This window comes from Coenobita brevimanus, chromosome 14 (assembly GCF_032717465.1).
Source record: "Coenobita brevimanus isolate Jiangsu-jjx chromosome 14, ASM3271746v2, whole genome shotgun sequence".
NCBI classification, from domain to species: domain Eukaryota; kingdom Metazoa; phylum Arthropoda; class Malacostraca; order Decapoda; family Coenobitidae; genus Coenobita; species Coenobita brevimanus.
The window spans coordinates 5,315,999-5,388,087 of record NC_136967.1 but is presented as its reverse complement, the minus strand read 5'-3'; the positions used below and the strand labels follow the sequence as shown (position 1 = coordinate 5,388,087).

The following is a 72,089-nucleotide window of genomic DNA, read 5'->3' as shown; positions in this document are numbered from 1 at the left end:
GAAAAGGATAGAAATGTAACAGATAAGAGGAAAAACTGACAGGCTGAAGATAAAAATGTAGCAGCATAAACAGTTGTAGCCCCAGGATGCGTGAGCCATTGGACTCCAGGTTGTAGTTGTCCGCCTCCTGCAGTTCATCATCCTTCACTTAGAGGATACGGAGGGAACTGAGGGACGATTGTATATCGGGGAAGTGAGGCCTCCCAACTAAATAAGTGCCTCCATAGAAGACATCCGTCTCCATCACATGACTGACAAGATAAAAAGGCAAAACGATCAGAAGGTATGATAAAGCATGAGGACATGAGATACAGGGTAATGAAGATGAAATGTTTGTGTTGAGAGGACGTGATAAGCAAACTGGACGCTAGTGTTCAGTAATGGCAGAGAGTGAATAACTGTAGTGAAGCAAACAGCATGGTAGGCTAGTTGGGGAGTAATGTATAATGAAAAAAATGATATAAATGTAAAAGATAGGAGAGAATGACTGACGCACTAAAAATAAAAGCAAAGAGATTACGGTGTGCGGTAAGCATAACAACTATTTTTTAAACGTAAATAATGAGAGGGCATGATAAGCTACTGAAAAGCACCTCTTGTTATCGGGTAGCTGAGTGCACTTCAAGGTCCCTCATTCTCGTGGGCTTAGGATGCTTCGTATCACCTCATCCTTAGCGAGTTATCTTGTGTATTAAACGTCAGTATTCTCCTGTACCCTATGCTAATTTTATCTGCTAATCCCTCCATGGTCGAGACAACTTTGGTACTCTAGTTCCGCTGACGCCAGGAGATTTTATTTACTGTAGATGACTCGGGAGCTTGGCATTATCAATACCTATCATCAACTGTCTTTTGGTCGAGACAATTCAAGCACTCAATTCTCCCCAGTGCCAGGGGATGTTAATCAGCTAAACATGAGTTATAAGGTCGTATGCTTAATTCTTAAATCGCAAAGTGGAGTGCAAACCTCTAATTTTTGACAGACATTTATGGAACGCCTGTGGTTATTACGTTTGGTCAGCCTGCACCCCATATTACAGAAAGCAGTCAGCAGCCATATAGGAAGGTCGAATTCGCTCCATCATTATCAGGTACTTCAAAAATCATCGTAAAAATTTTGGGGTTTGCATCTCGCTTCTCGATTTCAGGTGTAAACATACAACTCAATGCGTCAAATGTCGATGTTGACTGTATAAATAGCATACGAGATACTTACTTTGCCGATTTATTTTGCATTTCTTACCACAGGACTTTCATGTTACCTGTGCTTTAAAATATCAACCTAGTGTGAAATACATACATAGGAGTAATTGTTTGCGCTCCGTTTGAATAAATAAGCTAGCGACCTTCCTTTACCGATGAGAATACGTTTGAAGGAGTCGTCTTCTCGTTCACAAAGATTTCGTTGCACCTCGTTTTTAGTGATTCATTTTCCGTATTAAACCTTACCATCTTATTATCTCTCACTTACCACAGCTTAGCATTGATATAATTAGCAAAAGTAATATACAAAAGGCTAAGAAAGTGTCATATACCGTAGTACACTAGTAAGGAAGGATGCAAAGGGACCTTCTTCACTCTCTGAATCTGGTGACTCATAGTTAAGTCAAATATGGTTATGTTCAGACGATTTAATTCAACTTAACGATTTCCTGTACTAAAGGAGTTACTGAAGGCTGTACTTGACCTCAAGTTAAAAAATGTCTCTTAAAATCGCCTGGAAATAGGAAAAAAAAAACAAAGAAAGAAAAAAAAAAAACAGACGTTGGGTTCGCAGCAGCAGCTGCTGCAGCAGTAGTAGTAGTAGTAACAGTAGCAATAGTTCAGTAGGTATAGCCCCAGGTTCATCTGAAACGTGAACCCACAAGCTGAAGCTGCCCTCCTTCTGCAGTCCGCCATCGTCAATTAGGTGGATAGGCAGGGAATTGAGGGAAGTTTGCATAACCGGGCAATGGAGCATCCCAGCTATGTCAGTGCCACCGCACGAATGCCTCGCTCCCCAGGCTGAAGGGTTGAACTGAGAATACACCTGAAGGTCAACGTGGCCAGAGCTAGGATTGAGAATTGTCTGCATCTACTCGTACAGTTCTATCTATCTACTTGTCTCAATCTCTCTTTGTCTATCTTTGTTTATCTATTTATTTGTGTACTTACCTATATATCTATATTTATTTGTTGTCTATCTCTCAAGCAGTCAATCAGTCTATCTGTGTATCTGTTTATCTATCTGTCTGTCTGTCTATCTTTCTATCTATCTATTGTCAACGGTCCCTACTTTCACTACGAATCACATGTGTAAAGCTTCCCTATAGTTTGTTCGCCTTAACATGGCGTAGAGTTTCGTTTTTTTCCATCTCCCAGAGCCCATAGCCTGACTACGACACCTTTACTTGACTAGCACATGTTCTAGCGCTACCACCCTGTTAAAGCTCAGCATTCATGACAGATAGTGTATGTCTAGGTAATGTGAAAGGAGTACAATGATGTACGTCTTAGTAACTCGTTTGTGTGGGGGGCTGTGTTGCAAAGGTTAGCACACCCAAAACGCAAGTGAAAGACCGAGACCTTGATCTTCGGACCTGCTAGACCGATGGACAAAGTTTGCCTCATCTTTACCCCTGTTCACCCAGTAGCAGTCAGGGATCTGGATAGTTTAATCTCGACAGGGGAAGATTGGACCCTCTCATCGTTGAGACAAGTCTTCTATTCTATTCCAGCTAACGCCAGACGATGATATTCAGCTGAGAGTGATTTGTTGGAGCCTGAGCGTTAATCTGCTGACCAGCCATGACTCTCGGAAATTACGATGACTAGTGTGACCGTCAGGAAATACCAAGACAGACCATGACAGCATCTGGCCTGCCATTCTCCTCTATGATATTTATGTACACTATGGCGATGATGTAAGGATGTAAACAACGTACAAGAAATCAGACTTGATGACTGTCAACCGTATTCTCGTTGACATTGGTGACTTTTAAGACTTGTTCATGCGCGATTTACTGTGTACATTTCTGCTTAACAATGTCTGACATGTAATTCCTACAATCTAAATATTGAGTTACATGCAGCAGGAGAGGGACGTCTTCACGTGGTGACACTCATACAGTCGGGCGTGTCGGGCGCCGGGGTATACAAATAACTCCTTCCAAGTCTCTTGAAAGGATGATCGTGGACTGCAAGAGAAGGACAACATCAGACTTCAATTCATCAGTGTAATGTTCAACTGAGCCTTGGGCTACATCAACAATAAAAACAACAATAATAACATTATCAGTAATAATAATAAAAATAACATATTAACCATGAAAACTATAACATAAACAACAATAGCAACAACAACAACAACAATGATAATAATAATAATTATAATAATGATAATAATAATAATAATAATAATAATAATAATAATAATAGCCTAATAACAACAACCTCGAGAAAATAAAATATTGACAGGTTTCGTTCGCACCTTACAAGAGGACATTAGACAAAATAAGTCGCTCAGGAAGAATTGTTACGAAATTTTCTGCGACAACAAGAATGCTGCCTAGCATCAAGAGAGAAAACTGTCTTGAGTTACATCGAAATTAATCTACCTCTTTACATTTTTTTTTTAATTTGCGTAAATCGGTGTATAGTGATATTATCTTCTAGTTTGTGATGCAGACATATACTGCTTCATTCTATTTTATTCTACTTTAATTTGGTACCCTTTATATTTTATTTCTTCTACTGGGAGTTGATTTTAAGTGGCTTACGGTAGACCTTCAGTACCAGCGGGGTTAGTGAAGGCTGTATCGAACTTCTGTAGTTTGAGGTATCTCTCCTAAGCTGAATAAAATCGTCAGAGAGAGAGAGAGAGAGAGAGAGAGAGAGAGAGATAGCTGTCACGTCCCTCCAAGCTAAGACCATGGCCACTTACCCCAGCTAAGCCCTGCAGAGGAACCGCTGTATCGCCATACAGATGAATCCACGACATACAAATTCATTAAGTTAGGAAGAGGTCTCATATGCGGGGGTGGGGGGGGTAATGATGGCAATATCAAACCCTTCCGTTTCTAATGGTCCCACCTGGGTAAAATCGTCTTCTCATAGGAAGAATAAACTAAATTAATAGGTCGTTGTACTGATGGGATCAAGAGTAACTCCCTTCATCAGGAGGACCTATTTTCTTCAATTCTGTTTTTGCTAGGAGGAATTTTTCGAACTGGTGAGTTTGGATACACTCGTAGCCTTCATTAACCCCTTCGACGCGGGAGGCTTTTCTTAACTTTACTAAAATCGTCTTGAGGCAGCAAGAATGAAGTAAGAATGGAGTCCTCTATAGGTAAAGAACGCGAACGTTAGTTGCACTTGAGACATAGAGGAACGGATGTACGGGACGATTTCACTCAGTTCAGGGCAGACAAGACACATTGCAGGGGTTAATGAAAGCTGTATCTATCACTATCTATCTATCTATTGCCAGACGCCATAATCCCGTAAGGGGTGGCCATTTGACTTTGAGTTGGTTGTTTTACAGGGAGGGGAACTAACCCTTCACCAACCCACTTGTTGACACGTAGGGAGCACGTATGGTTTGGTTATATGGTTACCACCCAGCGTTGTAAATGGTTTCTTGGCTTACAGGAAACCATTTGGCTTGTCACTCAATGTAAAACCACCTGTAATGGAAAGAAAAGCATTAAGAAGCGACAGGAAAGATGGGAGAAATAGGAAGAGAGAAGGGCAGGCACAGAAAAAGGATGATAAATTAAACCCTCTAATTCTAAAAATCCCTCGTAACCTACACAAAATCGCCTGTGGTAGCAAGACTAAACTAAAAACGTAATCGTACTGAAGGAGTTAACCTCACCTTAACCCCGTAGAGGAACACCTGCACCACAACACAAGTCCCTCTACGAACTGTTCCACATGTATGCACAGGCCTTCCCAGTCATATCGCCAAGTGACTGGATATCTTAAAGAGGTTGCCGGGGAGAAATTTGCAACTTTCTACCTTTCATATCTTGCTAATATATTCTCGTGTCTATCTATACTCTCTTTTTGTAACCATGACCCTACGATGGCTTTCTCTAATATGAAATACAGTCCTTTAAGACGGAAGTAAGTTTACACAAAAGTGAGATACAAAACAACTTGTCATGTGCTGACTGCAATGTGACCTTGTTCCGTATTTACAAACTTTCTTGAGCCAGGATTGTGGATGAGGTTACTCGTTTTACACGTTTGTCTTCACTCATGCAGCTCCCATAAGGGCGCGTCCGCAAGTGTGGTGGAACAAGTGCTGGCAACATGCAAACAACACATAACCGAATAAGCCGCAAACATGCCCGAAACAGTAGCATCCAGATCATGTTGGCAACATCATGGTGAAGTCTCATCTCCCTCGTATGGATACACTTATGCCATCACCTCTGTTGCCAGTTGGATGGAAGCTGCACTGAAACATGTTTACATTCATCTGTCCAAATATTGCTGCATACATGTTTCCAACATGATGCCAACTGTGTTGTTAACACATGTTCGAGGGCACGTGTGGACGCACACTAACTTTCCGTCCAAAGCAGAGCGATTATTAAAGTGAAAACATGAGAAGATATAGACGATTTCTCGTAACAAAAGCAAACCGGCATAGATATGCTGATTTGTTTAGGAACTAGAGAAATACCAATCCAGCAGCCACAACTGTATCTGTAGGCCTGTATGTTAGCCTTGGTTTGCTGGCCTTGAGGGCGTTCCAAGTGGCTCCTCTTTACCCACTGATTTGGCTTAGCACTTGTTAAGTCGTATTTATTGCTTGTCTTACAATCCCGATAGTTTATTTAGCGGCTGTCAGTATGACTAATATATATATATATATATATATATATATATATATATAGATATATATATATATATATATATATATATATATATACAGTAGAGAGAGAGAGAGAGAGAGAGAGAGAGAGAGATAGATTGATATAGTTATAGACAAATAGTTATATCGCTGCTGCGTAACTTGAAGAGTAGCAAAGGAATAGGACCACGAAGTTATCGTCTGTATTTCAAGACATCTAAGGTAAACTTGCTGCTCATGAGTCAATGGTGTACCTGCATCAGTTCCTATTAGTTCTACTGCAGGACCGTACCTCCTCCTCAGATGCAGAGTGACAGCCATTATCAGTTTTCCCCCATGATAGCGAAGTACGAATAGGGAAGAGGTGTCTGTAAGAAGAGTGGTGCATGTGAAAGTGGAAGTTCAGTATTCACTGTTTTTTGTACCATTCTGCATATGTTCATCGGCGGTGCTGGAGAGACGTCTTCACGTGGTGGCAATGACACCCAGCGGCTTCACTGCCTGATTATACAAACATTCCTCAACTACTTCCATATCCTCCTAAAAGGAGGATGGTGGACTGCAGATCATCATCCGCCTGCAGTTCATTGAGTTCACTTTCAGATGAGCGTGGGGTTTCAACTATTACTACTACTACTACTACTACTACTACTACTATTACTGTGTCAGGAGCAGAATTATAGTGTGCGTCCTCAACTAAACGCTGTCAACATCGCCTCACTGTAATCTGTTATATTGATATGGTTGTTGCAGGAAGATAAAGCTCTCTCTTCACCATCTCATGTGATAGGGAGTTGATCCAATATCCAACTCTTTTATCAGGTTTAGAAATGAAAAGATTTCCTGGATAATAATAATAATAATAATAATAATAATAATAATAAAACATACGTCATGGAACTGCAGAGATAAAATATACACAGCTCTACTGGTTGGCAATTGACGGTGACGACAGAAGAACATTTGCCTGAATTATCTGGGAACGTCCCGTACTTATAGATACTCCTAGGTCTTTTCCTAACACCTCATCCCTAACAGTTTAATCTATACATTTCACCTGAATACCCTCTTACATGTTAGTCATACAGACTATGTCGATATTTGATAAATAAATAAATAAATAACAATTAAGAGTGCTACGGTGTCATATGCAAAATAAATCGCTTAGTATAAGGGTCTACGAAGCCTCCTATGCCACCTAGAATATCGTAATCCTCAGTTGTGTACAGAAAATGCTTGCATATATGTTTGTATCTTTTTTCGTACACCTACCATACAAAAAGTACGTACAATTGCGGTCAGATATATCGCTCCACTTTTTGGCTGAATATTTACGATACTCTGATGCAGTATACTGAAAAGTTTGTTTTGTTTCGCAGATAGCATCATTAAATTTCAAAAGTCATCGTTCACACTATAACTATTTATCGTAAGGCGGTGGATCGATATGAGAGACCGCAATAGTTTAATAGGGCCAATATTAAGGTGACCTGACGCGAAAAACAAAACGAAATGTATTAATACTTAAAAATACCTAATTGGAACGGAGATTCGGTGGTTGCAAAGACGATTAATATCTTTTATAAATGCAAGACCTGGAGATAAGTAAAGATTATGTGAATGAGTCAGTGGGGCAGACTGAATAAGATCTTTCATAAATGCAAGACCTAGAAATAAGTAAAGCATATATGATTGAGTCGGCAGCGAAGACTGATCAGGATCTTTCATAAATTCGAGCTCCGGAGATAAGAAAACCATATGCAAGTGGGCTGGCTGTGCATACTGATAAGGATCCTCTGTAACTACCAGCCCTGGAGATAAGGACACAATATCCTAGAGGGCTACTTAAAGATTATTCCTTCACTACCTAAGCAACGACTCGGAAGATTTGTTGTCAGTCATCCCATTAGTAAGGTTAGTCCTGTCTGAATGTCCAGCAGGTGTAATGAAAATATTATATAGACCCGTAGCGTATGTGGCTTTGGAAACTTCGCAACACCTCTCCGTTATCGATTTGTTTTGCATATTTATCCTCGTCTAAGTTACCGAGGCACATTATGTCGGTTCTAAAAGTAGCCTAGTAACACTGAAGAGATTACCCAAGTGTTATAGTCATACGAAGTACTAAATCGCTAGGAAAAAAATGTATTTCGAAGCTTGAGATCGTAAAAGAAAGTGGATCTCTCATTTTTCCACCATTATTGTGTCATATGGTGGAAAACAAAAGACCTCTGACCCTTTTACCTTCTTGCTAAGTTCTTGATGTGAAGTGGGGTGCAAAGTGACCATTTGCCCTCCTCACAGATATCTTTAAACTGATCGTCATTAATTAGAGGCTTACCACTCTTTCACCCTCTCAGAGCTGATAGTACAGCTCGATTGCGTTAGTCTTTTCATCATAACTTGGCCCAAACTTCCTCCTTTTGTACCTTATTTAACGTGAGTCGGTGGCAGAGAAAGGCAGTCTTGCGGCTCTACATCCTTTCCATAGCACTTATTTGTAAGCAGCACCATATTCTAGTGTTAATGTACTGCTATAGCTCGGCATTTAGGATGGAGAGATGGTATTTTTAGGCCATGTTTGAGTAAAAAGAGTACTTATTCTTCCCTGCTGTGTTCTGTACCTATCGTGCACTAATTTGACTCTGTGCCGTGTTAACTACGAGGTCAATAGCATTTCTAAATGGTGCGTGCTGTATCTTCTCTCGCGACAACTTATTTATTTTCTTTCTTTTTTTTTTAAGGATTATCAGTTTCATCATTATCATCATTATTATCTCGAGCACTATTTTCCTCCGAATAATGGCTCAAAGGTAGAGTCCAGAAAGCATGGGAAAAGAAAAACACGACAAGAGGAGAATGAGTCAACAGCATGTTATCTGTCAGAAAGAAAGATAAGAAGTGCAGCACAGTGACGCAAGAATGACCAGGGTGCGGACTATCACGTGTTTTCTTAACCTTATCAGTGTACCGATTCCATCAATTAAAAAAAAAAAAAAGAATGAAAGAAAGAAAAAAAGGGAGAAGAAGAAAGAGAAGGAAAAATAACGTGACTATGAGACTATGATGCACGTGCTGTCAGCTAAATTCCTGTTTAAAATATGTATTAATATTTCTTTGTTAAAAAAAAAAAAAAAGACAAGCCTTTTCACTATCTTCTTCACCCGTTAACTGACTATTAGAAACACATGAAAACAAAGCACGTGGATTATTTTTATACTACTGCCTGATTTACATTCCTTTTCCTGTTTCATTATGAAGAGTTCAGTCAATATTCTTGCTGTTTCTAATACAAAAAACAGTCTTATCAGACTCACCACTATTCACTGCATAAGAATTGTAAAATCACACCTAAAAGTAATCTGGAACTCATGAGCTTATGGTTATCAACAGTTTACAGATATGCCCTATTCCAAAATCTCTCCATTATGATATACCGTTTTAACCATTGCCGACCACGATAATATTTTAGTACTCCATTCTCACATCCCAACTGATTAACTACTGAAATTAACTCTTTGAATCTGATGGCGTATATATTCATTTTAATTTTACCTTTCACGGATGATTTTATTCAGCGCAGTGGCGATATTTCAAACTGGAGGGATTAGACATAACCTTTATTAACCCCACCATTACCAGAATCCTCCACTAAACTGAATGGAATTTTCTTTAGGCAGTAAGGCTATAATATATGTGTCATCAGATTTAAGAGGTTATCCTTCCTGGGAAAGAAAGAATGAAATAAAAAGCGGGCGTCTGGCTGCTTGGGTTAACGACCTCGTATCACTCATTAATTAGCAGTTCTTTGACCCTCATTTGTCCATTCCCTGTTTTCACCAGCACCTCTCCGTCCTTCATTTGTCCACTGACTATTGTCTTTATCAGTTATCTTTCCCTCATCTGTCCAGCCACTTTCACCATCAGCTTTTCTGTGTCCTTTCCTTCATTTGCCCTGTCGCTGTTACCATCATCACTTTTCTTCATTTGTTGTCAGTATTACCATCACCAGCTCTCTCTCCTTCATTTGTTGTCACTGTTACCATCATCAGATCTCTTTCCTTCATCTGTTTTCAGTATTACCATCGCCAGCTATCTTTCCTTCATTTGTTGTCACTGTTACCATCATCAGCTCTCCTTCCTTCCTTCGTCCTGTCGCAGTTACCATTTGCTTTTCTGTGTTCTTCATTGGTATATGTTTACGCTACACATCATGAAACTGGTGCTATTGCTTCTGTTGTTTATGTTATCCATTTGGGGCTTCTTACTGAGCGTACCCTGCCTACTAAGGGCTTTGCTCTCGTGGGTCAAGGAAAGGTTCTGAAATAGTGGTTCTCAGTGGGGGTTATGCCATATTTTCATGGGGTCAAGGGGCTTAGTATACTCCTTTCACTTTAATTTGACCTAAATGTGACATCTCTCCATCATGAATGTTCAGTTGTAGCAATAATTTAACCCCACATGAAAATGCAATGGAATGGATGCAGACCAGTAGCACTTTCCTTTTCTGCCACTGAGCTAAATGAAATAAGTTGTCAAAGGACGAAGATCTGGGCCTAAGGTAAAAAGAGTATATACTCGTGGTACTTATTTCTCGTCTGTCTGTTTTGCAATTTAATATTCTCTTGTATGTTATTTGTATCCTTTTATTATCTCTGTTGTTGCTGTTGATGTTGGTGTTGTTTAACCCTGGTTTGTCTTTCCAAGCAGACTCGTCAACCACATGTAAGCAACTGTTTCTATTGGGCCATCCTGCAGGTAGTGTACAGTACATTCATCGTGTGGAGGATCGGCGCCCCTTTCGGTTGACAGGTCCCCGCCAGGGTCGGACCAGGGTCCTTCCCTACGAAAAAGTGCAGAGAAATATGAGGAGGTTTGGCTCCTGGGTGGACGTGGCAGTTACTTTTGCTCCACCCAGGGTAAGCTGCGTCACCACGTGTAGGCTCCTCATCAGCGTGTATTATCGACGTAACATGCTTAAATGACATAAAAGAATATATATACAGAAATCAATAAATAAATTTGTACGGAAGAGGTGCCAGGGAGCTTCCTTAACCAACGAGAACATGGTGCTTGGACCCCGTGTGAGGAATATCAAACCCACGGGGGAGACCTGGGGAGAAACTGGGGACGCTTATATACTTCCACAAACTTTCCCTCCATCCAACATACGGGGGCAGATCTCCGTCCTTGAAATCTACCCCAAAGGCTGTTGCTGCCATCTAGTGAGCGCCTTGACACCAGTACACACACTTGACGACTGACTTACACCCAGGTCTAGCGGGGAGAGGAGTAAACAATCTTCCGTTCTCCTGTAATATCGTTCAGTTCGAACAAGTTTTGGTGATCTGTAAGGTAAGTAAGTGTTCACTGTTACTTGAACTTTAAGGTGATTTAGTTTTATTAGCGTGACACATCATAAAAAACTGCTAAGTTGTAAAAATATGTTCTATCGTTATGTTGCTACAGGAATGGAAGAATTAGTGGACAGACACAGGACCGTGGATGCTTAAACTGATATGTTTTGTAGTTGCGGGTGATTATCTGGATATTACGATGGCCTCTGATACTGCCACATGTCTAATTCCTTGTGCAGCTATACTCTGTTCACTTTTGGTAGGCAGAAAATGACTGTGTCTCCTGCTTGATTGCTGAGTTATAACAAAATATTAACATTACAATATGGTGCTAGTAACGAGGACGTTCCATGGAAAGGATGTTGTGCAGTATCATTGATTTGCTCAGCCACTGAGGTAAGGGAAATAAGCTTCAAAGGGGCGTGTGCGGCCTAGGTATGGTGAATGAACTACAGTTGTGTGCCATGAACTGTGGCTGTGATACAGTTAAACAGTTATCTTTCCAGTTCCGTATGAAGAAAATTTCCAACTGGCGAAATACAGTGAAAACACTACCTCTGTTAGCGCGCGTTTCAGATGGTTCGATTTTTCAGCTATGTACTCGTCAGATTTTGCGAAGATACTTGTGTGTTCTGTACGTGACCAACTGTTTGTTGGGGAGGACACTGCGATTCTAATCATTTGCAAATTTTCTGTTTCCGCAGAATAAAAATCGCTTCCTATGTCTTATTTCATTTATGGTAAAATAATTGCTTTGTTTTATTGACTTAATTCCAATAATAACAACTATAAAACGACAAATAGTGGGTGATAATGCAAAAATTATTCTTTCATGGTGATTTAACCTTTCCAGTCTGGTGATGTATTTTCTACTTCATTCGTGTTACCTCAAAATGATTTGAAGACCTTATGAACTAAAGGGATTGGATGGCGTTTTCATTAACCCCTTCATTATGGAGTATTCCGTAGTATCCTAAATAAAACCGCGAGATGGAGACCCGACGAAAAATGCATCTGACTTGAATGAGAGTTAATGGTAATGGATGATTTGGAAGAGCCTGGATGAAATGTGTAGCGTTGAGAAATTACTCGTATAAATCCTGCTTCTTCAGCGATTAATTTTGCTTATTTTAACCCTTATCCCCTTCATCACGATAACGTCTTCTTTGTTTATGCAACTTCCAGGTGATGATTCAGCCTTAAGAAGGTGTAATTAAGTACAGGGATTAATAGAGCACAGAGATTTATTAAACTGAAAAGAATAGAGCACAGAGACGTATTAAAATGGGAGGTTAGATAGAGGTCAGAGATGCATTGAACTGAAGGGGATAGAGCACACAGACATACCGAATTAGAAGAGTTAGGCAGCACAGAGAAGTACCGAATAGGAAGGGTTATATACTGTAGAGCACAGATGCTTACTGAACTGGAGAGATTAAAGGGAGCACAAAGAAATAGTGAACTAGAGTGGTTGCATATGAGCACAGAGAAAAACTGAATTGGAAGGGCTAAACAGAGTTCAAACAAGGTTTTTTCATCGATGCCAAAAATGACTAGGGGCTGAATCATCGAGTTAACGTATCGTCCCGAAAGGGAGTTAATATTCTTGCCGTTTAATAGCTTCGTTTATTCTTTATGGTACTTGCTTAACTGTCTGATGGTACTGATCATCTCCTGTAGCTCTATCACCTAAGCTTGGCCCAAATTTTCCCCCTTTCTTAGTTTACTTCACGTAGCTCAGTGGCAAGAATATGGCAGTGCTACGGCACGTCATCATTTCCATAACACTTCTTTATAAGTAGTGCGCTATTTTGGTGTTGAGCTTTGGCTACAACTTAGCATTCAAGGGGCAGAAATGGCAACTTTAGGCCAAGTTAAAGTGAAGGCAGTACAGATACCTTCACCTGATGTTAACTTTCCTCTAGGTGGTCAGATGAAGCTGGCTTGGCTGTGTGTGTTGGTGGCAGCTCTGGCGGGGGTCGCCGCGGGGGAGCTGCCGCCCCCAGAAGCCTCCTACAAGATCCTTATGCTCCTGGCGGTGTCCCCCGGGAGCCACAAGGACATCTTTGTGCCCCTGGCCGAGGCTCTAGCGGAACGTGGCCACAAAGTAAGAAATTCTGTAGTCGTATTTATACACTCCACGCTCTATTACTTTACTATTTACTTTATTTATTTATCTTGTTGTTGGTACGCCCTCACCAAAAACTAACCAAACACCTGGGCACGATTGATGTAAAGATGGACAGGATGTAATTTGTCATTTTCTGATGGCTGCGGTATGTCTGACTGTGAAATAACACACTCTGTAGCACTTCTATATTAGGCAGGCGGTGATGTTGATTCTTCTTTGTTCTCAGGTAGTGATGTTGATTCACCTCTTTTAGACAGGCGATGATGCTGATTCTTCTCTCGCTGATTCTCTTCCCTCTTTCTCATACAGTGACGCCACTTCTCTTTCCTCTGTTCTCAGGTGGTGATGCTGACCAACTCTCCCAACGTTACAAATCATCCTAACATCCATGAATTTGATCACGGACTCCCCTACTTCAAACTGGCAGCTTTCAATATGTTCGACTTCACTAAAAGCCTACTGGGCGGATACACGATTTTTCCCCACATTTTGCCTAATATTGCCAGAGAATTGTACAAGCTTCCCAAAGTAAAAGAGCTTTATAACAAGAGAAAGGAATTTGATCTTATTGTTGTTGACCATTCCTATAATGAGGTAAGCTGTGTTTATTTTAGTTTCGTACGTAATTGCATTAGTAAACATTAATTTATTCTTTGATGTTTATATTTGGAAAATTGCTCGGTAGCTTAGTTCATAGAGGGCCTAGTTCATAGAGCGCCCATCAGATTGCTCGATTCTTGAAAGAAGTGTACGAGTTTGAAGTTGCTCCCTTGCTGTATGATGTCCCCGCTGATGTAGACTTCCGGGAATATATTTTATGAAGTTACTTAAATATTCCCTGGCATATTTGTCACTACATTTGCTTGAGTATTATTTTGCAGTCGGTATTCACTGTACATTCACTGCCGTGTGTGTTGAATAAGACTAATTTAAGAACGCTCTTGCACTGATAGAGGGTACGTAACATTCATGAACTCAGGAAGCCAAAAAATAGTGGTAAATCAAATTCTTGCAATCCCAGCCTGAGTTCCATTCTGCAGCAAAAATATTCAGGACTGGACAACTTTGCAGGAAGTTGCAGAATAGATCATAACACTGACTGTTGAGAACCACTAAACAAACAAGCTTCCTTAACCTATTCAATACAATATTTTTCTTTTTTATTTTTGCTATCTCATGATGATTTTAATTTAGCCTTGATAAGACCTCTTGAAATACAGATTAAAAAAAAAAAAAAAAAACGTCGCTCCAGATTCAGCACAATGTCTTATTTTCAGTTTTATTCTTGCTAACCTCTCATTATGGTTTGCAAACACCTCTCAGGGATAGAAATAATTTCAAGTAATCTTTATTTTAACACTTACACTACCAAGGTTGCTACTATGCTGAATTAAAATGTCTAACAGTTGCCTGAACTACATAAACATGCATTAGTCCTGAAGGAGGAAATATAATTATCTGTCAACAGGTTAGCTATCCTTTCGTGCACGAGATGCCCTTCATTACGATTAACACAGTGGGAGTGGACCCCCGTCAGAGTGCTGTATATGGCAATGTGCTCAGTCCTTCTTACGTTCCCAATCTGCTCTTCGGCTACCCAATGCCCATGTCGGCTTGGCAGCGGTTCGTCAACATGCTTTGGCACATTGGTTTCGCCTTCTATATGAGGATCTGGGCTGTTGTGCCCGTGGTGCAGAAGGAGGTATGGTAGATTATGTGTGTAGAGGTTAGGAGCCACTAGAAGCAACAGACAAAATGGATTTGCCATACAAGTTAGAGTAGTGGAATGAATTTCTCAGGATACATGACATGAGGACGAACTAATGAGAATACAGAAGTAATGAATGCTGGCGAGCAGGACGAGTCCTATGATTACGGTATGAGGCAACTGTTGACCATGATGGTACATATATATATATATATATATATATATATATATATATATATATATATATATATATATATATATATATATATATATACAGTTAGATGTAGATATGTATAGATATGTAAATAAGTTTTAGAAACTTTGTGGTCAATAGTAGCTTTACACAATCTCAAATCGTCCCCAGACCTATTCGTCTTCCTCAATAAGTTATTTTAAGGCAAAAAATCAGCACTCCTTCATTATTCCGGAACTCCAGAAATGAAAGCGGATAATTGGTTAGAATTACACACTTCACTTCATTAAGGATGTTGATGCTTATAGAATCTAAACTGTTTTTCAGATTTCTGCTCAGTTTCCAGACCTGCCCCCGTTGTTAGAACTGGATCGTAACCAGAGTCTTACCCTGGTCAACACCCATTTCAGCATGGACGTGACGGTGCCCCTCCTGCCCTCACAGGTGGACATAGGGGGCATCCAGTGCCGCCCACCCAAGCCTCTCCCTCAGGTCAGGCAATTTCATGCATTCGTATTCCTGATTTGCCATTTCATTGTCATAACCTTTGATGAATCTTGTCATTCCCTGTTTTTTTGTTTTTGTTTTTTTTGTTTCATGGTACACTGTTCATCAAGAGTTTCAGCTTATGAAGTATCTAAATCAGTCACACGTTTCGGTCATCAACAAATAATAGTTATAGAGTAGTGACAATAAATGATAGACGATCGAAAATGTAGACTGATTTAGCTAAACTGACATTGTGTTTCTACCATCAGCCATGTTGTTTTAGGAAATAATAAACTCAGTCTATGCATAAATAAACTCCATAGTAATAAGTACTAACGATATAGTCACGGTATTAGTCTTCAGCACTCAGTTATAAAATTACAACATTTTATTAAGCATAAGATATTCATGGCTAATCATTCTACGATGGCAGTTAGCATGACCATAATGTTTCAGGAACTTGAGTCATGGATAACTGGTGCTGGTCCTGAGGGGGTGATATTCTTCAGTGTGGGGTCCATCGCGAGGGGAAACGCAATGCCAGCGAAGTCCCGCGACGCCTTTATTGAGGCTTTCCGAAGGCTGCCACACCGAGTCATCTGGAAGTACGAGGGGGACTTGGAGGGCCTACCAGAGAACGTCATGATCAGGAAATGGGTCCCACAACAGGATATTCTTGGTGAGCTCATGCATTCAGAGTAGATCATGAATGTGACTGTCTTCATTCTAGCCACCTTAATCTCCATCTGACAAACGGAGCGAGGTACAATCGACATTCAAAGAAAAAGCATGGACAAAAATAGGAAAACTAAAAAACAGCATGGACAGAAAAATCGGCCACACAGTCATTAATACATATTCATGCACCGAAATTATGGCTCCACATCACAAGAGTAGGTATTACCAGTTACACTTGTATTGCTTGTTAATCATATGAAACTTCGCATACGTCTGTGCAATGAAATGATTACGTAGGCTGTCGTTGAGAGAGATGTGCAGCTTGTCAGGTGCATCTTCGTACATATTTCATCAATCCATTTCGACAGACACAAAGACAGTCCGTGGTACAGGAAATACTGGTTATGGCATTATAACACTTTGTCATCCAGGTGGTGAGGTTCTGGGACTAAGTGTGTGGTATAGGTGGTGTGGTTCTGCGACTAACACCCTCTGTACTTCAGGTCATGAAAACGTGAAGTTGTTCATTAGTCACTGCGGATTGCTGAGCCTTCATGAGTCCGTCTATCATGCCAAGCCCCTCCTCGTTCTTCCCGTCTTCGCCGACCAGCCCAGAAACAGTGTATTCGTGAAGACTTCTGGCATTGGACTGAGGTTGGATTGGGACGATGTGTCTGTGGAGGCAATTATTGATTCCATCACTGCCATCACAACAAACCAAACGTTAGTACAAGAGATGATACAAAAGAGATCATGCAAAGTCCAGATACATTTAATTCATTAATTTGGAAAAATTTCCCAGCCAAGCTCGTCTTCCAGAGATTGCTTCTAAAAAATCAAATAGTTAAAAGCCATTGTAGCATCACGAATATTCACTTTATCTAAACGTGAATCACCGAGAACTTTGTCGGCAGAAATTTGTAAGCATTATAATTCTTGTTCTGCACAAATCCAGGTACAAGGAGAATATAGTAAAGATGTCGCGGCAACTGAGGGATCAGCTGACAACGCCGCAGGACCGCGCCGTGTTCTGGACGGAGTACGTCATCCGTCACCAGGGGGCGCCGCAGCTTAGAAGCCCTGCGGCGCAGCTTTCCTGGGTAGAGTTCCTCATGCTGGACGTGTTGTTCTTCTTCCACGTGGCCCTCTTCATCACTATCTACTTGATGCGTCGCATTCTAAAAACTGTCACAGCCAAGATGTTTAATAGTAGCAGCAGCACTAAAAAGAAATTAGAATAGTAGAATTATGTGTAAACAAACTCATGAACTAATTGTTTCTCCCGTGGCCATCTCTGTCTCCATCTACTTGTTACGTCGTGTCATGAAAGACATTTCCAAAGATATTCCAGAACTGATGGCTGGCAGTAGCAACAAGAAAATGAAAACTCGGCATTATCCTGCATCGCGTCCCAAGGGACAACTGGACCCTGGTCTCCAGTAGTGGCAACAGCAAAAGCAAAACGAAATAAGCCAGTATTCAGTCAGGTTAGGCCAAATAATGTTAGGTTACGTTAGGTTAGGTTGTTAGTCCTTTAACCTCTTTTAATCAGCTGTCCTTTTGTAGCTTATTTCACGTAGCTCAGTGGCAGAAATGGACAGTACTACATCTTTATATCGTTTCCAAAGCACATCTTCGTGCCTAGCATTATGTTCAGTCATAATCTAGTGTTACAACTGAGCATTCAAGATGAAGGGATGATGATTTCAGACCAAGCTAGAGTGAAAAGCATATATCAGATACGTTAGTCGGCTTATGAAAGTGTCCTGGTTGTGATGGAATTAATGAAGGATTTTTCTAACCCCTCCAGTTCTAAAAATTTCTTCTGGACTAACTTGACCATTTTTTAAAATCATCTAATACTTTAATCTCGTCATTGACAAGTACTTACTTATTTCCTAAAGGGCGGAGTCGCTTCAGGTCTGTATTTTGCTAGAGCTTACTGGAAATCACATAATCAATACAAACCATTAATGCAGGCAAAACCATGATGGCTTCTGGTAAAGGATGATATCTAAAGAAGTGGTGCATTTCATTTATGGCTGTATAAATGTATAGAAAGCGGCATTTGTTGCTTCCTTATTAAACGTAATTTTTTCCGGGTGCATGAGAGTTAATGTATATGAAGACAATACACTGTATGGGAAGAAGAGTATCAGACCCTAATTTCGCCTATATCGACAGACTCGCTGATTGAGGTGTTTGTTTCGTGCACTCCCTTTCCCTTATCCTTAAAAAAGAAAGAAAGGAGGATATAAAAATAATTCACGAAAGGGACTTGATCATAAATGTCTGAATCCTGGTGCTTGTATGGCTGACCGTATGTCCCACGCAAAATGGACACAGTACTCAATCCCTTACGTCAGTGGCATAAATCACTCCTGCCCTTGACCAAGACCCAGCCTTGCTAAATATAAGCTGGAAGCAATGTCATTTCGGAAATGGGTGCAGTGAAAGTGGTGAATAAGGGTCAGCTGCCCCCCATCCCGACGATACCCTACCCCCACCGTTGATTCCTGCTTCAGTTCAGTGCCAGTCTGCTCAGTAGCTGCAAAGAAGAGGCAGATTCTCACATGCTCTGATAGGAAGGTCCATATACGACAATTTCCATTACCCGACACCACCACATACTATGCTGATGCATTTTTGGGAGAGAACAGCACTGCGAGAAGAAGAAAAAAAAAAAAAAAAAAAAAACGAAAATTGAGGAGGAGTCAAAAAGTGGAGGGTCTCAGATAGGACCTGTACATGCTAATGTACTTTGAAATATTGTTATTTTACGTCGGTGCTCTCCGTGATACCCTGAACAAATCAGGTAGCAACATAGTAATCCGTACTGACTCTTTTTTGGCCATACAATCTCCGCATAATTCGGATCGATCAGATCATACCATCTCTTTTAGCTGGATATCTGACTATGTGCGTTGTATGGGTTAGTGAGAGGCAGATCAAATTGGTAGTCTTGCTGGCAACTTTTCAAGAACTGGCGTCCATATGCACCAAAGTGTCTCCCAAATCAAGAAAGGCATTCAGACTCGGGTAGAACTCCTTAAGTGGAAAGAACATTAGGCTCGGGTGACACAAGTCTCTCCTTCTGTTCGTTGGTATAGTCGTGGCCATAAATAATCACCTATCCGCCAGCTGAACTTTTTAACTTATCACTCAAGAGCAGTAAGGTGCCACATGAATGGAAGCTTGCTAACGTAACCCCAATATTCAAAAAGGGCAACAGAGCCCAACCAGAAAACTACCGGCCAATTAGTTTAACATCGGTGGTTTGCAAATTGCTTGAAACTATTATCAGAGACAAGTTTGTAAAACACTTAGAAACAAACAATCTCATAAAAGATTCGCGTTATCTCATAAAAGATTCGCAACATGGTTTTCGTAATAATCGCTCTTGCCTCACGAATCTGCTGGACTTTTTCAATGATATACTGAACATGCATGACGAAACTAAATCTGTTGATGGTGGTCTACCTCGATTTTCAAAAGGCTTTTGACAAAGTTCCACACAAAAGACTCCTTCAGAAGCTAAAGCACACGGTTTCAGCGGCAGTGTTCTCGAGTGGGTAGAAGATTGGCTCACCGGACGAAAACAAAGAGTTGTAATAAATGGAAAAGAGTCAGACTGGATAAACGTTACAAGTGGAGTGCCGCAGGGTTCAGTGTTAGGTCCTATTCTTTTCTTAATATATGTGTATGATATTGACGAAGGATTGTGTTGTAAGATTTCAAAATTTGCTGATGATACTAAAATAGGTAACAGAGCAGATACAGCACTGCAAAGACAGGCAATTCAGAGAGATCTTGATCAACTGTTTAACTGGGCCCAAGTCTGGCAAATGGATTTCAATATTAATAAATGCAAAGTGTTAAACATTGGCAGTAAAAATGTAAGAACAAGTTATAGCATGAATAATGTCCAGCTTGATAGGGTAAACCATGAAAAAGACTTAGGAGTAATAATAACAAATGATTTGAAACCAAGCAAACAATGTACAGAAGCTGTGAAAAAAGCCAACAAATTGATTGGGTTCATAGGCAATGCATTTGAATATAAATCCGATAATATCGTCCTCACTTTGTATAATTCCTTAGTACGCCCGCACTTGGAGTATTGCGTTCAGTTTTGGTCACCGTATTATAAAAAGGATATTGAAAAGCTTGAAAGAGTGCAGTGAAGGATGACAAAGATGATACCTAGACTGAGAAATAAACCGTACGAGGAACGTTTAGAAGCCCTGAATCTCTTTACCCTAACTAAACGGAGGATACAAGGAGATTTAATTCAAGTATTCAAGATATTCAAAGGACATGATAACATGGCTGTCGATAAATACTTCATAGTTGATCACTCGAACTACACTAGAGGCAACAGGCATAAAATAATTGGCAAACGATTCCAGTCGCATGAAGCTAAGCATTTCTTCTTCAGTAGAGTTGTAAATATATGGAATAAATTGCCCTCCAGCGTAATAGATTGTAATACAGTACAAACCTTTAAAGGTCGCCTGGATAAGTATTTGGCATCCAACCCCCAGCTTAATATGTTTACTCCTGAATAAAGCACTTGTATATGTATAATTTTCTGTTTTATTTTATTTTAGTTTTTTTAGAGCCTGGATCAATTTATTAAATGCAAATATAGTATATGCACAAACTAGGATATGCACAGATAGCCCTGAGTTAACAGTCACTACTCATACTACCGACTTGTGATGGGCTGTGGATCACAGAGGGTCCCTGTTAGTTACGTGGCCACCATCGGGATTTTTTTAATGTACCAGAGGTCACTGCTTCAGGAGGTGACTTGTTTGCTTGTCCTGCATGGGAAAGTTCCTAGTCTCAGTGGAATGAATGGAGCTGGGGCTTGATTGACTTCTGCCTACCTTAATAGCGCCAGGCAAGGCTGCCACACCACCCCTGAATATCCACACTGTGCACTGTGCAATTTCCACACCGTGTCCGCAGACGCCCCGTCAGCTCAACGTACCTGTACAGCGACATGCATTAGTTATTTATTTATTCGATTACTCATTGTACTTTACTTCTTTCTCTTTCAGGTTATTCATACTGGTAGCTTATAGATAATGTAAAGTAGAATGTAGTTTTCCTTTTCAGTCTTTCTTATGAAATTTCCATGTCAGTTTTCCATGCTGCGTGGTGGTTTTTCTCACTTTTTCTTGCCAGTTTTGGCTGGAGGGTTTGGAGGCGGGAGGAGCCTTCTTGCTTTACTATCCTTATCCTTCAGCATGTAGAGTTAGATCTTGTAGTCATAGGCTACTCTGTACCAAACAGCCTTGAAAGGACCATAAGATCTGTTGCTGTTTGCATTCCTTTGTACTCCTTTGTACTCCTTTGTATCCCGTGCCTCAGGCTGCCTCATTTATGCGCGGCAAGTCACAGTGGAGCAAGAGGGGCTGAGAGGGAGGGGCCAGAGACAGAAGGGAAGGTGGGGGGGGGGACGAGTGATGGTGTGGGGATGGACCGAGGGAGGGGAGGGAGGGTGAGTAGGGAAGGGAGAATGAATGCAAGGTGATGGTCATATTATTTGTCTATTTTCTTTCATTCAGGGCATAATATATGTGAACTAATATTCGGTAGGTAATGATGCACTTCATCTTATTACCGGCGTCAGATAACAAGCTTTAGATAGGTGGTGATATCAAGGGCTGGCTCGTGCGGGAAATATACTGACGTGACATCAAATATATATTAGTGCTGAGCCAGATATTTCTGTTTATCACTATATTTTGACTTCGGACGCAGAATGGAATCTGGATGGCTTTGACTTCCTTGATGTTTAAGAAACGTCCTTTACCTTTACATATAATTAATTTTGAAACTAAATATCATGTGCAACCTGTGACATGGCTGTGTCCACAGTAAATATGATCATCCTCTTCGTATACACTCCCTCTATACAGCCACCATCATGTCAACTATTTTATGGCATCTCTATATGAAAAGGCTGTTTTAAATAATTGTGTACAAAACTTAAATAAATTTGATGTCTGTGCACATGGGTGGATATATTATCGATAGCTCTCATAAAATGTTAGAAAGAAAATGAAACAAAATCCTACTCAAACTCCCAAAATATATCGATGGCAATGTTTACTGGCATTGGTAAAGCCAAAGCAACCAGGAAGGGAAAGTGTGTGGGGGGATGAGTAATGGTGCGAGGGTGGAGTGAGGGAGGGGAGGTAGGGCAGGAAGGGATGGGAGAACGAAATGCGAAGTGGTGGCCACATTATTTGTCTGTTTTCTTTCACTGAAGGCATGATATAAAGGAGTTATTATTCGGTAGATAATGCTGCATGACATCTTGTATAGCGGAGTCAGATAATTTTTAGATAGGTGGTCATATCAAGAGCTGGCTCGTGAGAGAAATATTCTGACGTGACGGATCAAACATCAGTGGCCCTCCCTCTCAGCCCCTCTTGCGCCACTGTGACTTGCCGCACATAAAAGAGGCAGCCTGAGGCACGGGGTGCTAGCGGATAGGTGATTATTTATGACCACGTCTGTACATGGGCACCTATGAATGCGAGCCAATTGCACAAGAGAAAGGCTCCAACAACCAGTTGCTTGCCAGTGTAAGATACTTTACAGAAAACCTGAAGACAACCCGATAATGACTGTTCACTGCCAAGGGTGGATTGGGAAGAAGCAAGGACAACCGCTACAGAAGCATAACAGATGCAATTAATATTGTTCTGGTATGCCGCTAAAAACCACCAGTAAAACGATGATATCTGCATAGTGCAACTTGTCCCCAACTGGGTTAAGTAACATCTCTATTCTCCCATTATTTTTTGAGAGAGAAATTTTATTCTTCTCCTCCCTTGGAAGTTATTATCTTTCTTATTACTACCGGACAATTAAACTCAGATTAGAAAGTTTCCCATAGGGTTGATGGAGTTCATAAAGGTTATTCATATCCTCTACGGTTCGGAAAGTCACCTCTAATCAGAAGAAAATCATCAGGTGGCATTAAAACTACACACACACACACACACACACACACACACACACACACACACACACACACACACACGATTGAAAGATTTAAAACGAATATAAAAGGTGAACATACAGACGTGGTCATAAATAATCACCTATAATCCGGTCCCCCGTGCCTCAGGCTGGCTCATTTATGCGCGGCAAGCTATAGGGGAAGAAAAGGGACTGCGAGGGGGGGGGGGGCAGAGAGAGAAGGGAAGGTGGGTGGGTGGACGAGTGATGGTGCGAGAGTGGAGCTGGAGGGAGGCAGCACTCCCTGCCTAGACACCGTCTGATGCGGAGCTCTGGCTGTTTTCTCTCTGGCGCCGGACTTGGTCTCAGTTACTGGTGAAGAATTTTAGCCGTTTTTCTGTTTTTACCAGTTTAGGGACTTAGTCTCTGGCACTAAGGAAGAATTTCTGGGCGTTTTCCAGGTTTTCCTGGGACTCTGTCTATTTTTGCCCGTGTGTGTGGGAGTGCGTTTTTTTTTTTTTTTTTTTTTTTTTTTTTTTGGCCTGCTGTTAGTGTCCCTCACTGTAGTGCGACGCCGAACCCTGAAGGGGTGCCGTTAGGGCACTTCCATGAAGGGGGACCATTAGGGCCTGGTTATAGGAGGCAGTGAGCACGGCTCTGATAGATTAGGGAAGACCCGAAAGGGGCAGTGGCAGGGCCTCATTCGTCGCCCTTTAGAGGGCGGGGAGCATAGGTTGCCCGTCACTGTAGGGACCTTGGCCACTTTTACTATTATTGTTTCTGGTGATAGTCTGAGTGTTTGAGTGTGTGTGTGTGTGTGTGTGTGTGTGTGTAGTCTGAGTGTAGTCTGAGTGTATCGCCTGAGTGCTAAGCACGAAGGGATCTGGGATCCCTAGGCCCCAGGGGCATTCCCGCCTTCCACTCCCTCAGTCGAGACCACGGAGGAAAAAAAGATACGGAGTATTAACTCTTACAGGAGAACACGAGACCAGAGTAACGAGCTGACTTGGTCAACAAATGGCATTGCGGTCGCCGGTGTGTCGTCTGTTTGTTTTCATAAGTTGACATGCGTGATGCGAGGGGGAGTGGGGATACAAATAAACATGGCTCCAAACCCTTCACACCGCTGTGTTGTTTGTGAGAAAAACCGAAGAACTGGAACTAACCTACGGTTTCATTTCTTCTCAAAGGACAAAAAGGGGTGCGTAAACCAGATGTGACAAACTGTTATGCATAAACAAGTGTACTACGGTCATAAATGTTGGTGCAGATTAAGAAGTAAACAGCTGAAATTGGGCCTCGGCACGTACGCCTAATATAGAAATCTGTAGAAATTAGTATGTTTCATTACATATATGATAAAAGATAGGCTGGGCATTGAGAAGGAACATATGAACTTGCTGATGTAAAACTCCTACATTCACAACGCAGGATATTATTTACCAGCCCTCACAAGATCAGTAGTTCTTGACAGTATTCATATACTCGTATGTTGCCGTATTATTGATCTTATGAAAATGAGAGTGAAGATATGCACCATCTATAATTATTAAAGGATATTACTCGTATACCGATAACGAGAAATTATTATTACATGCAGGTAAGGACCATGTATTATATATATATATATATATATATATATATATATATATATATATATATATATATATATATATATATATATATGAGAGTTGATATCCACAGGGAAAAGGAAACATGAAACAGCCGAAGCACATGGGATATTTCGTGTTTCCTTTTTCCCTCTGAGTATTAGCATATTTATGAATCGCGTGTTATTAAGTGATTTACTCGCAGATAGATAGATAGATGCCGATATAGATATATAGATATCCACAGGTACTCGTATATAGATATCCAGTATGGTAGAAGTGCTTCTGAAAACAATGGAAAGAAATTGTTTTCCAATTAAATCGGCATGATAGTTATGATTAACAAAGCTAAAACAACAAACGGCTATGGGTTTCTGTTTCCCGTCTGAATGTTTTCGGGATAATGTAACCTAACATGTACATCTATGTACTCAATAAATACACCATAATATTCTTGTCTGTGTTACTAATACATCCATTACAGTATATTCCGAGTCGAAAACTTTTATCACTGGAATGAATCTTTCTCAAAATACATTAGGCTATATGGGACACTATTCACCACCCTCATGTTATCATTGGTGAAGGATGCTCATGTGTACATGCGAACGTCATATATTCCTAGACTAACCCTTCGGTGGTGCCAACCCATGCACCACAGCTCGTAGTCGCCTCGTCTCAGACACTCGGTATCCCTTATATTCAAGGTAACTTAGAACTGTGTAGCGAGGAGGGGGTAGCATTCTTACTCCTGAAACTGTAAATTAGTATATCAGGTCTACAGAAGCAAGGCGCGCAACCCATATCAGTGTACATCAGAGTTACGGGTCTACAAAAGTAAGACTACCAATCCTTATCAGAATCTGTCTATAAATGTCACTGGTTTACAGATGCAAAGACTATCAATCCATCAGCCCAGTGACGTAATATATTAATTTACTGTTGTTAGCTCTATGCTTTCATACAGCTTTGAGTACACCTCTTGTATTGACTGTGTATACTAAAGGCTATATTTAGTCCCTCCATTTCGAATGGTCTCTCCAAAGCTGAATGAAACTGGACAGAGCAGAAGTGAAAAATCAGGTGCGTCATCGGGCTTAAGGGGTTCAGACAATGTTTAAGTAAACCAATAAGTACGAAAGTCTCATTTAACCCTCCAGTCTTAGCAGGAGACTTACCCATTATACTCTGGCTAACACCCGACTCTTTTACCCCTTATTGGGAAACCTGGGGGGCTGTAAGGATTGAGTTCAATAATATATCCTGAGGGGACAATCATCAAATCGAATGAGGCAGCACAGTACTGAATTCTCAATAGGAAGGATATGTGCAGGATTGAAAGGTCTGCAAGGAAAACTCTAGAAATGTATATGTAGGTTAAATTATAAAATACTCCGTCGTAGGGAAGGAGATAATGCTGGTTTTCTAACCCATTTTGTGTGTGATCCTCCATGAGTAAAAAAAAAAATGGCTGTGGGTGGCAAGAATATAATGCACTATAAGCCAATGACTAACGAGAGCCACCCTAAACTGCAAAAATAAAATTGTCCAGGGGTGGGAGAAATATAGCAGTGACTTCTAACCTTTCACTACAAGAGATCCAGCCTAGGCTGTAAAGAATATTACCCGAAGGCGACACAAAGAAGACAGATATTTTTATCATAGTGATGAGATATTAATATAACGTCAGGCAGATCATGTGGATAACTGGAGAAAGTGGGACCTCAATAGTCAAATACCTGGCGTGGGGGAAGAATTATTATTGTATTGAAGAAGTTAATCAGGATTCGTTCGTGCAGGACATGGACAGTGCGGTAGAGGGAGTCTCGTCAGTGTCAAAGTTCACGACCCTAGATTATGCAGTCTTCATCGCCATGCTCGGGGCCTCCGTCGGTATCGGGGTGTACAGTGGGGTGAAGAATCGGCACAGGGAGACCACCCAGAACTACCTGCTGGGCAGTCGTGCTATGTCCCCTTTCCCCGTGGCTCTCTCGCTCATCGGGGGCATCGTGTCGGCAGCTGCTTTGCTGGGTGAGTCTTCCTAACCCTTAAGACGGTGACGTCTTCTTCATTTCAATCTTGTCATCTCGAAACTTCTCATATCTCTTAGTCGTCTCGCTCATCACATTGTTTGGCTATTATTAATCTTGGAAAGTGTACCTAACCCATCTTTTAAGATTCGTAACTGACTTAATAAGGCAATGATTTCTGCCCTCAAATAATGAATGCCTTTTCTATCCTCTTCACGTGGACACCCCTCCTCTAAGATAAATCTCAGTATCATCTGGCGGTGTACCAAGAACAGAGATTGAAATACAAAACGATGTCATTGTACTGAAGTGTTGTACTGTTTCCCCTGACATCTCTCTCTCTCTCTCTCTCTCTCTCTCTCTCTCTCTCTCTCTCTCTCTCTCTCTCTCTCTCGACATACAACTCCACTCCACCTGCACTTACACAAACACACTCTCTCTGCAGGCTTCCCCACGGAGGTGTATGTCCACGGCACTCAGACAACTGTCATGCTGTTGGGTTTTCTCTTTGGCACCATCACCATCTGCCACCTCATTATTCCCATCTTCTTTAACCTCGAGCTGGTCTCTGTCAGTGAGGTGAGTCTGTGGCAGACGGTCCAAGCCGAGCCAAAACTAATATAGCTTCTCAGTAAACATAAATTTTCCATATTCTTCCATATACACACTTCTTAGCTGAGTAAAATTAGCTATCTAATTTTTGCCTGACATTGCATCTAGTGAGATGTAATCTCAAAAAAGCACCTCTAATTATCTTCCTTACATAGTTGATTTTATGGTTAATTTTTGTGATGAATTTAAGTTTAACCATTTAAGTCCCTTCAGTACGGTGATGCCTTCTTTATTTTAATAAGGCTAACACCAGATGATTTTATTAACCTCATAACTACGATGGCATATTTCTTACTTTATACTTTCTGCCATCAGACAGTATTATGCAGCTTAGAAGAGACTTTTCAAGCTGGAGGTGTTAGAGATATCCTTCATTATGCTTTCCGCAGTGCTGAAGTCTCTCGAAAGATGAATAGAATTGTCTGAAAACAGCAAGAGTAAAGTAAAAAGTTGTTCTTGGGCTAAAGTTGTTAAGTTTAATCATCTGTTAACACCGCCCCCCTATGATGATGATCATTTCGGTTATACTAGCATGAGATTAGTTCATCTTTGAAAAGATTTCTAGTACTGAAGGTCATAAATAAGCCTACATATTACCACTGCACAACAGAAAGTCTCCAATGAATTAAATAACATCTCTGAGGGTAGTAAAAATAAAGCGAAAAAATTCGGATTGAAGGGGTTGTTTTACTCGTTGAGATGTGACATTATAATGCTCAGTATCAGTGTTCTTGGTCGAGACATAAATTCCCATTCTTCAAGGTCAGATGTATTCCGGTTGGGATGTAATCTTACATTCTTCAAAGTCAGTTTCCAACTGGTTAAGACATAAACTTACATTCCTCAAGGTTAGTATCCTACTGATCAGGATGTAAATGTATTTTCATTGATGTCAGTGTCCTTTTTATGTGGCAAATAAGTTTACATTCCTCATAATCAGCATCTTGCTGACAGTTGGCTATAAAGCACCATAATAAAACTGGATGAGATGACTACGCTGCAGTCTCCTGGGTACCAAAACATACTCCTCATACCACAAACTAGATGCATTCCTCCCGACCAGCTGTCCCTCCCATCTCCCTCTAGCCTTCCCTCTCACTCACTGTTTTAGCTCTGTGGAACCATTTAGCTGCTTCAGTTACCTTCACACCACTCAGGGAACAAAAATTAATGTCTCTTTATCTTGCCGCGAAATGAAGAAGAAAATCATAGCAGAAACGTAATTAGCCATACCTTCTCAATGTAAGGGTAGTGACTCTCATATAAACCCCTGAACACCTCTTTTCAAAACTGAGAGAGAGAGAGAGAGAGAGAGAGGAAGTCAGATAATTTATAACACAATAAGCTGTGTTATGTAATGAGAAGAATAAAAAAAAGGTGCAAGTTGATAAATATATGCTATGCCCAGGTTCTAACCCTTACTAGGCAACTAGATTTTTTCAGTCGTATAATGCAGTTAGGAGGTTAGATCAGGGCAGGAGGTTAGGCCAGTCACCTTCCCTTAGATATTATATTCTGACTCTTGCACTGGGCTGGGAACATAATAAGGTTAAAAATCTCGGATTGTTGTGTAATACGAGTCAGCTTCCGTGCACAAACTGGATTTAATGTTTATCTCTTTTCCTGTTTCTAGTACTTGCTGTTGCGATACAAGTCATCTATCGTACACAAATTGGGTTTATTGTGCCAGCTGCTGGAAAAATACATCTTCATGGGAATATATTTGTACGCTCCCTCTCTGGCCATGTCCACCTTCACCAACATATCTTCCAGGACCTCCATCATCACCTTAGGCCTCGTTTGCACCTTCTATGTTGCAGTGGTGAGTGTATTTATTTTTGCACTGTATGAAACAATGTCTTCTGGGGGGGGGGGAGGAAACTTGGCAGAAACTGAGTGTTTGTCTTAATAGTTCGTGCTGTTGATAGGCATTAATGCAAACCTTCTTATTCATTGTTGAAATTAGTAAACGAACGTTTAATCAAATCGCTGTTGTGTTTATGCACTGGTGAGGGTACAATTTTGTTGCATGAAATGTCAGGGCTGAAGTTCTTAAGCATACATCCAGGTCCCATGATGTACTATGGGGTGAGGGGAGACAAGAGGCAAACTAACTCTGTCCATCACTCTCTTCATTTGGAATGTCACCTCCGGCGTTTAAGGTACTGTACTATTCCCAGTGGGATATATAATTATCACTCACATCTGATTATATCTTATAAACCATCAAGTGAAATTTCCGACCAAAAAACTTTTTTAATCTTCCAAGTCATTAATCTGGTGTCTTCGTGAACTTTTGTAGGTCGGAAGTCGATTTTTTTTTACTCGTCTTGAGATTTAAGAAATAAATTCATTATTTTTTGGTTTTTACTGAGAACGTTGTCCACATAATGAGCCTAATGATTGCTGAAGCAGCATCGTACGTTACTGAATTACACGTGTATCTTTTGCCTCCATAGTATACTGTATTATGTAACTTTCATGATTATGGAGTAAGTGTACAGTTTCTGAATGGCTTACCTGGTCGTCTAATTTCAGTAAGATTCATCATAAATATATTGCTTATTTCATATCTGACCAGCAAGAGTAAAGGGAAGTTTATCTCACGAACTATATTCAAGGGTCTATACCACGATTCATCATCCACTGTAGATGTCGCGTACCGAAATGCTCATCACTGCTCTTTCAGCAAGTTTGACCACAGCTATGGTGAGTTCTACCACTAGGACAGCAAACCAGGGCTCCAGACTGAGTGTAAATTTCATCCTAGTTTTTAGGGAGAGCTTACCTCTACCTCTCTCATGCTAGCTCGTGAGGATTTAGTGGTGGGAAGAATCAGCGTGCATAACAGTTGGCCCAATAAGAATAGTTTACTCTCACATTTCCTTTGTATGGCACATGAACTTTGATGTGCATGAATGTACTTAAGACTGTGCTAATGTACTGATACTGTTGCCTCAGGGCGGCGTAAGGGCTGTGGTGTACACTGACGTGCTGCAGACGCTAATCATGTTCATCGGAGTGATGGTGGTCGCTATACTCTGTTGCATCGACCTAGGGGGTGTTGCCAGTGTTTGGACCATAGCTAATCAGGGCTCCAGAATCCAGTTTTTTGAGTAAGTCTCTGTGGTTGTCACATTCACTGTTGAAACCACTGCCACCCTTACCCCTGTGCAACTATCAGTTTGACGCACATCCACAGCAGTCTTGCAATAATGTCTTTGTTACTTTCACTGTCAGCTGTCAGTGTAGCTTTCATCATTAGCATCAGCATCAGTGGCAACGAGTTTGTTACTGTAATCTTTATCTCCCACGGTTTCTCACTTCTACACTGAGTCGATGTGTTTGACTAATTTTCGTCATACAGCGCGGCCTGCGCATTTTTGGTTTTGGCAGGTTTTACGGCCGGATGCTCTTCCTGGCACCAACTCTATCCATTTGCCCGAGCTTGGGATTGGCACTGAGTTGGGCTGTCTTGCCTCCCCAGTGGTTGGAGGAAGTGCTTTTAGTCTGATTGGTGTTAATATACTATAATACAGGTGTATAATAGATTTGCTGAAAAATGGTTATGACATACCAATTGTGATGGGAAAGTAATGAATGCAGGAACGGAAATTGATAACCATATGGAACAAAACCTGAACTCCTAAACAACGGAAACGACATTGAAATTAGTGTAACTAGTCGAACACTAGCAATTTCTCTCTCCTGCTGCTGTCATTCCTCAGCTTCATGCATCTGATGATGTAGTGCACACGGTTGTGTAGGGATTTAACCCCCATTCCTTAGTCGCGAAACTGTGTCACCAATGCCTAATCTGAAGCATCTCATAGACCTTGGATATTCTTAGTGAAAATCGCACTGTCTGTGAGGTGATGCATGAAGCAGGGTGTACGAGGTGTCAGGATGTGAGAAATGGAGTAGTGTGCGTTGGAGTGAGCAAAGTTTGAGATAGCCCACAGTCCAGGGTTTGCAGGATGGTACATCGGGCATCAGGGGGCTCACAGGAAAGTGCGTAGAATAATTGCCTCGTACAGCATGAGGAGGCCATGATAAATATGTTGCGACCTTGCCCTGATGGTCAATATATATATATGCGACCATCATCCACTCACTTGATGTAGTGCTGCCTACTTCTTCCTTAGCCTTTATCATTCTTTTTCTGTGCCTGCCCTCCTCTCTTCCTATTTCTCACATCTTTCCTGTCACTTCTTATTGCTTTTCCTTCCTTTACAGGTGGCTTTACATTGAGTGACAATCCAAATGGTTTCCTGTAAGCCAAGAAACCATTTACAACGCTGGGTGGTAACCATATAACCAAACCATACATGTTCCCTACGTGTCAACAAGTGGGTTGATGGAGGGTTAGTGCCCCTCCCTGTAAAACAAATAACTCAAAGTCAAATGGCCACCCCGTATGGGATTATGGCGTCTGGCAATATATATATATATATATATATATATATATATATATATATATATATATATATATATATATATATACACACACACACACACACACACACAGGTGGACAACCGGTACACAAAAGTACCGTCGGTAACGGTACCGGTACTTGCCTAAAGTTGTATTGTCACTACCGGTACCGGTACAGAAAAAAGAAGTACCGAGTACCGACTCTGTACTCGGTACTCGGGACATGAATATGAATAAAGTAAACTTGCTCTTTATTTATTTTTTTTTTTTTTTATTTTTTTTTTTTTTACCACACTGGGGACCCAGAGATCAGTCTTGTCAGCAGAGCCAGACCTGAAGAGAGATGAAAGATATCAAGACAATTGTCACAGTCAGTTAATTATGGGGTGACTAATGCATAAGGTTCTGCGACCGTTCAGTCCTTTACTTTCAATATATACAGTAGATCGCTAAACTTTAACCGGCCACTGTAATTCACATTCTTGTACATCTAGTTTAGTGTATATCAAAATACACAATTTTATGACTACATCGTGTCATTACATGCACAATAATCTGATTAATAATTACACAGTGCACTTCAGTTTTCTTTTCCAGTGTTGCCCTTGAGGAAAATGAGTGACTTCAAAATGACAGTCACTGAGTCCCGCCCGTTTTGGTTTGAGCACGTCCTTCCCCAATGAAAACAGACGTTCCACAGCAGCACTGGATGGTATTGGCGTGTTATAAGTTACAAATAAGTCTCTGAAAACTTTGCAAGGAAAGCAGTCCTTGTTGATTTTATGTTTCTGGGGCTTCTCCAAAAATTCCTTTACTAGCTTTATCCCAGTCTCCCTTTTCTTCCTCTCTTTTAGACAGAGGGGTTCGAAAAACTCTTCCTTGACATCCTGCTCGTCATCATCATCAGTGGCGCTGCTCTCTGCGTCCTCTAGCTTTCTCTCCAGTAGTGACACCATATTTTTCTCCACCCTCCTCCTCATTTTCTCTACGTCGTAGGAGGCAGACTCAGGTAACCAAACCAACCACGATGGCTTGAATTGAGGATAAAAGACAATAAACAGGCAGTCAGTGTCCTCGAAACGATGGCCGAACCTGCCCTCCACATCCCCAATCACTGCGTTCACTAGAGGCTAGCACACAGTCAGGTCGGCGCTTTCCTTCACCCCTTTTAATTTCTTGAGGCACATGGGCAGGGTCGGCAGCAGCTCTCCCATGTAGGCCTTCTCCTCACCTATTTGTTATCACACGATGCGTGAATATATACGAATAAAATGTACCGGTATCGAGTACCGACAAAGTATGCTTAAAAATGTACCGTCGGTACCAATTTCGGTACGTGGAAAAAAATAATGTCACTACTGCTACAGGTACTCTGATTGTAACTCGGTAATGTGACTCGGTACTGCCCACCTATATATATATATATATATATATATATATATTCATTTATGAATTCATGTTCCACATTCAATCTGTGTGGTCCATGTTCTGTATTATGAATAGTTTTCGTGGGTAAATCTTAATTATGATATAAAGTTAATATAGTTTGTGTTTTATTACATTTTATATGTAGTATATTCATTATACTGTTTATGAGAAATTGGATGTATTTTAGGATATGTATAGTCATTTAGTCATTTAAGGTTTATCCGTTCGAATAATATAGTTCTGGTTCGTTATGTGAGATGGTGTCTTGGTACAAAGGTGTCAGTTCTTTTGTTATTTTCTTTCAGAGTATTTGCTCTCTTACTTACGTTTATTTCGATTTTACTTGACTGTATGTTTCATTTGGCTTACCAGTGTTTGAATATTAAAATAAATTTTTTCATTCTTTCGTCACTCTGGTAAGATCTGGACAAAAAGATTTAGCTATTACATGATGTAGGAGGAATTCTTGTTTAATCGGTTTCTTATGCTGCAAGGTCTAATGTAAGCTAAGCATGTTTACCCTTTATATTGATATCTGTTAATAATCTTGCTTTCTGCATTTTAAATGAAGGTAATGTACATGATTAACATGCTGTATTTTTACATCACCAAGTATGAAAAGAACAGTATATTACTGAGAGACAAACGTTAATATCAGTAAAGGCAAAGATGCTGTGAAGTTTTATGCTTGCTTCTTGTATTACCTGAAGGGTATTGTTGTGTTCTTCTTTGTTACTTCTCTGACCTTGACCTGAAGTTTTAATATAATGAAAGAACAAACTGAAGTATAGGAATACCTTGCTATAATTTGAACGGTTGTGAATATTACTCTGATGATTAGGTAGCTCTGGGCAAGTAGTTTTCCACGATAAGTTATATTACTCCCACAATACAAAACTAAGTTGTCATGCATGTTAATCTAGAATTTATGCAGTACATCATATCATCAACTAGCTACTATGCTGTTAACCTCTCAAGTGTGATTCCAGTCTTTATGAAGATTTTCCACACAATATTATTTAATCAGGGGAAGGCTTGTGTTACCGAAGCCGTTAACGTAGGCTGTACTAATCCCTCTAGTTTGAACAATCTTTCCAAAGCTGAAGGATACACTGAAGACATCATCGTTCTGAAGGGGTTAAATTAAATCTTCTCATCTATCCCTAGCTTCGACCCGAGTCCCTTCCGCCGCAACACATTCTGGATCATGACTGTCCTGGGTCTGACGGCCTCTTTCAGAATAATTGGAGTTAACCAGACAACCTACCAGAGGATAGCTTCTGTCGGCAGTCTTAAAATAGCCCAATGGTTCGTGACATTTTCTTTATGAAATAATTGTTACATAAAAGAACACTACATTATATTAACTTATTTCAGAACATTCACGTAAAATAAGTTGCATTGTTTGTGACTTTTATACAATGTCCCCTTTTGGCCTACGGGATCTTAATAAAATATATCCTGCATTTTGAAACTACAGCAACAGTATACCGTACTTCCAGTTACTCATTATTTAAGTGACAACAGATGCTTATATGACAACTTTTTTAGGTTGTGTCTGGGCTTTTATGTAGGGGTCTTTGTACTGTACGGCCTGAGTTACTTCTGCGGTCTGGTGGCGTACGCAGCCTACCACCATTGCGACCCGCTAACCTCTGGCAGGATACAGAAACCCGACCAGATTATGCCTTACATGGTGATGGACAAACTGGGACACCTCACGGGTCTGCCTGGGGTCTTTGTGGCTGCTGTTTACGGTGGCGTCCTGAGGTGAGTTGGGTTGTGAGAGGGTACATCAGCGCTTGAATTATGAAAGGTAGTATATAATCTTTTGGATGTAGCCCTAACCACACATTTCAGATTTCAGAACTCATTAACTAGATTCTTTGTGGCTGCTGTTTATGATGGCATTCCAAGGTCACTGATGTTTTGAACAAAGACATATCAACATTTGAATCATGAAACGCCACTTCTAAGTAGAGTATTGCCCTGTAGAGGTATCCAGAAAGAAATAGTTTAGACATCAGCTATCATCCCCTCAGAGGTCTATGGAGTCCCTGTGGTTTCTGTTTATGGTAGTGGTCTCTCGCCAGTTGTGCTTTGGCTGGAGATTTACTGTTAATGCCTACATGATGGAAGGCCGTACCTAATGCTGTAAAAATAATCTGATGGTGAAAACATTAAAATATTCCTTTATTGTACAGTCCTCATAGTAACTGTTGAGTACGTTCGTTCGTTCGGTCAAAGATTCCCTGCACCTATAGTGCAGGCCGGGCCATACATTAGCCCGGTCAGTGGGGTATGGGCTGGTTAAAAAACAGGAAGGAGGGAGGACAGGACCTGGGGATTGCCCAGCACACACTTCCTGTCTCCTGGCTGGCTTTGTGGTGTGTGGTTTACAGCTATTAACGGGGGTATTTTAATGACATGTTTGCGGGTCTTCTGGTAGACCAGTAAAGTCTGCTTTTATGAAATTCAAATCCATAAACTGTTCCCTGTCACAGCCGGGATTCGATTCTGGGTCCATTAGCACTGCATGCCGTCTCTCTACCGATTCAGCCACCGCCTCCTCTTTTCTTAATTTTGATTATTCACTAACAGAGCTATTGTAATAACAAATCATCAAACTGCCAGGCATTGTTGATCTTTCTTCTTTGTTTTAGGAAAGATATGTGTAAGTGCAGGAGTTAGGAACATTCTCCATTAGCAGCCTCTCAGTCAAGACCTTTTATTATCACCAGATTATTTTCTTTATCTTAAGAAAATCTAACTGTTAAGGAATTAAATGGTAAATGAACATTGTATACACTTACAGTACATTACCAATGGCTGGGACAACTACGAATATACAACGAGCCAGAAAGAAAAAAAATCAATAGGACATCGAGCATAATTATGGACATGGAAGGTTGTTGGCAGACTTTTAGAAGTTTAAGCTTAGGACCCTGTTGAATGCTTATAACATTAATCATGATGATTAGAAATCGATCGCAAATTTACTTAATTATTCCACTCACATTTATTTCAGACAAAGCAATAGCACCGTTTCTAACGAATACACCTGCAGTGTATGATACAAAAAAAAAAAAAGTAGAATGTTCGTAAGGCTGAACTCGTCCAAATTTCAATGGAACAATGGTAAGAATATCTGTATCAATAAGACGGGGTCAGACACATTTCTGAACCATAGAATATATTCTTAACTCTCACGATATATATATTGTACAGTTGTATAATGACTTCTGAGTTGTGTTTGCCATATGTTAAGTGCCACAGTTTATGTTAAAGTTGTTGTTGGTCCCAGTGGTGGTCTTTTTCCCTACAGTTCACTCTCGAGTTCCAGTAATGCAATAGCGTGTCTGGTTTGGGAGGACTTGCTAAAGAACCTGCCATGCTTCAGCAAGATGAGCGACGCCTCAGCCACTACTGTCCTCAAAGTCTTGTGTGAGTTATATATCCGTTTATTTTCTCTGGACATTGGCCAGAAAGAAAACTATTAATCTTTTCCTTATGTTATAAAAGAGGTTGAATGGGGAGCTGGAAATTCCTCTACCTCCCTCTTTGACGCCAACTCATTGTCCAGCAATGGAGTTGTAAATTTGTATATAAGGGAGAAAGATCTTGCCTGGGGTTTCCTTCTCTTTCGATCTGTGCCCTCTGTGAGATCAAAGGATTACTGCATCCCATGTGTGTTGGAATAAAAGTAGTGATGATGAAGATTATGATAATACACCCATATTACACACTTCACCAGTGCTGTTTAGATTACATGTTGATGCATATAAACATATTTAAATACCTTGACTTTTTTTCTTTTTTTTTACCTGCCTTAGCCACTGGGGCAGGACTTTCAGCAATCGGCATTGCATTCCTTATCGAGAACCTTGGAGATCTTTACACTGTGACTGCCAGCTTGGTGGGTGCCGTCATGGGGCCACTGGTTGGCATGTACCTGGCCGGTATCTGCACACCCTGGGTGAATGCTAAGGTCAGATTGGCTCACACAGTGAATCGTGCTGTGCACGATATTTTAACTTAGCTTTTGATGACTCGAGCAATGAAGGGGTTAACGAACCAATATATAAGTCTTAAAGTTGAAAAAGCCTCCCTTAACCTGAATAAATTAATCTGTAAATGTTCATCCATCCATCATCCATCATCCAATCCTACATTGCCCCATGAGGAGCGTAGAAGCCCGGGGCTAGGCAGTTGGTCCCGACATTTAAGACGAGAGTGACCAGCCTCACTCATCCCTGAGTGGCAATACATGAACAATCAACCCCAACCATTTCTTGGATATAAACCTTCACCGGCTCAATCCGATTGGAGCGCAATAATTACCCACTAAACCACCAGGCGCCAAAATTCGGTTATATGGTTACCACCCAGCGTGGCAAATGGTTTCATGGTGTACAGGAAACCATTTTGCTTGTCACTCAGAGCAGAGTCACCCACAGGCAGAAGGAATAGGAAAGAATGAAGGAAAGACAGACAGAAGAGGGAGTGTAAAGTCACCCGTAGGCAGTAGGACAAGGAAAGAATGAAGGAAAGAAAGACAGAAAAGGATGGAAGGAAAGAAGGATGGAAGGAGAGGAAAGGGCAGACACCCGACAGCAGCACTACATCGAGTGAGTGGATGGTGAGCGCCCACATCTACGTTAAGAATAATTTAAGAAAGACATAATCTTCGGAAAGAGGTAAACAAATTTTAAGATCCTGAAGTCTTCACAGCTGTTATTTATTGCGAATCGAGTTGGTCGTATTATTTTACGTTGTTATTCCCTCTAGTATCGTTACAGTGTGCTAATTCCTATTATTAAGGCAAAAATGTAAACAAACACTCCTGATACATTTTAATTCAAGAACGTCTGTGAATATGGCAGGGATGACTTACTGAAAAATCAAGCATATATGACAAGGTCAATTTGATGATTTCTATTAAATTCTTCGGTGGTACTGGGGAGGGTTGCCTTCACGTGGTAGCACTAAGATTCCTGGACGGGAGAGTTGGCTGGTTACACATGTGCCTCAGCTCTCTTGATACCCCAAAAAGAGATAATGGAGCAAAACCACGCTCCCAAAGAAAACATATTTTTTTTTTTCAAATAATAATTTGCCTATCGTACCAAACTAGCATCACACACACAGAAAGTTATTATATAAAGGGGACGGCATACATTTATGTCTCAACCACCAACGGGTTCAAACAAGATGCTATTCTAAAAACAGATCAAATACTACATATCACCAACTACACTACACTTGGACAGACAACAAAGAAGAAAGTGGTCTCATTTTCTTTATATGCAAAAACAAGCAACTGAAAAACACTGCACATTAAGATTAACATTTTCTAAGATAAGATAAAGATATAATTTTCTAAATAGAACACCAATATATTTCAAGAATATGACTGTGGCAAGTAAATGATGTTATATGCAGATACATAGCTTGATTAGAGCCTGTGAAGATGATAGATGATCACTGTATGAGGAGTGGCAATGACAGTGGGAGGAATTCTTTGCTAAGTTCAGTGTGTAGGCAGAATTTGGGTAAGGTGAGCAGAAAAGTGTATGCACGATGGGCTGTAATGGTGAAAGATGGTTGTGCAGGGGCGTGCACCGGGTAAAGATGAGCATTATAGGTTGCAGTAATAAAAGGTTTATATTTTTGACAGGGTATCATAGTCGGCTTCCTGTCGGCCCTTTCAAACAACATGTGGATGGTGGTGGGTAAGTTTGTGAGGGGTGGAACACAACAATGCCCCCTCCCTTTTTCCACTGACGGTTGCCCAGAGAACCTGCTGCACTTCACCAATTTCACTCTTGGCAGTATCACCTCAGCCACGTCTAACATGAGCCTCACCAGCAGCACCTTGGCCATGTCACAGATCACCTTTGCCAACATAACATCAGGCATGTCGGACGCCAACCTCGTCATCAGGGACACTATCGATGTCCTGACGACCCCAATTCCTACCACTAATACAGTCAGAGGCAGGACCGTATATGACATCTCCGACTTCTACTTGGGCATGTCTGGCATCCTCATCACCCTAATCATCAGCAACTTCATCTCGCTCTGTACTGGTAAGCTCTCCTCCAATATCAGGCTAAGTCAGAGTATTGTATTTGCCAGGAGTACACCGGCACATTACTTTACGTCTCTACAAAACTGAGCATGCCACAATGAATAAAGTGTTAGACAAGACAGAATCTATAATGATGTAAAATGACACACCAAAAGACTTCATTGCTGTGAAGAACACAGCAACACTTGCATACATTGGGCAGCAATCGAGATACCCAAAGACTGTGTGGGTCTGCTCAAAAAGGTATGAGACTAAATTTAGCCGTGATAACTACGGTACTGTAAACAGCGACAGATGACTTCATAATTGCAATATATCAAGTGCAGTTATTTATATGAAAGTTAGAATGGTAGTTGACAGTGAGGCTGGGAGTCAAGGGTAGGCAGGACCCCAGGAAGAGAAGAGAAGAGGGATGAAGCGAGAGGGAGTGAGGTAAGACGCGAAGAGGAGTGAAGACTGGAAGTGGTAGAAGGGAGGATACGCTGATGGAACTGGAACGAGAAACATGATAAAATAAAAAGGTCAGAGGGTTTTAGGCTGATAGAATACCAGAGCAGATGGACTCACACCTAGATAAGCAAGGCATAGATGGGTGTAGAAATAAACAAGTCGCTCCCTTGACTAGCTCAGGGGAATGACATCCTTTTTTGTACCAAACAGTACAAGTTAACACTGAGCATGACTGAAACAGTACAAGTTAACACTGTAAGCATGACTGACCAATGGAAATGCCAGCATCGGTGTGACTGACCTTAATTCACATTGTACAGGCAAAGAAAAAGACAGTGAGTCTTAGGTGTGACAAAGGGATTAAGGGGGCAGGTAGAAAATGGATGCTAATGTGTTACTTTCGACAGGTCCGCTATGTCCAGGGGCAGTGGAAAGTAAGCTGACCAATCGCTCGTGTTTGCGTCTTTATAGGTGGATATGGAAACTCGTCCACGGCCACATCGATGCCACAAGGAACATCCAAACGTGAACTAGAATCAGAACAGACACCACCTAATGATGGAAGGCGGAGGCTGAATACCAATCAACGGGGCAGAACTCCAGAAAAAAGTGACTGAAGACAACTCTTGTTGACCATCTAAGGCAGGCATCTGTGTAATCTTAAAAACAGTTTTCGCACTGTCAAAACGCCAAGTATACGAGAATGGCTGACACACTCCTCCTTGTTAAGATACAACATACTGTTCGGTCAAGAAAACCATTTTCAACATTTTTGTCCTGCACTGACCCATATTCCACTGTCGTTGACATTTATTCTCAATTTCTAATACACACATGTAAAGCTTTCATAACATTTATAAGTTAGTGTTATATGTTCCATTTGCTCTTGGCAAGTTATTACTGATAGGCTCTCTCAGAAAGTAGGAATAATTTGTACCAATGACCAGTTCAGTGAAATTTCTTCAAATAATTAGGCATCAATATGGAAACAATATATTACTTTCACTATGAGTATTTAACAATCTTGTATACTCAGTTATGATGAACTTTTTGTGCCCAAGACTATGTTGCGTCTTTTGACATGGGTGAGGAACTCTTTTGCCTTCATAAGTAAATAGTGATTAAATTATCTAACTCTGAACTACAGTAACATAGCATATTCAAGTAATTTCTTGCTATTGTTATTATTATTATTATTTTATTTAAATATATTGGTAATGATCTATTACGTACCGGTATGTGTTCGCTGCTTTGTAATGACAAGAACGTAATAGACATTATATTAGCACTATAGGTCTCTCTGATATTAAATATTTGGGGGTAACAGAAAAGACTAAATTAATTTTAATCCCTTCAGAATGACGTGTCTCTTCCAAACTGTGTGGCGTCACGTGACGGCTGCCTCAGTGAAATGAAAAGTTGTAATTGTTGGGAAACGGTTGATTATCCTCCTGAACCTTTCGTTCGCCGTCCTATTTCTTATCATATTTTTTAATCTTTCCTCCACATTTTTAATAGGATGACATTGATGACATTAATGATGTGCTCAGGCGAGAAAAGTTACCTTAGACTGAGAAGTCTTGCCTTAAACCAAGACTGGCGAACGGAGGGAATGACTACAGTTAGGAAGTGAAGAGTGAGGTGGACTGCAGTTGCTTGGCAGCCTCAGCAACATACTGCCTTACTATTGCATGTTCCTGCTACTCTACCCTCTCATCTCTGCCAACAAACTTCCTTACCTCTAGTGCAACACCTCTCTGCTTCACTACAACCACACATTCTACCCACCATACCACTGCACATCCCTACCACAGTACCCTCACACACCTAAAACACACATCCTTCCCTCTACCATCACATGTCCTTGCCACTCTACCACTGCATATCTCTGCCACTCTAGCAATGTAGACGTCGGAATAAGTTCGTTTCCTTTCCCGTGTTTGTAACACTGCTCGATGGAGAGGTATCTCCTCCTCCTCCCCTCCTCATAGTCCCACACTCCCACCCAACCCCCCCTCTTTTCTCTCCAACCCCATAACCCCAACCGGTACCCTCCATACTCTCGCTCACAGCCAGCTAGGGGCTTCTGTACTTCAAGCACCTCTCTAATTACGTGTAGTCCGAACAACTAATAAAGGAATAGTACAGTATATATCATATACCAAGTCAGGAAAAGGTTTACTACACTGTGAGAGAGAGAGAGAGAGAGAGAGAGAGAGAGAGAGAATAAATATGCTGTGATTAAATGTTGCGGTAAACTCTTTTACACACACACACACACACACACACACACACACACACACACACACACACACACACAGAAATCTGATGTGATTAAATGTTGCGGTAGTAGACACCTCTTTTACACACACACACACACACACACAATAAATCTGTTGATTAAATGTTGCGGTAGTAGACACCTCTTTTATACACACACACACACACACACACACACACACACACACACACACACACACACACACACACACACACAATAAATCTGTTGATTAAATGTTGCGGTAGTAGACACCTCTTTTACACACACACACACACACACACACACACAATAAATCTGTTGATTAAATGTTGCGGTAGTAGACACCTCTTTTACACACACACACGCGCAAGCGGAAAGAGAGAGAGAGAGAGAGAGAGAGAGAGAGAGAGAGAGAGAACAAATCTGCTGTGATTAAATATTGCGGTAGTAGACACCTCTTTTACACACACACACACACACACACACACACACACACACACACACACACACACATACACACAGAATAAATCTGTTGTAATTAAATGTTGCCATAGTAGACACCTGTACATCGTATTACCCACACATCCCTGCCAACCTGCCACTGCACCTCCTTGACCAGCTACCACTGCATACCCTTAATTAACATCCAAACAGCTCTGTCCCCAGCCAACTAATCACCGAACATCTCTGTCACTACCACTACAATCCCTGCCACACTACCACCATGCATCCCCATCACATTATCACACATCCCTGCCACACCACCACCACACATCCCTGTCACACTACCAGCACACGGTCCTGCCATACTATCAACCACACGTCCCTGCCATACTACCACAACATATCCCTACCACACTGCAGCGAAATACACACACACGTCACACTATAGCCACTTATCCCAGCCACCTACCTACTGTACACCCCCGCCACACTACAGCCACACACATGTCACACTACAGACACTATCCAGCCACACTGCTACTACACATCCCTCTCTCACACGTCTTTATCAGATCGCCATAATTGCAAAAGAATCACGGGACGCGATCAAAGAACTGCAGTTGTTCTTATGCATTTATTACTAAAGTGTTGTTCAGTCATTATGCCTGACGACGCTAGAATAAATTATCCCTACAACAACAAAAAATATTGCTTTTCGTCTCATCTTTGGTGGTGTATGTGTATTTCACATTATAGTGAGAGCTATGTTTTCTTTAGAACGAAAAGAGATGTTTTTAAATTTAGCATGGTGAAAATATACCCATTTGCGGTCGAAATGATTCATACGAGTTAAGTCACATAAATATCTAAGAAATATCAATTGCTAACGAATGCAAATATATCTAACGATAGTTTAAAACGCTTATGTCGTTTAGATAAGTTTTGCAACTCATAATTAGTGGTAGCTCCTCTGAACGCCAAGGTCAGGCGGTGTGTTACATAACTTGTCTCCCCCAGTATGCTTAATTTCCCAACTTCTCTCCCCTCAGTCATATTGAAGGAAGGTGCCAGTCTACGTGATGTCGCATAACATGAAAGAAAAAGACTATTGTTATCATAGCCAAGGGTTTTTTTTCGATGCAGATACCATGGTTTTTTTCTTGTCACCGTTTCACCAATGTCTGATTATTATTTAACTGGCTAGGTTAAATAAGGAAATCGAAATAAGGATATCCATTATCGCTGTCTGTAGAATTACCGATAGGAAGGAAGGGCGATAGGAGAAGTTACATATATACTGATCGAACTGGTGAAGCACATAAACATGACTAAGGTTACTTTCATATATGTAAACGTTACTGAAAACCTACGCTTTGTATTCTTTTTTTCTCCAGCAGAACAAAGGAAGGAAAAAGAAGTGAAGGAAAAATACATGCGCCAGATAATAGGCGTCCTCCCGTCATAAAGTCTTCATTAGCTGAACTAGAACTGCTGTAGGTTGAAGTCTGGGAGAAAACTAATCTAGGGAAGTGAGTTTCAAATGAACGTGGGGTTGCAACTACTACTACTGCTACAACTGCGATAGCCCAGAAAATCAGTCTGAAGAGGACAAAGGCAACTACGATCATGAAAACTGTTCGTACCATCACTCAGGAAGAAGTTGTACGTGCCATGAAAGATAATGTTTTCTCCATCATAACTGACGCAACAACAGACATCACCACTTGCAAAACATGTGCTGTTGTTGTTAAATATTATAAAAAAGCAACGTCTAATATTGAAACAAGGTTTTTTGATTTACTAGGTATATATGACTCTCCTCGAACAGCAGTAGCAGATGAAAGTAGGGCGACAGGATCCATAGGTGAACATCTCTATCAAATGATAATGAAGTGTTTTGATGACCATTCGATCCCATTAGGGAATCTTACAGGAATTGCTGCAGACGGCGCAAGTAATGTATTGGGAGCCAACAACTCTCTGGTGAGTCGTCTGCATTGTGCTACACCCAGGTAGCTCTGTCCTCAAGTGCATCTGTCACTTAGTACAACTGTGTGCATCACAGGCAGCAAACACGTTGCCACGTAAATGTGAGGACATGGTTAGGGCCATATACACCTATTTTCCACATAGTGCCAAGAGAAAGCATGATTTTCAGGAGTTCCAGGAGTACTGTGATGTAAAGCCACACAAACTGTTACATGTTGCTCAGACCAGGTGGCTTTCCTTGCACTCAGCTGTCAGTCGTGTAATAGAGCAATGAAACCCATTACCGCTGCATTTTACACAGAAACATCTTGAAGATAGGCTGGCAGCATCATCATTCATTCATGAATCTATGAGAGATCCATCAGTGTTTCTGTATTTAACATTCCTGAATTTCATGCTCCCTAAATTTAATGCATTATACCTTCTATTTCAAAGACGTGAACCAACTATCCACCTGCTGCTGTACACTTCCTGCAAAACACTGTACCTTGTCCTGCTCCGGTACTTCTACAAGCTTGTCAATAACACACCCGACATCTCACTCACTGACCCTGCACTGGAGGAGAACTATCTTCCCTTAGAGCAGGTTTATCTTGGCGTGGAAGTACATCGCTTACAGCAGACGCTCGAGGTTCGCCGGAATCCACAGATGGTAGTGGACGTGAGAACACGGTGTAGGTTGTTCATGATAACGGCCTGGAAAGAGCTCAAGGACATGTTTCCCCTTGACAGTATAATGGGAGCCAGTGTGTATCTAGCGAGGCTTTGAGCAGAACTCCATCCCTTTCAGATTTAGCAGAGGAGGAACCCAGCATCTTTACAGGTGATCTGCAGCACCTTGATGATGAGTGGAGGCGTATACCCTCTATATCTGTTCCACATAATTTTAGGAATCCACACAATCCAGAATAATTTTGCAGGTGGCTCTCAAACAAGATCAATAACGATGGCACACAGATATTTACACAGTTGCCACAGTTTGCACTGAAAATTTTGTCATTGCCTACTTCCAAAGCCGATGCTGAGCGCATATTTTCTAAGGTAAACATAAATAAAACCCTCTCAGAAATAAACTTTTGCCCTCCGCACAGGCTTCACTTGTGCTCGTATCAGAAGCTGTTACTGCTGCAGGGGGTCGCATTGCTTTTGAGCTCTCCTGCCACATGATTGCGTCTGTTCAGCACCACAGCAGAGAATAACTCTTTTGTAGGGGCTTTGTTAAACATTTTAGTTTCTTATTGGCAGAAGTTTGGCAGTTTATGGGTATATATTTACTTAACATGTTGAGTACGTCAGAAACACTTTAATATATTTTTGTACCCACTCTGTATAACGTTTTACGTTAATTAAAATCTGTCAGTTATTTGCATCACACACACACACACACACACACACACACACACACACACACACACACACACACAGTTACAGATGCTTTAGTAATTCCTTATTGCTGTTTTAATTGGTGCATGAATTGATATTTGTTAGTCAATCATTTCACTAAGTAACTTAATATTTAATGCCTGAAGTGACTGCACGATTGATTAAAATTGATCTGTTGACTAACTGGTTAATTAATGAATGAGATGGTTAATTGATTCGCTGACTCGGAGGTAGATAGACTGACAGGTTAATAGGCGGAGGTATTAAATACAAGGTGCCAGTCTTTGGCTCCATAGCACCTCTCCCCTACCTGCTGACTTCTGTATTTGTCATTTTAGTTAACATACTAGTATATTCTCTATTATTTTCATCTTTTTCTCTCATCCTCCTTATCTTACTTTCTCACTCCCCTATCATCATTGTCATCATCAGCCTGTTTTCCAGTATTATTAATGGGATGAACTATTATTTTAAAATACATGTTGTATTGCATGCTTAAAAAGCAATACGATAGGCCTACTAATTTCAAGTAAAGGTAGAAATAAGTGTGTGTGTGTGTGTGTGTGTGTGTAAACTTAACAGAGCCTACCACCAGCCAAATATAATAATCTGCTAATTGCTCAGATATAGTTTTTTTTTTTTTCGGTCACAGTGTTTATCAAGCATTTCATACACCTTTCAGTTTTGATGGGTTGCTCCAAACTTAATATAGCTATCTATCGTCAACCACAACAAATACAAAGTTTACAATTCGCTTACTGAAGTCTTGATATCAGAGCTGGTTGTTTGTGAATCAATATACTTTAGTTGGCCAAGAAAGTATCATTTTCTATCTTGATAATTTTTATAGAAAATCGTAGTTTAGTGTGAAACTATGTTAGAACTGTAATCCCTACACAAATCTTATTCTCCTTCCAACCCTGCCCTGCTTCAGGCTAAACTAATCTACCCTTCTTCTCCCTACCCTGCCCAACTCTTCCCTACCCTTCCCTACTATTATGTACCCTGCACTACTCCTCCCAATCCTTCACTGCCCTACCCAGATATTCCCTACCCTACAGTACCCAACTCCTCTCTATCCTAATCTTGCCTACCCGACACTACCTTACACCAACCTACTCTTCCCTGTCCTACCATAAGTTTCCCTACCGTATTCTACCCTACTTCTTACTTTAATCTTGTCTACCCTGCACTACCCTACACCAACCTACCTTCCCTACCTACCCTACTCTTTCGTTCCCTACCACACATTACCTTTCTCTTCCGTTCCCTACACCACATACCCTACCCCAGCCTACCCTACCCTACCTATCCCTACCATACCCTAACCTTCCTTACCCGACCTTTCCCATTTATTGAACCCATTTACCACTATAACACTATTTCTTTTTTCTACCTTCCGACAATTTTATTCAACTCAGAGAGACTTTCGAACTGGAGGGGTTAGATGCAGCCTTCATTAACTCCTTCACTACTAGGGGATCTCTCAAGCTGATGAAAACCGTCTGACATTATCTAGAATCAAAATTACTAAGAAGTTCTCGGTTTGAAGAGGTTAATGTTTCTGTCCCATCATCCTAATATGTATTCTTAAGCTGCATGAAGTCGGCTGAGGTTAGTAAAGAGTGAAAATGACGTCCGTAGTATGAACGTACTGTGTCCTAGGCGCCACGGTTCGAGTTCCGGTGGTGAGCAGATGTTTTTATATCATGTAGACGTTGCCAGGCTTGGGTTGGTGTCCTATTCTTAAATGTTCTAAACTAACGGTAGCCCAGCTTTGGGCCCCTACGCTCCAGTAATTAGGATTTGTTAGTTACATAACTAAAATTATTTCACACACACACACACACACACACACACACACACACACACACACACACACACACACACAGTTACAGATGCTTTAATAATTCCTTATTGCAATTTTAATTTGTGTATGAATTAATGTTTGTTAACCAGTTTATTTACTCACTAAATTAATGATTGACTGACTGGAGTGACGACGATTAAAACTAATTCATTGACAGACTGGTTGACTAACAGAGAAGAAGGTTGATTGATACCCTGACTCTATTGTAGATAAAATGACAGATTAATAGATTAGACTGACAGATAGATTTATAAGCTTATTAACTGGCTACCCCTTGCCTACCCTAACATGATTTTTCATTCTTGGTAGTCAGATGATTTTTCCTCAGCTTTGGGTAGACCTGTCATGTACTGTACAAGGGGTCAATAAAGCATATCTAACCAATTCAGTTCGATAAATAACTTCCAAAAATGCTTCTTCCTGCTGGTAGCTATAATTTATTGTTTGATGATGATGATGATTATTCATTATTATTATTTATTTCAGACTGACGTCCCAGGATCCTATACTGACCTACTGCAGAGCCTTTCAAGTATTCCTGTGGCTGCAGTCTTCATCCGGTCAAGGAGCTGGGACATCATGCATTCCACACACAAGATGACGCCACCGCTACATTGCTGCGAAGAGATGTCAAGCGGACGAAACCAATTTCTTTTTATCGTATTTGTATTTATGACTTTTAATGTTTTTTACTATAACTTGGCCAAGAATTGTCATCTCTCCATCTTGAATGCAGAGTTTTAACTAGAGATTATAATAAGGGAGATTGTTTTAGCCCTTTTGTAACATACTTCCCAAAACTCAGTGGCAGTGAAACAGTACTACAGCACAGGATCTTTTTTATAGCACTTCTTCATGATTAGTATCGTATTTTTTGTTAGTCTATTGATAAGGTAAAAAATCAAGATGGAAAGGGGGCCTTTTTTTTTTTTCACCTGAAGTGAACGTAATGTTGCATCTTATTGTCTCTCTCAGGCTCCTATGACTCACTCTTTGCAAAACATAATCGTCTGGTATCAGCTGGAACATAATGCTAGAGTTATGCCGGTCATGGAGGGGTTAATGGTGACGGTATTAACACCCTCAGGCTCCTATGACTCTCTTTGCCGAATAAATGTATTGTCGACTGGAATGAAGCACTAGAGAAAACCCGAGCATTAGAGGAGTAACTTAGGTTTTTTTTTTTTTTTACCCTCTAGTGTTGGGACATCTCTAGCACTCCATTCCAGCTGACTCTGGTTTTATTCGGCTGAGAGTGAGTCAGAGGAGCTTGAACAGTCACCATTAGCTCCCTTCATGACCGGCATAACTCTAGTCCACTAGCTTGATGCCAGACGATTTTGTTCAGCTGAGTGGGTCATAGGAGCCTGAGAAATGGGAGAAATGGAGTTCCCCCGAGCTAAGCCCTGTACTGGACTATATAGCCCCGCTATATAGTCCAATACATGGCTTTAAATTTTAAAATTTTAAATGTTTGTATTTTGTTTGCCTCATTTTCAAGAGATGGAGAGCATAATGATGGAAAGTGACAGGTTGGGTGGGTGGGTTAGTCTGTTGGTTGACTTTTATTTTTTTTATTTTTTTTGACAAAATATATACAGTAATCTTTTATACACTCTGAATTATATACTCTGAAAATATATATCATCGTAGCTGAATAATATCCCCAAATACAAAAAAAAACTTAACCCAGGGAAATCACATATCTCTGACTTTAAACTCTCTTAAACCAAGCCGCCCTTACTCATATACTCCTCCACTTTACTCATCCATGACTATTTCCATTATATTTAGTTAAGATGAAAATGAAGCTTCGAAGTAAATATATACTGAATAATTATGAACTTGCTCTGGAAAATATAGCTGAAATATTTGATGAAACTTTGATTAATATTATTTAGCGACTAAAAATAACCTAGAATATAGGTAAACAAAAATTAACATTAACAAAACGAACTTTGAACTATATGAAAAAAATTGTGAAGAGTTAATAATGAATAAAAATATAAATATAGACCTTGAAATGAGACTACAAACTGATGAATTCTGATCGAGTCATATGAAAGTGAAAAATTTGTTAATCAAAACACCACATTAGCAACAGTGAAATTATTAAGTATCTCTAAGTAACAAGCCCTTTGTCTGGCATAAGGATAGCTTTGTACTCCTTTATACATAATTTTTATTTGATGTACAGTACTTTAATATAATCTATGCACAGTTCTCTAGTGGAACTTGCTGGTGAGGAAATGTGTGTCTGTAACTATGATGGTGTCGGGAGGTTGCCATGGTAACACACAGGCACCTCGCACCACACACACACACACACACACACACACACACACACACACACACACACACACACACACACTGCAACCACATCAAACCATTCACCCCCCAACCCCCACCACACACACACAACACAAACCCCTACACACACACAGACACACACACACACACACACACACACACACACACACACACACACACACACACACACACACACACACACACACACACACACACACACACACACATAGTACTCTCTAGAGGAACTTGCTGGTGAGGAAATGTGTGTATGTAACTGTGATGGTGTCGGGAGGTTGCCATGGTAACACACAGGCACCTCGCACCACACACACACAACACATCCACACACACACACACACACACACACACACACACACACACACACACACACACACACACACACACACACACACACACTGCAACCACATCAAACCATTCACCCCCAACCCCCACAACACACACACAACACAAACCCCTACACAGACACACACACACACACACACACACACACACACACACACACACACACACACATAGTACTCTCTAGTGGAACTTGCTGGTGAGGAAATGTGTATGTAACTGTGATGGTGTCGGGAGGTTGCCATGGTAACACACAGGCACCTCGCACCACACACACACAACACATCCACACACAAACACACACACACACACACAAACACACACACACACACACACACACACAGACACACACACACACACACACACACACACACACACACACACACACACACACACACACACACTGCAACCACATCAAACCATTCACCCCCCAACCCCCACCACACACACACAACACAAACCCCTACACACACACACACACACACACACACACACACACACACACACATAGTACTCTCTAGTGGAACTTGCTGGTGAGGAAATGTGTGTATGTAACTGTGATGGTGTCGGGAGGTTGCCATGGTAACACACAGGCACCTCGCACCACACACACACAACACATCCACACACACACACACACACACACACACACACACACACACACACACACACACACACACACACACACACACACAATTTATTTTTGGATAGGGCTGGTAAAGAGACCTGTATGACCATGAGAGTTAATAGAGACAGCATTAACACTCTTATAGCAGTATGACTCACTCTCGCTGAATGCTATCGCCAAGCAGTACCTGGAATAAAATACTAGAGTTCCCCCTACCATGATATGGCCCGGGTACCATCTAGTGGTTGTAAAAGTAGCTGGACAAGTTTCTCGTCTTGGTAGGCGTCGCTACTTGGCTACTTTTGCTAGTGGCCGTATGACAGTGGAAGGACGAGGGTGTGTGTGTGTGTTGCTGTGCATCATTCCCCTGAGGTAAGTGTTGGATATTTGCTGTTTTTAGCCATTAAGGTGACTACATTAGGACACAAGATATCGCACTGACAGCCAGGAAGTATCATGGCCCAAAGAAATACTACCTATGAGGCTACTAGACGTAATTATGATGAGACAAGGGGGCTGTTGGTGTGAGGGAGATGAGGAGGCCTTGTACCGCCTCAATTTTGATGTCTCAGACCAATGAAATAGCAGTGTGAGTGTCATTCTGTAGATTCTCGTGCCGATCAGACTGGTGGACTAGGTTTGCTTGCCCCCTTTTCCCTGTCCACCCAACAGTACAGTTTGGGACCTGAATGTAAACTGATAAGTGCGATTCAGGGAAGTGTGATGGGAAGAAAATTATTGTATGTAAGTTATTTTGTCCTGAAGTGCATACACACACACACACACACACACACACACACACACACACACACACACACACACACACACACACACACACACACACACACACACACACACACACACACACACACACACACACACACACACACACACACACACACACACACACACACACACACACACACACACACACACACACACACACACACACACACACACACACACACACACACACACACACACACACACACACACACACACACACACACACACACACACACACACACACACACACACACACACACACACACACACACACACACACACACACACACACACACACACACACACACACACACACACACACACACACACACACACACACACACACACACACACACACACACACACACACACACACACACACACACACACACACACACACACACACACACACACACACACACACACACACACACACACACACACACACACACACACACACACACACACACACACACACACACACACACACACACACACACACACACACACACACACACACACACACACACACACACACACACACACACACACACACACACACACACACACACACACACACACACACACACACACACACACACACACACACACACACACACACACACACACACACACACACACACACACACACACACACACACACACACACACACACACACACACACACACACACACACACACACACACACACACACACACACACACACACACACACACACACACACACACACACACACACACACACACACACACACACACACACACACACACACACACACACACACACACACACACACACACACACACACACACACACACACACACACACACACACACACACACACACACACACACACACACACACACACACACACACACACACACACACACACACACACACACACACACACACACACACACACACACACACACACACACACACACACACACACACACACACACACACACACACACACACACACACACACACACACACACACACACACACACACACACACACACACACACACACACACACACACACACACACACACACACACACACACACACAGAGTACTCTCTAATGGAACTTGCTGGTGGGGAAATGCGTGTATGTAACTGTGATGGTGTCGGGAGGTTGCCATGGTAACACACAAGCACCTCGCACCACACACACACAACACATACACACACAACACATACACACACACACACACACACACACACACACACACACACACACACACACACACACACACACACACGTACACACATACACGTACGCGTATATTGTGGTGGTGGTCCTTCATTTTACCAAGGCCGAGATAGTCGTTTTTTTGCAGCTTATTTCCCGTAGTTCAGTGAAAGAATTAAACTTACAGCTCTACATCATTATTTTCCATACCACTTCCTCGTGACCAGCACCATTCTAGTGTTAACCCCTTGTCACAACGCAAAATTTAAGAAAGAGATTGCAATTTTACGCCAAGTTAGAGTGAACAGGGTATAGTAGTGATGCTGCAACACATTTATATTTGTCCTCTTGTTTACAGGTCAGTCCACACGCAGTCCTTAGGTCACGTCTTCCATAGAGCAGGTAACGCATGGACACCTAGCGTAACTAAATGGCAGACCAGAGATGGAGTGAGAGGATGAGGCACACAGAGAACAAGATAGAGATGATACTCGCAGATCCACCGAGCTGGGACGGAACAAGCTAACAACCAAAGAATCGAAGTGGAGACAGGTGAGAGGGGTCCTTATCCTGCAGTGGTGTGTCACAGGCTGATGATGATGATGATGATGATGATGATGATGAAGATGGATGTTGCTGCTGATGATGTTGATGCTGCTGCTGATGATGATGTTGATGCAAACTCTAGAATATGGTTATATGATAGTGATGTATTTGATGATAATGGTGATGATATTGATATAACTTCTGTACTACATTTTTAACAGTGTTGGGATGGTGATGACATGCTGCTGCTGCTGACGATGATGATGATGATGATGATGATGATGACGACGAGGAAGATGACGATCGTGATGATTACGACAACGAAGACGACGACGACGACGACGTTATGATGACGACGACGATCTTCAAGTCATTGGCTGAGTCACCTCTTCCTTTCCTTTCTATTTAACTTCGTGTTTTGGTGACTGGGCGTGTGTGTGTGTGTGTGTGTGTGTGTGTGTGTGTGTGTGCTTGCATATGTTCGTGTATGTGTATTTTGGTTGATGATACCGTAGTTATTCAAATGGCAGAATTATTTCCACACATTCATAGTTTTATTTCAAAGGTAAATATTAGGCCAAGAATATAGGACCTTTTACCTATACAATTACGAGACACTTACGCAATATTCTGAAAAGCTTATTGCATCCCATAGACCACAGCACAGGGTTTCATAAGTCACTGATCACAGTCTTTTTATGTATCGTTGGGAAGTGGATGAATATGAGTGAAGTAATACATATATTTTGGTCTTTATTTGAAGGGAAGAAGTAACCTCACATATTCTTTTAAATTTTAAGGATACAACATATGATTTTCTACATTTTATCACAGTAGCTCTAGGACCGGCCCTGCCCGTCTGCTTCTCACTAACCATATTCGGATGAGAGGTGTTGTACTCATATAGGCTTTAGAGATTATAGTGAAGCCAAGTTACGTTCTACCAGCCCCACACATTGTCACACACCATCACCCTCTCACACCACACCACCCTCCCACACCGTATCACACCACACCATACCAATCTCTCACACTACACTACACGAAATCACACTCCCACACCACACCACAAAAAATCCTCCTCCCACACCACACAAAATTACCCTCCCACACCACACCACACCACAATAAAATCCTCCTCCCACAGCACACCACACCACAATAAAATCCTCCTCCCACACCACACCACACATAACCACCCTCCCACACCACACCAATCCACAAAAAATCCTCCTTCCACACCACAGCACACCACACAAAATTACTCTCCCACACCACACCACATAACCACCCTCACACACCACACCACACCTCACACACAACTCTCCCCAGACCACACCACACAACCCCCCGCACCACACCACACCACACAAAATTACTCTCCCACACCACACCAGATAACCACCCTCACACACCACACCACACCTCACACACAACTCTCCCCACACCACACCACACAACCCCCCCCACCACACCACACCACACCACACCACACCAAGGAGATTAACCTAAGGGACCTGAAGCTCCCGCATCTAGTAATTCTGAGCTTGTTTCCAGGTAACTCCACACACACACACCTCAGGTCACGTCTTTCACAGAAGAGATAACAGAAGGAGAGCGAGCGTAACTTAATGGCAAGCCAGAGATGGAGTGAGAAGAAGAGGTGCACAGAGAACAAGATGGAGAGATCATATGATGCAGATCTACCGAGCAAGGACGGAACAGGCTAACAATCAATGGATCAGAGTGGAGAAAGGTGAGAGGGTCCTTATCATGCAGTGGTGTGTCACAGGCTGATGGTGATGAGATTGATGGTGATAATGATGTTGATGCTGATGGTGGTGATGCTTTAACATCTCAACGTATGAGGTTACAGAATGCACAGTGAGGCTGCATAGCCAGGAAATGGAAGAATATGAGTGCATTTAAATATTTATGTAATATGATGAATATGGATGGAAGATTAGAGGATGAAGTGACTGGAATGATGCGTCAGGGAAGGAAGATTGCTTATTCTCTAAAAAGCAGTGGTTAGGCAGAGGGAACTGAAGATGAAAGTATGAAAAAAAAGGGCACTGCATGCTGTGATTCCCACTTTAAAGTATGGAAGTGAAGCTTGGACCGTGTTGAAAGGACGCAAGTCAAGAGTGAGGGCGGTGGAAATGAGCTACTTGAGAGGAACATGTGGAGTTTCATAGAGACAGACAGACAAATGGGCAGGTGAAGAAGAGTTGTGATGCTGATGTGGATGTGACTGAAAGCGTTAAGAGAAATACTTCGAGATGGTTTGGCCATGTGGAGAGGATGGCGAATAAGAAAATGACTAGAAGAGTGCACTTGGAAGGGTAGAGTTGGAAGGGTAGAGGGGGAGGGGGAGACCGATGATGAGATGGAGGGAAAGAGTAGAAACATATGAGTGGGATACTTGAGCTAAATGGTAGAGGACAGTACATCATGGAGGCGATTTGCTTGTGGTCACCCCTTACGGGATTAAGGCGTCTGGCTATAGATAAACAGATATAGATAAATACAGTAGATAGATAGGTAGGTGATGATGATAATATGATAATGATGATGATGATGAGAATGGTAATGATAATGAGAATGACGGTGTAAATAATGATGATAATGATTATGACGACGACAGCTATGATGACGATGATACTGATGATGATTTTTGTCGGCAGGTGGAAGGACGAAACAGCAGGAACTCTACCATCGGTCCAAGCATCCACGATTCCACATCCATCCATCCATCCATCCGTCCATCCATCCATCCATCCATCCATCTTGCTTGATGTTAAAAGCTAAGTCTATTTAACTTAAGTAGTACCAATTGCTTCTTCATAAGCTTTCCAGCTGTCTAAACAGATCTGCAGTAGCTTTTAACTTCTAGAATAACTCGGTTCTGGTGCTCAGTTTGGTACTTTTATTTTCATTTTATCAGCACTGGCGCGGCAAATTTTGAGAAAAGTCCCTCAGGTAACTCCTGTTATTTTTTTTACCAGGTTTCTAATGCTGTCCATAGCTCCGTTGTTGCTTTAACAGTTTCCTAGACAACACAGTCTTGGCGCTGTTCTCTGCCACCCTATTATACCATGTCATATAGTGTTCTCGATCGCTTGCTCTCTACGCTCGCTCGCTTGAACAATAAATCACTGAAGAAAAGGTGGTATAAAGCCCCCTAAGCCGCCACAGTATTATAACCCTCGGTATGCAGTTCGTTCCCTGCGGCCTTGTAACTTTGTGTACCCGAAGCGCTTACAAAATAACTTGAAATAATTTTCCTTTCTTAACTATACTCGTTTCACTTTAACTTGGCCTGAGTTGTTGTTGTTGTTCTTGTTACATCTTAGGCTCCTCTAGATGTGAACCCAGTGTTATGTTGAAGGATTGTTTGTGTTGTGGTGGTGTGATGAAGGAAGTGAGTGGGTGTGCTGTGGCGTGGGGGTGCCACTTTGCCGTATGAGCACAGGGGATTGTATGTGTGTTATATTTTGTGTTAGTATTGTAGCAGGGAAGGTTGGTGTACTCGTGTCTCTGGGTTCGGTAGTGTCTGAAGGGTGTATGTCTGGTGGTGGCACATGAAGGATGCTGTTTGGCAGAAAGTTTTGGCTGGCTGGGGTGTCTGTGTGTTTATGTATGTGTTTGGTATAGAAAGTTTTGGCTGGCTGGGGTGTCTCTTTATGTATGTGTTTGGTATAGAAAGTTTTGGCTGGCTGGGGTGTCTATGTGTTTATGTATGTGTTTGGTATAGAAAGTTTTGGCTGGCTGGGGTGTCTATGTGTTTATGTATGTGTTTGGTATAGAAAGTTTTGGCTGGCTGGGGTGTTTGTGTGTTTATGTATATGTTTGGCAGAGAAAGTTTTGCTGGCTGGGGTGTCTGTGTGTTTATGTATGTGTTTGGTATAGAAAGTTTTGGCTGGCTGGGGTGTCTATGTGTTTATGTATGTGTCTGGGAAGTGTAGAGTTTGGTGGAGGAGGGGATATGTTGCAAAGATAATCTGTGTAGTGTTGGGCGGTTGTTCGATTTTGTTTGTGGAGAGGATGATGCAACATAGGGTTACAAGGGTGGGACGGATCTTGAGTTGAAACGATGAACTGTGTGCCTCTCATATTCACTTGGTCTCTGAGTGAAATTAGTTATGTTTCTTGGTGTAGGTTGTCAGTACTTGTGGTCTTAGTGTCTTCTGCTATCAAGGTATTGTTTTCTGTTCTTTAAAGCTCCTTCGTGTTTGTGTTGGATATGATTACGGCTCAGCTAGTGCGGCAGTAATTCACGGTTGTTTTAATGTATTACTTATAAGTGGAGGATGGAGTTGGGATGTATATGAGAGAGAGTGTGTGTGAATTAGGGGCAGTGATGCAGAATGACAGGGGACAGGGTGGCATAGAGGCGACTTGTTTGTGGCCACCTCTTACGGGATTAAGTCGTCTGGCTATAGATAGATGGATAGACAGATAGCTTATAGTTTCCATACAGTTTGCCGAGTAGTAGCGATAGTTATCACTAGAATATGATGTTAGTCACGAATGAGTGCTGTGGAAAGAATGTAGGGCTGTAGTATTGTCTATTTCTGCTACTGATCTGCCTGACATTCTGGTATGCTTTAAATAAAACTCTGTGCCAAGTTAAAATGAAAGGCGTGTATGTTTGTGTAGGAGGAACAAGAGACAAGGAGGTATTCTGTGGCCTGTTTTCTTTGTGCTTCCTACAAGACACAATAATAGTTATGACGGGGCATTGATGGCAAGTTTGTAAGTCAGCACACACTTACGGCCTCTCATTATACAAGGTGGTCCATATATTACGCCACTCAGTTCTTGTGTGTTGTGGGCACGGCTCAGTGAACATAACCAGTGTCTATCCTGCATCATTATCTACTTCCCATAACCCTCTTCAGGTTTAGCTTTATAATATAGGCTTTAATTTAGGTCCACTGATTGCATGGTGGAGAATTCCCATAACCTTTTTTATGCTTAGCTGTATATCATTGTACTGTATAATCTTTTATGTCCACTGATCACAAGGCTGAGTAGTAATTTGGTGAAGCAATCAGAATGTCTTAGCTCATCACAAAAACCGTCCCCACAACACACAAGACTGCAGAGCGCAATATACTTATCACCTATATTAAGTCAAAGGCAAAGCTAAAAAGGTAAGGAAACAAGACAGAAAATTTTTTATTATTAATACTTCAGTATAGAATACATTAATAGAGACAGCAATATAAAATATGCATTCAAAAGTAGCATTTGCCCACAGAACATCCTGGAGGGGAGCGACCCGACTCGCAAAGCAGATCACACCATCACCACCAGGCTTCTCTCGGCAGGTCAGGGCAGATCACCAGCAGCAGCAGCAAGTCATCTCACGGCTGGGGAAGACACGACACCCTGCCGCCGCTGCCGCCACCACCACCACCACCACCACCAGGCATCTCAGAGTAGGGGAAGACACCTCACCACCGTCAGGCTTCTCACGGCAGGGCAGACCAAACTTCAGCAGGGTATGACCAGTGTGGCAAGGAAGCAGCGTCAAGGCAGCAGACTCCAGCACGACCTGTGGACCAGATGTGTATTAGTAGTAGTAGTAGTTGTTGTTCCCTAGGCAGTCTGGCCGAACAGCCCCGAGTCCCATAGGAAGGCCATGGCCAAGACCGGGCTTTCCCACAGAGCTCTCAAAGAGTGTATGTTGTGTTGTTGGCGTAGGTGATTGTGTGCAATGCAGTCTTCCATAATGTGCTTAATAGTATGGGGTGCTGTGTTGCATCCTGGACAGGCATCAGCGATGGAGTCATCCAGCCTCTTCTGGTAGCTTAAGAGGGCTGGATGGTGCCCACATCTCAGCCTGGCCAGGTGGACCCTGTCCTCACAAGGAAGATAGGATTCAGAAGGGTGGATGTCAGGAGGCCGTGCATGCAGCTGTGTGTTGTCTTTAAGTGACTGAATGGAGCGGCGAGTGATCTGAGTGTGGATATGTTTCTGGAAGCTGGTCTGAGGTGGGCGAGGGGGGAGAGATGACAATATTTGTGTATGGTATCGTGTGCTGGGTGTTGTTTTGATGTTCCTTGGTGTGGGTGGATGTGCTGCCATGTACTGTAGTGGATGTTGTGGGTTTGTGGAGGCTGCTGCAAGAAACTGGGTGCCTCGCATGTCTAGGTGATCCTTGACTTTGAGGACTTTGGTTTCTTGATGTAGGTGGTCTGTGGGTGTAGTAGCTGTGCAGCCTGTGATTATTTTTAGGGCATTGTTCTGTATGGTCTGTAGAGTGTTGTAGTGTGTTTTGGTCAGGTTAGAAGCCCAGGCAGGGCTTGCATAATTCATCATTGAACGTATGTATTGTTTGTATACTGTGGTGGTTGTTTCTTTGTTGTGTCCGAATGTTGTATGGGCAAGTGACCTCAAAGCATTGAGTCTTGGTGTTATTTTATTTTTAATGTTTGTGGTGTGTTGTTTAAATGACATTGATGTATTGTATATTACACCAAAGATTTTGTGTGTGTGTGTGTGTGTGTGTGTGTGTGTGTGTGTGTGTGTGTGTGTGTGTGTGTGTGTGTGTGTGTGTGTGTGTGTGTGTGTGTGTGTGTGTGTGTGTGTGTGTGTGTGTGTGTGTGTGTGTGTGTGTGTGTGTGTGTGTGTGTGTGTGTGTGTGTGTGTGTGTGTGTGTGTGTGTGTGTGTGTGTGTGTGTGTGTGTGTGTGTGTGTGTGTGTGTGTGTGTGTGTGTGTGTGTGTGTGTGTGTGTGTGTGTGTGTGTGTGTGTGTGTGTGTGTGTGTGTGTGTGTGTGTGTGTGTGTGTGTGTGTGTGTGTGTGTGTGTGTGTGTGTGTGTGTGTGTGTGTGTGTGTGTGTGTGTGTGTGTGTGTGTGTGTGTGTGTGTGTGTGTGTGTGTGTGTGTGTGTGTGTGTGTGTGTGTGTGTGTGTGTGTGTGTGTGTGTGTGTGTGTGTGTGTGTGTGTGTGTGTGTGTGTGTGTGTGTGTGTGTGTGTGTGTGTGTGTGTGTGTGTGTGTGTGTGTGTGTGTGTGTGTGTGTGTGTGTGTGTGTGTGTGTGTGTGTGTGTGTGTGTGTGTGTGTGTGTGTGTGTGTGTGTGTGTGTGTGTGTGTGTGTGTGTGTGTGTGTGTGTGTGTGTGTGTGTGTGTGTGTGTGTGTGTGTGTGTGTGTGTGTGTGTGTGTGTGTGTGTTGTTTATGGTGAGGTGTGGGATGTGACTGTGTTCTGCTCTCCAGTTTGTGAGAAGAATCACTGTAGATTTGGCTGGGGTTATTTTGAGCCTGTTTGTGGTAAACCATTCGTGTAGTGTGTTCAGGTAAGGTTGAATGATGTGTGCAGCTGTGTTTGCGATTTGGTGTGTACATGTAAGTGTTATATCATCTGCATAGGAAGCTATGTGTATTTGTGGTGTGTGGGGTGTGGGTACGTCGTGCATGTATAGATTAAAGAGTGTAGGGGACAAAACAGATCCTTGGGGGACGCCGTTTGTGAAGTTTCTGATGTTAGAAGACTGACCGGCAAATGTTACGTGTGCACATCTGCTTGCTAAGTAGTTTGCCAGCCATCATTTTGTTATTGTGCATGTTTGTGTTGAGTATTTTGTTTGTGAGGTTGTGGCGGGGGATGGCATCAAAAGCTTTGCTAATGTCTAGTGTGACTAGAAGTGTTCTGTGTGGTGGCCTAGCTGAATTCATGCCATCGAAAACTCTCTGTGTAAGGTCTGTAAGAAGGGTGTTTGTGGAGTGTAGTGGCCTAAAGCCATGTTGTGACTGGGCTAGGGGAATGTGAGGTGTGACTAGTTGTAGTATCAGTCGTTCAGTGACTTCAGAAGGGGTGAAGAGGAGTGTGATGGGGCGATGTGAGGAGGGTAATGTGGGGTCTTTGTTGGGTTTAGGGATAGTGATGATATTGCCATGCTTCCAGATGTTGGGTATTATGTTGTGTGAGTAGCTGTAGTTTGATATGTTGGTGAGTGCTTGTATGCCTTGTGGTCCTAGGTGTTTAAGGTGAATGTTGCTTATGTTGTCTGGTGCACAGGCAGATGAGTGCTTGAGGTTGTTAATGATGTGCTTCGTTTGGTTGTAAGTGAAAGGTGCGTAGTCTGGGTTTGTGGGGAACTGTCTCTTACGTCTGATGATACGTCGGTCTTCCGGATGGGGGGTTAGATGGCTGACTTGTGAAAAGTAATTGACGAGAGTGTTTGCTTGTTGTTTGTTTGAGGGTATGGTGTCTGTTGTTGTGATGGCAGCATGTGATTGTGTGGTGTTGCTGTTGGAAAGTGTGATGCTGTTTAGTGTTTTGTAGAGTTTGCTGATGTTTGTTCTGTGGTCAAGTGTTTGGAGGTAATTTTTCCAGTTTAGTGTTTGCTGTTCTAATATTTTACTGTTTATCTAAGTGTTGAGTTCTTGTATTTGTTGTATGGTGTCTTGTGTATGGGGTGTTGGAGAGTGTCGCAGTGTGTCCCGTTGTCTGATGAGGCCTTGAATTTCTGGTGTGAAGTTGGGGTTGTGTCTCTTTCTGTTGCCTCTAGGGATGTGTCTTTTGTCTGCGTTTTGTATGATTGTATTGAAAGTGTGCACAGCGGTGTCGATGTTTGTGATGGGTGTACTGTTTAGTGTTTCGAAATGTTGTTCTGTTTCAGTTACAAAGGCCTCCCAGTTGGCTGTCTTATAATTAGTGTATGTGTGCTTGTGACCAGCTGGGGTGATTCTGGTTTTGGTAGTGATGATGACTGGGAGGTGATCAGAACCCAGGGTTTTGACCACTCTCCATGATGTAGTGGGGGCGAGGTTTGGGGAGCAGAAGGTGATGTCTGGAGATGATGGGAGGAAGAGGGCTTGGTGTGGGATATGGGTATGTTGGTCTAGACTGTTTAGTGTGAAAAGATGATCTGTCTGGGATTGTAGTACCAGCCCTCTGTCTGTGTCAGGGTTGTTGACATGCCAGGCCGACGACTTGGCGTTGAAATCACCACCCAGGATGATGTTGGGTATGTTAGTGATGTGGTGTATCTGTAGAGAGTAATTGTGTAGTACTGTGGGGGACGATTGGGGGGGAATGTATGTGTTAGCGATTGTAATGTGTGATTTGTTACCAGTGCGTATTTTAATTGATTGTATTTCTGTTGTGGCGTCATGTGGGGGGAGAAGTGACTTTGTGTGTGCACTGGTATCTGCGGTATCTGCAAAGTTGATGGATTTGTGTACCAGGGTGATGAGTCCACCGCCACCGCCGTCGGCCCGGTCTTGTTGAATGGTGGTGAAGTTATGAAATGTTGGTGTTTTCTGTGCTCTGTGTAGTTTTGTTTCTTGTAAGATGGCAATGTGTATGTTATGTTGTTTGATGAATTGTGTCTTAGTTCAAATCAGTGTTAGCTTTAGTTATTTAATCTTACATTGCAGAAACTTCATCTTGGCACTGTTAATTGTAGCACCTTTTGCTTAGGATTATTTCTACGTATGTTATTAGTGTAAATGTGTAATATGCAAAACAGGCAAGAAAGAGGTGCTAGGGAGTCTCAGACAACGGGAATATGTACCTTATATCCACACTAAACCAAGTGAATAAGTCTAACATTTAGGGACCCAAGGCTAGAAAAGCTTAGTTATAGTGATGTATTTTATATCAGGAAAGAGGTAAATTATGCTAGTCTTCACTCAGTTCAAGTCTCTGAAGCCTATGTGAGCCTCGGTTGTTAGGTACACATTTAAGTCTATTAATTACTTAGTGAAAACGTGAGCCATAATTCACCATGTAATTATTAAGTCATTACATTCAGATGTACGAGTAATTGTAACCAATAAAATTTATGTTACGAGTTCTGAGTATGTTACTGACCCCCATGTACGACAAAATGGTGTTATTGAATACCTGACTTTCTGGATTTATCGAGAAAAGGTCAGATTGGCTAGATTTTACGAAAACACGAAAAGTTATAGATTAATCAATAATAATCAAAAGGACTAACTGTACTATAGTCAAGACAAAGTTGGATTGATAGAATATGCGGGGCACAACTGATGGGTCTCGGAAAAATAAAACACCCCAATATAAATCCTGGGACACTGCATAATACCATAAGAACACTACCTGCCTCGATAGGGAGGAGCCAGACCAGAGTGACAGGCCAAGTAATGTGGTCTACGTCAGACAAAGAACTAAGCTGCCAGGCCAGCTGTTTCACTGTCATAGCCTCTGAACAGACATGTCATCGCCACCTTTACCCACCCACCCACCTGCATTTTTAGCTATGGTTGACACTGCTTCGGATATCATGTGTCGTATGAGGATGGTGATGAGGGGAGACCCAAATATTTTTTTTTTTTAACCCATAAAATTTCCGATTCAACCGTTTTCTATGATTAATAAAGGGGTAACTAGGGTAAATTTATTGTTTTTAAAAGCCTTTCCTCGGGTTCCTACGCTACTGAGGGTGCATTGAATGTTACTCTGTGGTGTATTCCATTTATTAGATTGCAATAAAATCAATTACACACTCGTAGACTTCGTTTTAATCACCCCTTGTTGCTGTTGCTCCTGATGTTCTTGTGGTCGTAGGTTGGTCTGTACGTGATCCCAGTGGACTGCAGGCTGAATTTTCCCTTTCCTGAAGTCCATCGTACTCCTGTAGGGAGATAGGGGGCGTTTAAGGATGGTTATGTGACCTGGCAGCTACACCGCCTGTTGTGGTGTGCTGGGGTGTGTTGTGGTGCATGTAGTGTGTGTGTGGTGATATGGTGTGCTGTGCTGGGACAAAAACTACCGATTAAATAAATATAAACAGTAAAAAATACGTCAATTATTGATCCAACCTTCCGTTGTACGTCTGGCAAACCAATCTTTCAGGCACTTGATCGTACAGCATACATAACGCAATAACTTTACCAAATTATCAAAATCCCTCTAAAAACATTAATTTATCGCTAGTGTATTACCTTATAGTGGAAAATCAGGTGGAATTACAAGCAAATTAAGGAGAATAGACTGGAAAATCCTCCGAGTTGGGGTCAGAGTTTGAATCGGGGCGAGTGTGGCAGCGAGAAAGACATCAGTTACAGCCAGACCTCCGTGGTGTGAGGTGTGGTGTGTAGCTCTGCCAAATTTACTGGCTCTATCTGTTTCGGTGTGTTTCTGTCTCTATCTCTATCGCTGTCTATCTCCATTTCTATCTCTGTCTGTCTCTCATATACAAACAGTTTTACACAATACCATCGTCATTTACACCATTGACATAATTATATACCGTATCATTCTTTAACATATGCACCACACACACACACACACACACACACACACACACACACACACACAATGCACAAAAGCAACATACACTATACCTCCATCCGTTGAGTGGGATGGTATGCGTGACAAGAACAAGGCCCTCCAAACAGGCTACTTCTCCCCCATTGGATGTGTTCCTGGAGCGCATACCTCCCTGGGTGATGAGAGTGGTGGTGTTGCTGGTTGTGTGGTTCAGGCCCTGGTGCTGTTGGGGATAAAGATCATGTCGTGCAATGCCATCAACACAGTATAAACATAATTCATCCATATCATGACTTAACACACACGCACACACACGCGCACACACACACATACACACACACACACATACACACACACACATACACACACACACACACACATACACACACACACACACACACACACACACACACACACACACACACACACACACACACACACACACACACACACAAACCCAACCCCCACACACTCACCAAGCACCCACAAACACCCTCACTGTTAGACCACTTGCACTCACTCTACTTAATAAAATAACCTGATGTTGACTAGAATAGGAGCTGTCCCGACCATGACAGGGTTAATGGTACCAGTATTAACACTATCCGGCTCCTAGGACTCTATCTAAGCTCTAGAAATAGTCTGAGTTAGCTAGAATAAAGGAAAAAAAGCCCAGCACAATAGGAATACTTGTATGAAATATCTGACAGTACTATCTCCCTAAAAATGTTTTAAAAAAATCTATAATAAAATCACACCTTATGACAGTACGGGAAGAAATATGTTCTAGAAGAATGCTCTAGAAATATGCTAGACATATGCCCTTATGGCCTAGTTTTATACAGAGTTAGGAATGTAGATCAAGAGAGTAAAACAGTACCGAGATAACGATCCAAATATGTGGCTTCGAAGAATAAGGTGAAACGAAGCTTTATTAGCTTTATCTATTTAACTTAGTATCAGTAATTTGGTAGGGCATAATCAACAGCAAATAATATAGAAAAAAAGAGTCATGAGCTTGGGAATTAACATACATATGGAAAAGGGGTACAAGATGGGGTTCGACTCGTAACACTGGTTTCAAGGCAATATATGATCCCATTATTTAACCTAGGATATGATTTGCACGAGATCTAAGTCAGCTGTATTAATTCTACGATAAAATATAGGAATATAGCACTAGAAGTAGTAATAATAGCATAAACTGACCTTAAAATGGCGGAAAACAAGCGCAGGTGGGGGTGGGTAGGCGGGTGTGGTTCTGGTGGCGATGCGGTGAACTAACCAAGCTGATGACGTTATGGCGGCGACCACTGCCTCTCATTTGAACCCCAGACGCCCTACAAGACGGACCTCCTGGCTCCACCTGCCCAGCTGATGACTTTGGCGATTTTTCCTCTCCATTTTAGGTCTGTTAAGGGAATTTAAAACTGTTTTATTTCAAGCGTGACTTATTTTCCAAATTTTTGGTGGCTTTCGGCGGAAAAGAAGCTCATATTTAATTTATATTATTTCTTTTTTTAAAGAAATAGCCAGATATTCTTAGGAATTTACCGGTCTTTGCAATATGTCTGCCAGTGAGGTGAAGGAAGCCGGCAGACTGTATTTTCAACTCTGTGAAATATCAATGCTGCCAACATCAAGACTCTTGTCCTCATTACTGCCTGCTGTCTGCCTAATTCATTTTTAGTATATATAGTTTTACAATAAGAATTTTTCCTACTCTGCCACAAACAGTAAGATTGGCAATAGGCCACGTATGTTGGTCCCTGATCGTGACTAAATCCTCCCGTTAACCCCAGAGAACCGATGACTAATTATCCGATTTTATTCCTCGCATCTGAAGATAACCGCATTTACCTTATTTTTACGAATGAAAAGAATTATGGGTATTTTCATGTAACTAGGGATAGGTTTTCAAAATGTGGGGATTATTTTTTCGAACTGGAGAGGTTAGACACAGCCTTCATTAATCCTTGAGCTGCGAGAGATCCCTGAAGCTGAATAAAATCGTCTGGAGGTTGCCTGATATCAGACTGGAAGGATTTATTACAGGATCAATTTCTGCCACTGATGTGCCTTCAACAATGTAATCAACTCCTTCAGTATAGCGTATTTTGCCTATTATTCTCCCTATTTAAATTCGCTTAGAGAACTTTTGACCTAAAGGGGTCTGATACAGCCTTAACCCCTTCACAATTACAAGTCCTATGTTCAATAAAATCGTCTGAATCCAGCATGCTCCAAACAAAAAAGATTGTCATAGAACTGAAGAGGTTCAAACTGATTTCGGATTTTTTGTCGTTTATTACAGTCGGGGTATTTTCATTTTTTCTTTCACTAGAGGTAGGATTTACCCTTGTTTCGAATGATTTAATTTCCACCACAAGTGATGCCTAACCCCTATTTGGGGTTGAAGTCAAAATATGAAATAAAATCCTTGAAATCGACCGAGATAACTTTTTCTTTTCATTTTTTTTTCACTAGGGGCAGAATTTACCCATATTTCGAATGGTTTTGAGGCTAATTCTCGCCTATTTCTTTCTTTATTAAATTAACCTAACGTAACCTAACCTGACCTAACGTAATCAAACTTAACCCCTAACCTAAGACACATTTGCGAAGGATATGTCATAGAGAAGACCCCCTCCCTCTTCTAATTTGAGGAGTTTGTCATAGGAAAGGCTGGAATACCCGACGGGCTTGACTGTAATAATTGGCAATAATACCCTGATTTCTGGGTCGTTTTTATATCAGTTGTCTCATTAATCTGGTCCACAATATCGTTGTTTTACTTCCTCTGTCACCAAGCTCAGTGGCAGAAATAGAAAATGCTATGGCTAAGTAAGTCTCAGTAATGTAAATGACATATTCGTATTTCGCCTCAATCTTCGTCTCCACAAAATAGCTAAACTCTGCATTTTTTTCCAGGCTCTACTTCGCTCGCTGGCACAATGTTCAGCAGCAGTGAGGAGTGAATGTCAAGCAAGAATTAACACCTTCACTACGAGAGATGCATGTATGAACCATGAAGTTACCCGTCCTGCAGCCCACCATCCTTTTGGTACCATCAGTGCCACCACATAGTGTCCCTCTCCAGCACCAAAATGGATGGATGGAGGCTGCTTTTAATCCCTTCTGTTGGACACCCTTCTTGATCTGAATAAATCCGTCAGAGGCAGCCAGAATACAATTATACAGGCGTCATCGTACTGAAGGATCAACACAGCAGCTTCAGCAACAGGTATATGCAATAATTTTATAAATTGCTATTATATTTGCTTATAATTTTGCGATAATCGTTGTTGCAAGTGAGCATTTATAATTATATGAACAAACGAGTAAACTCTTGAATGCACTACTTAATCCTTTACATGCACTTATTAATAATCTCTTGTAATAATATGCCCTAACCTTTTATACTTATATGGTTTAATCTTTTTCCCCTTAGGTTGCCTCGCTGGTGTGTAGTGATGGTAGGGTGGAGGGCAGGCTGGGGTGGGGGTGGGGGGTAGCCAGGAGCAGGGAGGGTCATGGGGCAAGCTTAGGTGGGTTAGGCAGCAGAGTTATGGTCAACTAGGTTGGCTTTCTAGGCCGGGTAAAGTTAGGCGTGGTAGTCTGCCATCTATTAGCTTACTTCGTTGATGTTGGTTGTATGGTTGTCCGGCCGGACATGTCTGTGGTTGTCATTGTTGGTTGTTGGACAAGAGTTTTTGTCTGAGCGGCGATACACCACCAACGGAGGAGCGACAGCATCATCAGCAGCAGCATCGTCGTCGTCCCCGTCGTCATCAGTAGCAGCAGCAGCAGCAACAGTAACTTCAGCGATGAGACAGGTAACTGGATGATCCTGAAATGGAACTGAAATTACCCAAATGTAACACATGACAGAAAATTCAATTCTGAATAATGGTTGAATATTGATCTTGAAGAGTAAAGTCCTATACACCTAATGTACATATGTTTTTTTTTTTTTTTCCTAAACCTGTATGTGGCCTTATTTTGATATAAGACAGCACTAAAAGCAGATTAGGTTTTGATAATTTTTTTTTTTTTCACAGGCGAGCACAGAAGAGCGGAGATGCATCATCGACCACGCAGCTTCCCTGAACCCGATGTGCTGAGAGGGAGCGAGGACGGGAGAAGGGGTGATGGAGCAGGACGGACGAGCGAGGACGGATGGAGAAGCGAGGACAGACGGGCAGAGGAGCGAGGAGGCGAGGAGATAAGACCCACGAGGGAACGAGCTACTACATCAACGGGATGCTGGTGTGTAAGCTGTTGGCAACCTCTCCCTTGTGACCGTATTCTCGTTAGCTCAGTAGGATATCTCTAGTCCGTTTACCCTAACCTGACAGATATCCATAATCTCTTCATGCTCAGTGGATAGCAAAGTGTAATCAGACTGGAGACTTTGACTAATAATCAAGGGGAGGCGGTGGCTCAATCGGTAGAGAGGTGGCCTGCAGTCCTACCGGACCCAGGTTCAAATCCCTGCTGGGACAGGGAACAGGTTAAGGATCTGAATTTCATAAAATCAGATTTTACAGATTACCAGAAGACCCGCCGACATGTCGAAAAAATACCCCCGCTAATACCAATATGAGACAGCCCAGCTATGTATTCAATATGAACGATAGGTGTTAGCGTCGAAGTGGTGACATGTAGAGGTGTATGGCATGTAGGAGGACTACTGGGCCTTTAAAGCAGGCTGTGAAGCCTATGCCCAGAATCGGACACATAAAAAAAAAAAATCTTACCTTTTAGCGTAAGTCCATCGAATTTCATGTAGCCACGACATACGTAATGAAATAATTAATATATTACACATAACAGTAAAGGTGTGAGTGGTAAAGGCAGGTGAAAACAGGCTATAGCATCACGTTACTTGTAAATGCTAAATGTTACTCTTTTACTTACCTTAGACATTGTGTAGATACTGGACAAAATGTATAGGAAGATGGCACAATTATGCAAAACAAATCGTGAAGGAAGAGGTATTAAAGAAATCTAATCTCATGGGAACGTCACTATGCTATCACTAACATATACTGAATTAAGACAACTGATGGAGAATTATAACTGAGAACTGTTGCTGTGACTGTTAATCTTACAGACTGATGCAGACGACGAGCCTACGACGAGGGGCGCAACCTGTGGCGTCGACGTGGGGGTGTTGTGTCGGCGTGAAGGTCGTTGTGTCGGCGTGGAGGTCGTTGTGTCGGCGTGGAGGTCGTTGTGTCGGCGTGGAGGTCGTTGTGTCGGCGTGGAGGTCGTTGTGTCGGCGTGGAGGTCGTTGTGTCGGCGTGGAGGTCGTTGGGTCGGCGTTAGGGCTGGGTCGTCGTTGGGGCCTACTGTGTCGGCGTTGCGTGCGGCGTCAGCGTGGGACTGCAGCGTCGAAGTGGAGCTGCAGTGCTGGTGTGCAAGTGCAACATATACGCCAACAGCAGCTGCAATGGTAAGAAATAATTTAAGTTTTCAGTCTTGTGCTAAAGTTTGTTCATAAGATTGCTAGCTTGTACCTTCAACTTGACACAGCTACCAAACACTAAGCAAACCAGAGAGAATAATTGTGAAAATACTACTAAACAAAATTAAACAATTCACGTCTTTGGGGATGTAACATGCTATCAAAAGTTCTATCTGTCTGCACATGCGTAAGTTAAAGACCACATATCTTTTTCCAGCATTTAACCTTTAAAAGTGCATTGCGTAATACTGTAAAGAACATTCCCATAAAATAACTGATCATAAAACTTAGAAGAAATGATGCAGCAGTGTTCATGTTCCACAGGGATGCAGACGGCATACCTACCACGTTGGGGAAGAGGCGGAAGCTGCGATGTGGGCAGACGCTGCGGCGTGGGCAGTTGTCGTCGTCATCGGCGGAAGCTGTGTGGCCGGCGGAAGGTTCGGATGCTGCAGTGGTAAGATAAATTTGCTGTATGATAAATCTGCTTATACTTCCTGACCTTAAACTTTTAAAAAATCTGCATGTGTAACTAAAACATCCTTGTGCATACAAACACCTTAAGAGAACTGCTGCTGAGACTACGTTCATCTTGCAGGGGGTGAGGAGCTGCCGAGACAGAGCTGTGATGTCGCCAGGATTAGATGAGGGCGGGAGATGAAGCGTCAGCGTGGGGAACTGTGGAAGCTGTAAATGGTAAGATGTGTTTGTGTTATCTGACTCTAATTACATGTCTTGGTCATTTAAATATCTGCACGACAGTGAAAATAAACAGCCATGTAGAAAAATAACTTGGATGTCTGTTACAAATACGATCATCTTTCAGGCGGATGTTGAGGATCGGTGCCGGAGTACAGACCTGAGACGCCGGGGCCCGTGTGGGCGTCGACGGTGCCCGTGGGAGCGTCGTCGGGGCCTGTCGGGGTCTTCGTCGGGGCCTGTCGGGGTCTTCGTCGGGGCCTGTCGGGGTCTTCGTCGGGCCTGTGTGGGCGTCGTCGTGGCCTGTGTGGGCGTCGTCTGGCCTGTGGGGGCGTCGTCAGGGCCTGTGGTATTGCTGGCAGCTGCAATGATGAACAGTTTTGTTGACAGAGGTAATCTTGTTGGCATAATGGACTTGGGTGCCTCTTCCTAAGTGATTTACTTGTCACTTTAATACTTTTATGTGAAAAATAGATATACTTACAGCATAACTGAAATTGTTAGTGTCATTAAGTACTTTGCAACAATTTCCTTAAGATACCATTGTCATAAGAGGTGTTAATGAAATAGACCAACAAGATTACCGCTCAGATTCCGTGTCCAGTTATAGATGGCGAATAATTATGGAAAAAAATAGTTTATGTAGCAGATGAAATAACTCTGAAATAGCTTATCGGACTAGAGATCTGTCTCTTCACAGACACTAGTATTACAGGGAGGGATGTGTGAGCAGAAGTGCACTTACTGAGGTGGCTAGAACAGCAAAGAAGGTACTACGAGAGGAAGCCAGAGGACGAGATGAGCAAAGAATACAAGAAATCATGCCTATGACACAAGAGG

The 72,089-nt window shown here is 41.8% G+C and overlaps 3 protein-coding genes across 3 annotated transcripts in view; 2 read left to right on the top strand and 1 right to left on the bottom strand.

Annotated features, from left to right (window-relative positions):
• Window positions 1-4,903, bottom strand: part of LOC145418787 (UDP-glycosyltransferase UGT5-like) — a 23,926-nt gene extending 19,023 nt beyond the window's left edge. Inside the window, exon 1 of the mRNA XM_080287123.1 lies at window positions 4,856-4,903. The gene's annotated coding sequence lies outside the window, so the exon portion shown is untranslated. The remainder of the gene's footprint in view (window positions 1-4,855) is intronic.
• A 6,203-nt stretch (window positions 4,904-11,106) lies between these two features.
• On the top strand, window positions 11,107-17,713 carry LOC145418779 (UDP-glycosyltransferase UGT5-like). Its single transcript, XM_080287115.1, has 8 exons — window positions 11,107-11,197; window positions 13,125-13,306; window positions 13,670-13,924; window positions 14,799-15,032; window positions 15,559-15,723; window positions 16,177-16,399; window positions 16,902-17,121; window positions 17,354-17,713. The coding sequence occupies exons 2-8, from the start codon at window positions 13,133-13,135 to the stop codon at window positions 17,637-17,639; spliced, it is 1,557 nt and encodes a 518-aa protein (XP_080143241.1). The 5' UTR covers window positions 11,107-11,197; window positions 13,125-13,132; the 3' UTR covers window positions 17,640-17,713.
• Window positions 17,714-26,791: 9,078 nt separating this feature from the next.
• On the top strand, window positions 26,792-41,322 carry LOC145418108 (sodium-coupled monocarboxylate transporter 1-like). Its single transcript, XM_080286641.1, has 10 exons — window positions 26,792-27,020; window positions 27,465-27,598; window positions 29,265-29,453; window positions 30,593-30,747; window positions 34,662-34,802; window positions 35,046-35,264; window positions 36,820-36,938; window positions 37,328-37,482; window positions 39,172-39,583; window positions 40,507-41,322. The coding sequence occupies exons 1-10, from the start codon at window positions 26,792-26,794 to the stop codon at window positions 40,650-40,652; spliced, it is 1,899 nt and encodes a 632-aa protein (XP_080142767.1). The 3' UTR covers window positions 40,653-41,322.
• The last annotated feature ends 30,767 nt before the right edge of the window (window positions 41,323-72,089 follow it).

Bases quoted from the DNA above. Each gene is read 5' to 3' on its own strand.
- LOC145418779 (XM_080287115.1), top strand. From the start codon at position 13,133: ATGAAGCTGGCTTGGCTGTGTGTGTTGGTGGCAGCTCTGGCGGGGGTC. The intron at 15,724-16,176 runs GTCAGGCAATTT...ATAATGTTTCAG, and splicing joins CACCCAAGCCTCTCCCTCAG to GAACTTGAGTCATGGATAAC. The intron at 16,400-16,901 runs GTGAGCTCATGC...TCTGTACTTCAG, and splicing joins CCCACAACAGGATATTCTTG to GTCATGAAAACGTGAAGTTG.
- LOC145418108 (XM_080286641.1), top strand. From the start codon at position 26,792: ATGGACAGTGCGGTAGAGGGAGTCTCGTCAGTGTCAAAGTTCACGACC. The intron at 34,803-35,045 runs GTTCGTGACATT...CAACTTTTTTAG, and splicing joins AGTCTTAAAATAGCCCAATG to GTTGTGTCTGGGCTTTTATG. The intron at 35,265-36,819 runs GTGAGTTGGGTT...TTTTCCCTACAG, and splicing joins GTTTACGGTGGCGTCCTGAG to TTCACTCTCGAGTTCCAGTA.